Raw genomic sequence first — 72,089 nt, forward strand, 5'->3', positions numbered from 1 at the left:
GCAAAGGGGCCCATATTCCAAAGAGCACCTTTCGGATTTCACAGGTCAATTTTTACAGAATTTGATTTCAAACTCCTTACCACACATTTGGGCCCCTAGAATGCCAGGGCAGTATAACTACCCCACAAGTGACCCCATTTTGGAAAGAAGACACCCCAAGGTATTCCGTGAGGGGCATGGCGAGTTCCTAGAATTTTTTATTTTTTGTCACAAGTTAGTGGAAAATGATGATTTTTTTTTTTTTTTTTTTTTTCATACAAAGTCTCATATTCCACTAACTTGTGACAAAAAATAAAAACTTCCATGAACTCACTATGCCCATCAGCGAATACCTTGGGGTCTCTTCTTTCCAAAATGGGGTCACTTGTGGGGTAGTTATACTGCCCTGGCATTCTAGGGGCCCAAATGTGTGGTAAGGAGTTTGAAATCAAATTCTGTAAAAATTGACCTGTGAAATCCGAAAGGTGCTCTTTGGAATATGGGCCCCTTTGCCCACCTAGGCTGCAAAAAAGTGTCACACATCTGGTATCTCCGTACTCAGGAGAAGGTGGGGAATGTGTTTTGGGGTGTCATTTTATATATACCCATGCTGGGTGAGAGAAATATCTTGGCAAAAGACAACTTTTCCCATTTTTTTATACAAAGTTGGCATTTGACCAAGATATTTATCTCACCCAGCATGGGTATATGTAAAAAGACACCCCAAAACACATTCCTCAACTTCTCCTGAGTACGGAGATACCAGATGTGTGACACTTTTTTGCAGCCTAGGTGGGCAAAGGGGCCCACATTCCAAAGAGCACCTTTCGGATTTCACAGGTCATTTTTTACTGAATTTGATTTCAAACTCCTTACCACACATTTGGGCCCCTAGAATGCCAGGGCAGTATAACTACCCCACAAGTGACCCCATTTTGGAAAGAAGACACCCCAAGGTATTCCGTGAGGGGCATGGTTAGTTCCTAGAATTTTTTATTTTTTGTCACAAGTTAGTGGAAAATGATGATTTTTTTTTTTTTTTTTTTTTTCATACAAAGTCTCATATTCCACTAACTTGTGACAAAAAATAAAAACTTCCATGAACTCACTATGCCCATCAGCGAATACCTTGGGGTCTCTTCTTTCCAAAATGGGGTCACTTGTGGGGTAGTTATACTGCCCTGGCATTCTAGGGGCCCAAATGTGTGGTAAGGAGTTTGAAATCAAATTCTGTAAAAATTGACCTGTGAAATCCGAAAGGTGCTCTTTGGAATATGGGCCCCTTTGCCCACCTAGGCTGCAAAAAAGTGTCACACATCTGGTATCTCCGTACTCAGGAGAAGTTGAGGAATGTGTTTTGGGGTGTCTTTTTACATATACCCATGCTGGGTGAGATAAATATCTTGGTCAAATGCCAACTTTGTATAAAAAAATGGGAAAAGTTGTCTTTTGCCAAGATATTTCTCTCACCCAGCATGGGTATATATAAAATGACACCCCAAAACACATTCCCCACCTTCTCCTGAGTACGGAGATACCAGATGTGTGACACTTTTTTGCAGCCTAGGTGGGCAAAGGGGCCCATATTCCAAAGAGCACCTTTCGGATTTCACAGGTCAATTTTTACAGAATTTGATTTCAAACTCCTTACCACACATTTGGGCCCCTAGAATGCCAGGGCAGTATAACTACCCCACAAGTGACCCCATTTTGGAAAGAAGAGACCCCAAGGTATTCGCTGATGGGCATAGTGAGTTCATAGAACTTTTTATTTTTTGTCACAAGTTAGTGGAATATGAGACTTTGTAAGAAAAAAAAAAAAAAAAAAAAATCATCATTTTCCGCTAACTTGTGACAAAAAATAAAAAGTTCTATGAACTCACTATGCCCATCAGTGAATACCTTAGGGTGTCTACTTTCAGAAATGGGGTCATTTGTGGGGTGTTTGTACTGTCTGGGCATTGTAGAACCTCAGGAAACATGACAGGTGCTCAGAAAGTCAGAGCTGCTTCAAAAAGCGGAAATTCACATTTTTGTACCATAGTTTGTAAACGCTATAACTTTTACCCAAACCATTTTTTTTTTACCCAAACATTTTTTTTTTATCAAAGACATGTAGAACTATAAATTTAGAGCAAAATTTCTATATGGATGTCGTTTTTTTTGCAAAATTTTACACCTGAAAGTGAAAAATGTCATTTTTTTGCAAAAAAATCGTTAAATTTCGATTAATAACAAAAAAAGTAAAAATGTCAGCAGCAAAGAAATACCACCAAATGAAAGCTCTATTAGTGAGAAGAAAAGGAGGTAAAATTCATTTGGGTGGTAAGTTGCATGACCGAGCAATAAACGGTGAAAGTAGTGTAGGTCAGAAGTGTAAAAAGTGGCCTGGTCTTTCAGGGTGTTTAAGCACTGGGGGCTGAGGTGGTTAAGGACTAGTTCAGGTCTGAAGTCACTTTGTGGGTCTTACATAGTGGAAAACCCCCATAAATGACCCCATTGTAGAAACGACACCCCTCAAGCTACTCAAAACGGATTTTAAAAACGTTGTTAACCCTTTAGGTGTTCCACAAGAATTAAAGGAAAATGGAGATGAAATTTAAAAATCTTTAACACATCGAGGGTTAACAGCCAAACAAAACTCAATATTTATTACCCTAATTCTGCAGTTTACAGAAACACCCCACATGTGGTCGTAATCTGATGTAAGGGCACACGGCAGGGCGCAGAAGGAAAGGAATGCCATATGGTTTTTGGAAGGCAGATTTTGCTGAACTGGTTTTTAGATGCCATGTCCCATTTGAAGCCCCCCTTATGCACCCCTAGAGTAGAAACTCCAAGAAAGTGACCCAATTTTGGAAACTAGGGGATAAGGTGCCAGTTTTATTGGTACTATTTTGGGGTACGTATGATTTTTAATTGCTCTATATTAAATTTTTTGTGAGGCAAGGTAACCAAAAAATGGCTGTTCCGGCAGCGTTTAAATTTTTTATAAGATTCATCTGACAGGGTAGATCATGTGCTATTTTTATAGAGCAGGTTGTTACAGATGCAATGATATCAAATATGTCTACTTTCTTTGTTTGTTTGCTTCAGTTTTACATAATAAAGCATTTTTGAAAAAACAATTATGTTTTTGTGTCTTCATTTTCTGAACGCCATATTTTTTTTCTTTTTCTGCCGATCGTCTTGTGCCAAGGCTTTTTTTTTGCAGGAACAGTTGAAGTTTTTATTGGTACCATTTTTGGGTACATATGATTTTTTTTTGATCATTTATTATTACATTTTATGGGGGCAAGGCAAAAAAAAAAATTGGCACCATTTTTATTTATTTACTTTTCCAGAGTTTATCTGAGGGGTTAAGTCATGTGATCTTTTTATAGAGCAGATCATTATGGACGTGGCAATACCTAATATGTATACTTTCTTATTTATAAAAGTTTTACACAATAATAACATTTTTGAAACCAAAAATTGCTTTTTTTATACAGTTTTTATTTTTTACAGTGTTCACCTGATGGGTTAGGTCATGTGATATTTTTATAGAGCTGGTTGTTACGGACACGGCGATACCCAATATGTGTGTTTTTTATTTAATTTTTTTTAATTTTTGTATTATAAAATCAGGGGAAAAGGGGCGTTTTTTCTTTTTTTACTTGAAACTTTATTTTTTTTATTAAAAATACTTTTGTACTTTATTTTAACTTTATTTCTGACTTTAACTTTTGGGGGTCTGATCTCCTCTGCAATGCATTACAATACATCTGTATTGTAATGCATTGCCTGTTAGTGTATTACACAGAGTAATACACTAAGGCCTCTTTCACACGGGCATCGTGTGTGAGGGCCAGATAGGATGTGGGTGCGTCGCGGGAAAATGTGCGATTTTTCCCGTACGAGTGCAAAGCGTTTTAATGCGGTTTGCACGCGCGTGAGAAAAATAAGCATGTTTGGTACCGAGACCCGAACCCGGACTTCTTCACAGAAGTTCGGGTTTGGGATCGGTGTTGTGCAAATTTTATTATTTTTCCTTATAACATGGTTATAAGGGAAAATAATAGCATTCTTAATACAGAATGCTAATTACGGTAAATTAGAGATGGAGGGGTAAATATAAAAAAAAAAATTAACTCACCTCATCCACTTGTTCGCGCAACCCGGCTTGTCTTCATTCTTCTTCTTTGAGGACCTGGGAGGAAAAGGACCTTTGGTGACGTCACTGCGCTCATCACATGGTCCCTCACCATGGTGATGGGCCATGTGATGGCCCCACGCTCATCACATGGTGTATCATGAAGACAAGCCGAGCTGCATGAACAAGTGGATGAGGTGAGTAAAACATTTTTTTTTACCCCTCCATCCCTAATTTACTTAGCATTCTGTATTAAGAATGCTATTATTTTCCCTTATAACCATGTTATAACGGGAAAATAATAAAGATCGGGTCCCCATCCCGATCGTCACCTAGCAACTATGCGTGAAAATCACGACGCATCTGCACTTGCTTGCAGATGCTTGTGATTTTCACGCAGCCCCATTCACTTCTATGGGGCCTGCGTTGCGTGAAAAAACGCACAACATAAAGCATGCTGCGATTTTCACGCAACGCACAAGTGATGCGTGAAAATCACCGCTCATGTGCACAGCCCCATAGAAATGAATGGGTCCAGATTCAGTGCGGGTGCAATGCGTTCACCTCACGCATTGCACCCGCGCAGAAAACTCACCGTGTGAAATAGTCCTAACAGGTTGCCTAGGAGACCCAGCCTGAGGCTGGATCTCCTCGGCACCTGTAGAAGGCAGGTCCCGATGCCGTGCAAGGCATTGGGCAGCCTCTGCATGGCATCGGGCTGCCTTCTCATCCATCGGGTTCCCGCCACAGCAGCGCGGGGACCCGATGGGCTTCTGTGTCTATATAAACCCCTTCTATGTCGCGGTCAGCATTTTCACTGATGCCGGCGCATATAGCAGGGGTCCGGCTAACGGGAACAGCCAGTCCCCTGCAGCTGATCGGGCAGGCACAGCTCCTGCACCCGCCCAATCAGCGGGCCGTAATAGTACGGCGCTGGGCGGCAGGTCACGTTCTACTGTGCCTATTACGGCGCTGGGTCGGGAAGGGGTTAATACACTTATTGTTGGCCATAAGTGATATTTACTGTATATGGTAATTTTTTACTTTATACAGCATGGCATATTTTACTGTATATAGAGAATGTATATGTAAGTTAGAGTCAGATATATCTCAACATCAGACAATAGGATGAGGCAGCTATATGGGCCTCTTTAGGATAATGTAGGGAGGTGGATTTAAAGGAAATGTTTCATCAAAAAAATGTATCTGCCAGTTAAAACCAGATTGTGACACATATCCCTTTTATCTAATCTGTATTTATTTAATTTTTTTATTGCAATTTTTATTTAAATTTTGTTTCCTGCTTATGCTCATTTGGACTCTCCTGACTCAAAGTGGACTCTTTCACTTTGTAAAGAAATCACTCTGGTTTCCATCCTGTATGTAGCACTTCCTGTTCTTGTATCCAACCCAACCCATGATGCCCTTCTCCTTCCTCTGACATAGCTCCAGCACCACCCCACCTAGTTTATAGCTCCGCTAGTTACATATACACTCCCCTATCACTGCCCTGATCCATCCATAGACATAACATCACAGGAAGTAAGGAAGAGCTACATGGACATGGTCATGTGAGAACAGCCCGGAACGGCAGATAGAAGCAAAAAAAGTAAACAAAATACATTACATAATTAGAGCTACCTTCATAAACGGTTATATTTTAACAATATTTTAACTGGACATACACAATCAGTAGCTGTTGGATGAATGAGCATGTATGTGTAGTCAATGGGGAAAGAGGAAAAAACTTATCTTTTGGGAGAACACAATCATCGGAAAAAAAAATTCATTTAATCTAATCCATCTGTCAGGGGAGTTTCTTGCGGGTTCAGCTAACAATACCCTAAAGTATATGGGGGCCTTTAGAATAAAGCACACTGCTATTGATATCTTATACAACTTGGGGTGGGGGGGGGGGTCTGAAATCGGTGAGTTCTCTGAAATGAGATATTAAAAATAAAGTTTGGCATTCTGACGCCAAAAATATCATTTCACCATTTATCATTTTATATCCATGTGAGCAAATGATATACATCCCTACAGTATGCTACAATGCAGTAATCTCCAAAATGTACATTACTTTATCTTTCTCTTGTGTGTCTGAACACTTTGCATCTAATTTAATATTTTTTGTGCTCTTTATGTCACTTGTGATATAACTATTATTTATATTTTTTGCATGATTTCATGGAAATGTTTTCTGTAAAAAGTGCCTAAGGGTGCATTCACATCACCGTTTAGCTTTCCGTTCTCCTGATCCTTTAGGCCTCCTGCACACGACAGTATTTTTTCACGGTCCGCAAAATGGGGTTCCGTTGGTCCGTGACCGTTTTTTCGTCCGTGGTTCTTCCTTGATTTTTGGAGGATCCACGGACATGAAAAATGAATAAAAAATCTAAGTCAAGTTTGCCATTGAAATGATAGGAAAAACGAACACGGATCACGGACGCGGATGACAATCTTGTGTGCATCCGTGATTTTTCACGGACCCATTGACTTGAATGGGTCCGCGAACCGTTGACCGTGAAAAAAAATAGGACAACGGATATTTTTTCACGGCCAGGAAACACGGATCACGGATGCGGCTGCCAAACGGTGCACTTTCCGATTTTTCCACAGACCCATTGAAAGTCAATGGGTCCGCGAAAAAAACGGAAAACGGAACCACGGATGCGGATGCACACAACGGTCGTGTGCAGGAGGCCTTAGAAGAAGAGAGAGAGAGAGAAAGAAAAAAAAAAAAACAGGATCCTGTAAAAAAAAAAAAAACGGATCTTGTTTCATCAGTTGTCATCCGTTTGAGCCATTTGCGTCTGAGATCAGTTTTTTAGACGGGAAAAAAAAAAGTCCTGCATGCAGTACTTTTGTTTCCATCTAAAAAACGGATCTCAGACGGAAATTTGCTGCTGCATTTTCCATGACAGAACATCTACAGCTTAACCATCTGCGTTAAATAGTGCTGCTGAACATATACCCCAGATGTATGAACATACTGTAGTACAACCTCTCTGCTACTACAATGGTGATATTACTATTGTATTAACTGTTCACATTCTCCTATGTGGTATATACGTGGGAACACAGTTGCATGCCTAACATAGTTTGTCATTTTCATTGATTATATTGTAGTGGGTCATTATTATGCATGAAATACTAGCACGGTAGGCAATGTTCTGGGGATACACAAACTATTCTCCCATGTTAGAATCAGATGCTCATTTATACCATAAGGCCAAGTAATACTCATGAATAATGTTAATAAATATATCATTCACCTAAATTCCGTGTCCAGATTCACAGATAAAATGCACTTGTTGGGCTGCTGTTGAGCTGGATAGAAACAGAAGCTGTTGCTTAGTAATCAGTTTTGCCAAGATTAAACACAGCTTCAAAAGCACAAACAGATCTCATTTAATAGCTCCCTTCAAGATAATGAAGTCCTCTGGGAATGCTGATTAGAGAAGAAGAATCAAGTATTTCCCAAGCACTTTAGAAAGAAACTTTAACTGTAAAATAAATACAAAGCTATCCTGAACGCATGGTGACTGACAAGACATTGGCGATGTTAGCCATTCCAATATTCAGGGTTTTTTACACGGACAAGGGTGGCTCCCTACAAAATCCATAGGAATGTACTGAGAGGTGTGGATCAAGGGGAGGGGGGGGGGGGGGTAACGGGCCACAATCAACTGTCTAAGGATGCCTTCACACATGGCAGATTTTATTGCAGAAATTTCCACAAGTGACATTAGTTCAGTTCATTTAAATAGGATTTCTGCACGCCCCAATCATATGAATAGAACGGATTTTAAGTCGCAGAAATTAATATAACAAAATTTGCTGTGCGGAAGGCACCCTAAGGTTACTCTGGGTGTTCATTTTGTGTTTCCTCAATAATAACAAGTCTCTCCTTATAATTTTCTCTTTCTCACTCTACTTGTCACTCTGTGGGCTACATAGTGGGTGCTCTTTTTATACAAATAAATGGCATCTGAAAGAGCGGATCATGGGTTCTTTCTATAGGCGTTGTGTAAAACAGAAAAAATTCCACTTTTTAACAGAAGCAGTATCAGGCGTTTACCCAGCCAAGATACTATGCATGGCTGTGATGGGAGGGTTAAAACACAATGCAACAGCACTCTGCAAACCTAAATGATATACAATACTGCCATAGTTATAGAAGATATTCTGGCAAATGATTATTGGCAAATACATTTTGTACAAAATTATTTGGGCCCGTCTGCCGGCGTCAAGGCGAATCTCTATAAGACGGAAACCTAACACTAAATACTACCGGTTATGTGCCATACTGGCCACCATAAAGTTCACGGAATGCAGGATCCACATGCATGCTGGGTCCACTCTGCCTTTTACCATTTTTGGTGCCATAATGGCCTCCATTAAATCCAGGGATGCAGGTACCAACATGCATGCTGAGCCCAAGACCAACTGGAGTCATCCACACCTGCAGCTCCAGTACAACTGCAAGATAAAGAGGGTCAGTCAGCACATCCCAATGCGCAGGTGCACGCTGCCACGGCTAGAAACACAAAGGAAATAAACTATGCAACAGCACTCTGAAAACCAAATAAAGTGCAATAATGCCATAATTCTGGTGATAATGCTACGCTGCATTCCCTGAATTTTATGGTGGTATTTAAATTACAGGTAGTATTTAGTGTTAGGTTCCCATCTTATAGAGATCGCATTGACGCCAGCAGACTGGTCCAAATAATTTTGTACAAAATGTTTTTGCCAAGAATCTCAAATTTACAAAATAAGCGTAGCATTAGCACCAGAATATTTTCTATAACTATGGCATTATTATACGTAATTTGTGTTTGCAGAGTACTGTTGCATTGTGTTTTTTTCTTTGTATTTCTAGCCATGGTGGCGTGCACCTGCGCATTGGGATGGGCTGACTGACCCCCTTTTTCTTGCAGTTGTGATGGGAGGGTTGCCATGCTGAGCCGTCAAGCCCTAGCTGGTTGACCCATCAGTGAGGCTGGAAGCCAATCCAATCAAGTTCCTGGCTCAGCATCTAATCCCAGAGGTAGGCGGGGGATTTAAAGGGGATTGTACATTTCAGACATTAATGGCAAAAAGCTAGGATATGCCATCAATATCAGATAGGAGCAGGTCCTAGAGGTGAGAACCACACCTATCTCCAGAGCAGGGCCCACAAAGTAAAGGAGAGCACACTGAATATGCTTTTACTGATTTCCCTAGTATCCTGACTGTGGCTTCATTTCGGGATTAACCCCTCGTCTTCTACTGATTCTCCTGGTATTCGGATGCTGCACACTTTCTGGATTTACCCTTTGTCTGCTGTTTTGGAGCTGTGTGTCTCTCCTCATCCTGACCCCTCTTGTCTACTACTCTTTGCACCCCGATCATTCTGGTAGATTTGCTTCTAGTGAGCTCCCATCAGTTTTCTGCTACCTTAGGGTACTTTCACACTTGCGTTGTTTGATTCCGGCAGGCAGTTCCGTTACAGGCAAACTGCATGCAAACGCATGTCATTTTTTCTGACTGATCAGGCACTTTTCAGACTCATCAGGATCCTGGTCAGTCTGAAAAATGCATTGGAATACCGGATCTGTTTTTCCGGTGTCATCAGGCAAAAAGGATCTGGTATTCATTTTTTTCTCATTTTTAAAGGTCTGCGCATGCGGGGACAGCATTCAGGCAAGTCTTCAGTTTTTTTCGCTGGAGATAAAACCGTAGCACACTACGGTTTTCTCTTTTGCCTGGTCAGTCAAAATGACTGAACGGATTACTCTCCATTCAGAATGCAAGGGGATATGCCTGATCAGTTCTTTTCCGGTATAGAGCCCCTGTGACGGAACTCTATGCTGGAAAAGAAAAATGCTAATGTGAAAGTAGCCTTACTCCACAGATGTACCCTGGGTCCCTAGTAGCCAAATCCACCCGGTCTTGTGGAAGGCTTTGGTAAGTAACCTAGTGATAGCCTTAGCTTCCTACCAACTGAAATGGATAAGGATGACCAGTAACAATTTCCAAGTGGCTGTGGTTCCCCTATGGGTACACCCCTCTACAAGCCAAAAAGGCAAGCTATTCTATAAGACCGCTCCTATTCTGGCAGACTTAATGGGAAGAATGCTTTAAAATTTAAGTGTTAAGAGCAACATAAGAAAAGGGGTAATAATTTTGGTGCATCATTAAGAGTTCAGAGACAGAAAAATAAATCCACACCAGCAATATAGCTGCCGTAGATTTACACTCTAATGTTGTTAAAGGAGTCTGGATTAGGGAGTTCCCTCTGCTGTCTGCCTCCTCCCACACACTTTTTGTAAAAGTAGTGACGGAGGTGGATAAGGGCAAAAAGTTGCATTTTTTGGTGCACAATGGCATTTGCCAGTTTCTGGCATACAAGGCTGAGATGTTCCCCCTAATGTGTCCATGCAATATTACCACCAAATTATACAAAAGTGGGGAAAACACTTGGCTAGCTGTGGTATCCCTTAGCAAAATGAGATCTTTACAGAGGTGCTGAAGAAATCCTAACTTAAAGGGTTATCCCCGATGAGACAACCTGGTTATAACAAACCTGTCACATTGAAAATGCAGTCCTTCAGTTATTGAGCAGGTCAAGATGAGCATTTATTTTTTCATTCTGAGCTCAGGAGTCCAATGGAAGGTCCCATTAAGTGACTGACAGCCTTTCCTGTGCGAGTATGCATACACAGATAGCGGTCAATCACTAAAGGCTGTATAACACTGGCAGATTAACGAGGGTTCCTAGTAACGCATGTTAGCGATCATCTGGCAATGTAATTCTGCCGCCAATTACTTGATTTTCAAGCAAACGTTAGTTTATCGGATAAATAAAACAATTGCCTGTAGGATCGCTAGGTCTAATATAGGCTTTACTAGGATCACCCATCTGGATTCCTAAGCCCAGAATGAGCAAAGTTTTTAAATGAATAAAATGCAACTTAGGGTACTTTCACACTAGCGTTTTTAGAATCCGGCAGGCATTTCCAGCAACGGAACTGCCTGCCGGACCCGGCAAGCCGTGTGCAAATGGAAAGGCTTTGTTCCCAGATCTGTTAGATGGATCCGGTGAAATACCGGATCCGTCTCATCCAGAATAACGTATGCAGTATTTAAATTTTTCTAAGATCAAAAGCCCGGATCAAAAAACTGGATCCGGAAATTTCCAGAACACTTGGTACCGGATATGGCATGAATACATCTCTATGGAAATTAATGCCGGATCCGGCAAGTGCGGTATTGTTCTAATACCATACAAGGGACGGAACGGAGGACATCCTTATGCATACTGAACGGATTGTTTTCAATTCAGAATGCATTAGGACAAAACTGATGCGTTTTTTTCCGGTATTGAGACCCTTTATCGGAATTCAATACTGGAAAAGAATAACGCTAATGTGAAAGTACCCTTATTCTATCTTTTCATGCAAAAGTATATACAGTGGTGCTTGAAAGTTTGTGAACCCTTCAGAATTTCCTACTGTTCTCAATAAATTTGACTTAAAGGGTTTCTATCACTTCGTATGACATAATTAGCTCTCAGACACTAGCGATCCGCTAGTGTCTGCTCTGGCCAACCATCCTAATATAACTGTTTATTGGGCAGCTGTTTTGCTAAAAAAATAACTTTTATAAATATGCTAATGAGCCTCTAGGTGCTATGTGGGCGTCATTAGCACCTAGAGGCTCCGTCTACCTTCATACACAGCCACCGCCCAGCGCGTCCCTCCAGCCCGCCCATCTCCTGCTGAATGCGATCCTCCGTGTGACGCAACGGACGAATTCTCGCGCATGCGCCGTGCGCGGCTGTATTCGGCGCATGCGCAGTGAATGTCTGACCGCTTCCCTGCTCAGACATCTCCACTGCGCCTGTTCCTTGGAGCACTATGACGTCATCGGCGCAGGCGCAGTGGAGATGTCTGAGCAGGGAAGCGTCAGACATTCACTGCGCATGCGCCGAATACAGCCGCGCATGCGCGAGAATTCGTCCGTTGCGTCACACGGAGGATCACATTCAGCAGGAGATGGGCGGGCTGGAGGGACGCGCTGGGCGGTGGCTGTGTATGAAGGTAGACGGAGCCTCTAGGTGCTAATGACGCCCACATAGCACCTAGAGGCTCATTAGCATATTTTTAAAAGTTATTTTTTTAGCAAAACGGCTGCCCAATAAACAGTTATATTAGAATGGTTGGCCAGAGCAGACACTAGCGGATCGCTAGTGTCTGAGAGCTAATTATGTCATACGAAGTGATAGAAACCCTTTAAAACTCCTTCAGATTTTCAAACAAGTCTTAAAAGTAGACCAAATGAAACAAATAATATTAGACTTGGTCATTTATTTATTGAGGAAATGATCCAATATCAAATGTCTGTGAATGGCAAAAGAATGTGAATCATTAGGATTCTCAGATAATTTGGTGAAATTAGAGTCAGGTGTTTTCAATCAATGGGAGTGGGCAGCCCGTTTTATTTAAAGAACAGAGATTTATCAAAGTGTGATCTTCAAAAACACATGAGTGTTTTATGTCACAAACAAAGATTTCGGAGGACCTCAGAAGAGTTCTTGGTACTCAGGCTGGAAAACGTGCAAAAGCATCTCCAAAGAGTTGGGAAATTCAAGACCATTATTACCCTCCCCAGGGGAAAACAACAAATATCACTGCAAGAGCAAGGCATGTAATAGTCTGCAAGGTCACAAAGGAACCTAAGGTAACCTCTAAGGGACTAAAGGCCTTTGTCTCATTAGCTAATGTTAAGGAGTCCACTATAAAGAGGATGAGAAAGCAGATTCTCAACAAAAAGAACATGACTGCCCATTTGCTAAAGATCACCTAGACAGAAGACTATTGGAACAATGTTTTGTGGATGAATGAAATAAAAATAAAACTTTTTGGAGAAAGGAAAACCCTGCATTCCAGCATAAAAACCTCATCCCATCTGTGAAACACGGTGGTGGTAGTATCAGGTTTAGGCCTGGTTTGCTGCATCTGAGCCAAGACGGCTTCCCATCATTGATGGTGTTATGTCTGTGCCCGCCACCCTCCTGCTTTCCTCTGCAGGTACGGACACTGTGTCACTCACCATGCAATCGGGTATCCTGGTCACTAATGTCCTCTTCATGATGCTGCCTCCATGGTCCTACCATGCTCCCTTAGGGTGCACATGCTCACCTCTGCTTCTTAAAAGACCATTAAGCTCCAAAATCCTTCCTCAGCCAGTGACTAAGAGTCCATGGGTATTTAAGGCACCCTCTCCAGGCAGAGGGTGCCTGAGCTTTAGGTTCTCTGGTGACCAGCAAAGGTGTTTGATAGTTGTGTGCTAGTGAGATTTACCTGCATTTATCCAGCATTAGCTCCTGCCTGTATTACTGTGATGCGCCAAATTCTCTTTCCATCCTGTGTCATCCTAAACTTTCAAGTCCAAGTTCAGTTCATACTCAAGGTAACCCAGTCTGGCCTCTCTGTGCTCCAGTCAAGTTCCAAGTCTCCTTAGTTTTGTGTACCTCACCACTAACGTACCTTCAAATCTTTTCTGTGTCTATGTTAACTGTGCGCTGCCTGGATCTGTAAAAAGAGCATTCAAGCCTTGGTGCCTGTTCGGACTGTACCCTCAGTTTTCGTGCATTTTTGATATCCAGAGCGCCTGAGGCTTGCACCAAGGTACCTGGTGCTCTATAACATAAGCCTTGGAAGCTACATCTGAAGTTGCTTCATTCAAAACTTCAGATTAATGCTGTACAGAGATTCATCTCCGTCCAGTATTAAAATGTATGGGCTTTGATGAGTCGAAGTTAGTCATTTGTGAAATTGCGCGTTACTTTGTTGAATAACTTCGGTAATTTTGAAACTTGGCCAATCAAACTTGGCTTCGGTTCTGACTGGTACCTCAAGTCACACGCGACTTCGTGAATAACTTACTTCGGCTCGTCGGGGCCCATACATTTTAATACTGTACGGAGACTGATCTCCGTACAGTATTATTCCAAAGTTTTGAACGAAGAGACTTCAGTTGTAGCACCTAAAACTCGCTTCACTCATCATTATTTGCAATCTCAGGCACAGTACAAGGAAAAAATAGGCAGACCAATTGCTTGGCAACGGCAAGACCAAAAATAAGCAAGACTAATTGTTCTATGCATATAACCACTTAGGCTTTGTTCACATCTCACATCATTTAGGAGGTCCAGCGCAGATGCTGACTGTGCAGAAGATACCCGGCATGTATACCGGAAATCGTCTGGATCACCGACAGACTTCACTGCAGACAATGGGGATCTGGTGGTAAAGTAGCTGAATCCTGTGAGATCTGGCAGGCTGTTCAGGGCGAAAACAACCTGCCAGATCTCCTAACGGAGATGTAAATGCAGCCTTAAAGAGAACCTGCTCAGTTGTACACAGGGACATCTTATCAGTGATTGACAGCATTCCCCGTATAAGTGTATATACAGAGACAGCTGTCAATTACTGATAGTTGGCCTGGATGGACCAGGCAGACACTATTTGATGACCTCTGCTATCCAAGCATGAATATTATAACCCAGGGATTTGACAGATTAGTCAGGGCAATACAACGGCTTCATCATTTAGATAGGTACAACTGCACTCCTAAATGTAAGTCCCACCCACGGCTGTCAACTGGGAGAACAGTACCATTTTACTCCGACTCTACAATGGTTATGAACATTTGACAAGAGAAGAAGAAAAGAATACTTAAGAACTGCATCTATTAGAAATAACAAAAGGGAAGGCTTATTTGACTTGCAGAGTCCCATTGTTATGTAAAAGAAAGATGTTACAAGATATGCTAATATCATTCAGAATGTAGCGCACAGGATAAAAGAATGCATATTGCAACCTTATGTAGCGCACCAGAAAAATACATTTCTGCTCTACGCCTGTAAAACGCAACCATGGGAAAAAGTAAAATGAGTTAGACTGTTCATAAATGTATCCCTAAAGTACTAAGGAAATAACAGAATTGTAAGAAAAGAAAAGCAACCAAAGCCAAGAAAACTGGTTTGCTGAAGGAGGTATTCAACATTTGTAGATGTACTCCATTGAATACGCAGTCTTGTGTATATGGAAGATGAAGGGCATAACCGAATCACTAATTGTATCCATAATTCCAGTAGCCAGAGTTAATGAGTAAGTGCATATGTGGTTTGTAAGGAAGTGCTTATGTTATCCATTTGCTTAGTTATTGCTTTTGCAGCAGTATAAAATGGTTATGGCTCAGATACGGTACTCAGTATATAGAGTACTGTCTATTTTCTCAGTTTCTTCTTATTTACTGCTGCCATTCTATAGACACTCTAAAAATGATTATTATTTTGTAAGTCTCAAATCAAATTTTTGAAGAGGAGATTTAGGCGGCCCCTTTCTCTCTCAGCAGAAATCAGAACGTCTTGTTCTTTATAACTGCTACAAAAAAAAAACAGTAAAACCCCAATGCTGCACTACTGCTATACACACAACTACACTCCTATGTACATTGCTGTGAGTCTACTGCAATGAAGGGGCCGCAGCCCAGACTGGTGGTGGTCCCGGGTGCATCCTATGTAACCCATAAAACCTCTTAAATACAATATAAAAATGTAAATTTGAATGCACTTTCTTTTGTACAATCCAAGGGGAGATTAAGCATTAGGAATGTTGAACACATTTATTATTAGTACTTTTTTTTCGGTCTCGGTACGGTCTAGAAAAGGCTTGGCTACGAGAGTTTGTAAAATGCACCATATTTATTAACAGGGTTTTCCATAAGTTTAATATTGATGGCCTATCCTCAGGCTAGGTCTTTATTTTCCGATTGGTGGGGTCCCACTCCTAGAACACCTGCTGATTAACTGATTGAAGAGGCTGTGGCACTCTAGACATGACTTTCATCGGCCACATGGCCTTGGGGCAGATCAGTACCACTAAAGTGAATGGGCCTGGGCTTTAATACTATGAACGCTGCTGTCATTGGCATGCTGTGGCGCTAACCAGAGAGACATGGCCATTTCAAACAGCTGATCGATGGCCTGTTGTGGACTTGGAACCTAAAGTGGACCCTGGAAAAAATTCTAATCGTGGCTTTATGTTGTAAGGGGGTCTAAATTGACAAAAAAGACAGGGCAACACAAATAGGCAGGGTCAGCAATAGGAGGGCATGTGTGGTCGCAGGCCGGGCACTTGAGTACCTGATTCTCAGAGGTATTTACCATTGAGAGCACATTATGTACCCTGCCTGCGGCAGAGAGGAGGGCTTGGGTGGCCCCCTGGGCATCAGCCCATTGGAAAATTTCCCTGTAAGGTATATTGCCAATCCGCCCTTGTCAATGATAGTGCCAGATCCCCACCAATTAGATATTAAGGACTTATCATGAGGATAGATCATCAATATGTTATTCCCTAAAAACCCCTTTAAAGGCATTATGCACTACGGCATTTTGTTCTGCTGGGGCAGTATTTTGTACTGCACTGTGGTAATTGGTTCTGCTTGGGCATTTCTTTGTGCTGCATTTTAGTATTACTTGCCCCGCTTAATCCTGTTGGCCCTACTTGTGTTGAACACCTCCTATCAATTTGGAGGTGTCCAGGGACACTTTAAGTTCCCAGTCTGCACTTGTCACAGGGTGTCCCGTTACTGAAATATCTGGTGGTCAGCTGTAAGCTATTTGAAGAGTAAAAGGTGCAACTCCCTTGCCTTTTTTAAGGGTGAAAAGAGGATTATAGCTCACCCTCGGCAAAAAAAATAAAGACTACTAATTAAAGAAGACCGCTGGTGCCTTACAGATACATGTGGCAAGATTGCACGATTCAAACAAAACAATAGCTGATCTTACGGAGACCAGCTACAGAAAACACTGTGGAGCCTCATTTAAGAGTCTCGACACAGCAATCCAAAGTGCAAAGCTCCCTGGGAAACAGCAATATGCAAAATAATTGTGGAGCCCCAGTTATGGGTCTTCAACACAGTGAAAGCCAGATATCCCTCAAAGGAAGGAAAACCGAGCAAAGGGGTGTCCCCATTACAGAGATCACCAAATCCACGATGTTAAGTGGCCCCTATGTCAAGATCCCGCTCTTTTACAAGCTTTAAGGATGTGACGGGGAAAACCTAAGCCAGTTATCCATCCACAGACAGCTGTTTTGGGGTGTTGCCCCTCATCAGTGTGGAGTAGGATTCTGGCAATGCCTTGGAGACTACTCAAACAAAACAATGGCTGATCTTAGGGAGACCAGCTACAGAAAACACTGTAGAGCCTCACGAATACCTTTCCAAGCTGTATGGACTTAAAGGGGTTGTCCAATTAATAATATTCTACAGTTTTCAAACCAGCACTTGGATCTGAATTCTTTTTTTAATTGCATGTAATTAAAAATTTAGCATAACCATTGAGTTATTTAATAAAATATATCTGTATAGCGCCACCTGCTGATTGTTTTTTTGTTTTTTTCTTATTTCTTTGTCCCGCTCACTGAGATGGTTGCACATGCTCAGTTTCATCCATCAACTGCCTCCTGAGCTGTGATAGGGAGAGCAGGACACGCCCTCTTAGCTGCAGCAGAAAAGACACTCCCATTGAGCTGTGATAGGGAGAGCATGGACACGCCCCCTTAGCTGCAGCAGAAAAGACACTCCCCCTAAGCTGTCAGCTTGATAGAAATCTAGCAGAGCAATGAATGTGGAGATCTCTGGATCCATGTGAGGTACAGGGCTGGTTCTAGCTTTGTTACAAAGACATTGTCATGTACTATAATGTCCGAATTGTATTTTTTACATCAATCATGGGATAACCCCTTTAAGGGGAGTAGTGTGGGAGATCCTACTATTTTCTATAATTCCATTACAGCAGCACCATTGGTGACATCAAACTCTACATGGGTTTTATAAACCAGGAATTTCTTTTAACCAAAATCAGATAAAAGGTTTTATAGATACCCAGAAAGAATCAAAACAAGACTGGTTCATAAATTTAGATTTTACAGGAGTGTCAGAAAAGACCTATACATGCAATATACACATGAAAAAAAATCAACAGAAACTGAAATCATGACAGCAGCGCAATTTTTGCTCATTTTTATGCATGAGCATTTAAAGTTGAAATAACAATGTAACACGTTCATTCCATACATTCAAAATAAAAAAATAAAATAAGGTAACATGGTGAATCCTTTTTTACTCTGTACAACAAAATATAGGCTGTAAACAACATTGTAATAAGAGATGTATCCTTCCCACATTACATAATACAAAGAAAACACAACCAGAATTAAAATAAAGTGACTTTTCCCATTGTATCAACATTTTAAAAGGATAAATTGTGTAGATCATTTTGCAGATTGGCATGAAAAATGTTAGATACTGTACTTTCAGGGCTAGAAAGTAAATTTAAAAGGTCATCGAGTATCCAGAAAACTTCTGCTATATCATAAAGACATATCAAAAAATTTGTTCAGTGGGGATCCGAGTGTAGACCCCCACCGATTGTTAGAACGAGGAGAGACAGTTGCTTAAATCTCTCAAATATCAAGAGACAGAAGTGAGACAGGCCCATAGACATTCTATTGAATCCACCAGCAACCAAACTTTTTATATGGCTCTATGACGTGGATCAGCAACCTTCGGCACTCCAGCTGCTCGGCTGACAAATCCAATAGAAGTGAATGGAGCATTTTGGGAGTTGGAGTTTTCAGAAAACTTGGTATGTCATAGAGCAGGGATCAGCAACCTACGGCACTCCAGATGTTCTGAAACTACATGACCCTTTAAAGGGGGAATGCAGGCTTTGTCACTAATTTCAGAGGAGCGTAGAAATTTGTGAGCCGAGTGGGTAGCAAGCGTTGACTTCACAGTCATAATAGACTGAAATTGATAATCCCAGAGACCACATATTTCACACAACAGCTACAAGATAGAACACAATCTAAAAGGTGGATTTAGACAAGCAGATAATTGTTTAAAGGGAACCTGTCACCTGGATTTTGGGTATAGAGCTGAGGACATGGGTTGCTAGATGGCCGCTAGCACATCCGCAATACCCAGTCCCTATAGCTCTGTGTGCTTTTATTGTGTAAAAAAAAACGATTTAATACATAGGTTAATTTGCATGAGATGAGTCCTGTACGTGAGATGAGTCAGGGACAGGACTCCTCTCTGGTTAATTTGCATATGTATCAAATCGTTTTTTTTGACACAATAAAAGCACACAGAGCTATGGGGACTGGATATTGCGGATGTGCTAGCGGCCTTCTAGCAACCCATGTCCTCAGCTCTATACACAAAATCCTGGTGACAGGTTCCCTTTAAGCGTTCACAGACACGAGCAACTACCAACCGAACTTTCTAGCAGACAACTAGCATTTAAATGAAAGGATTATCGTGTAAAAAAAAAAAAATATCTGATCGTATTTTTACTTATATACATGCCTATACAGGGCTATCCATCATCATGAATGCACACGATACACTTTTATTAATGACAAACGATGATTGTACTTGTTCGCATCAATGATTTCACAGACGTTAAACGAGTTATTTTTTTTGTCAGATCGCTCAATCGTTAGAAACGTTTACATGCCACAATTCTCCATCTTCCATCGCTTGCGTTCAAATCGTAACAATTATCTGCTTGTCTAAATCCACCTTAAAGAGGACCTTTCACTAGTTTAAAAACAAAAAAAACTAACTATATCAGTGGGCAGAGCGGCGCCCAGGGGTCCCCCTGCACTTACTAGTATGTCTGGGCGCCGCTCCGTTCGCCCGGTATAGGCTCCGGTGTCTGCAGCTCCCTCTGTTGTACTGGGCGCAGTTTTTGTATTAGGGTTGTCCCTTGCTGCAGCGCTGGCCAATCGCTGCGCACAGCTCATAGCCTGGGAGTCCCAGCGCTGCAGCAAGGGACAACCCTAATACAAAAACTGCGCCCAGTACAACAGAGGGAGCTGCAGACACCGGAGCCTATACCGGGCGAACGGAGCGGCGCCCAGACATACTAGTAAGTGCAGGGGGACCCCTGGGCGCCGCTCTGCCCACTGATCTAGTTAGTTTTTAAACTAGTGAAAGGTCCTCTTTAAAGAGGACCTTTCATGGTTTTATATTAATTGAGATAAATACCTTTCCTTGCAGGGTACCCCCTGCTGATGCTGCCACCATGCCTGATTTTTTAAAATATCACTCCTACGCTGTGCCCCCCTGTAGTTTTCCAGCTCAGTATGTTAATCCTGAGCATCGGTACAGGGAGGAGGAGACGCCAGGGTTTCTCAATGGGAGTCTCCTTCTCCCTGGCTGTGCCATAGTTCAATCACAGCGGAGAGCGTCACAGCCAGGGAGAAAAAAAAAGCTCACCTTCTCCCTGGCTGTGACGCTCTCAGCTGTGATTAGATCGCGGCACAGCCAGGGAGAAGGAGACTCCCATTGAGAAACCCTGGCGTCTCCTCCTCCCTGTACTGATTCTTAGGATTAACATACTGAGCGGGAAAACTACAGGGGGGCACAGGAGACTGAGCGCAGTGTGCACGTGCCGTCTCTCTTCCTGCTGCTATGTCTATGGCAAATCAGCAGCGGAGCAGGAAGCGAGACGGCACGTGCACACTTCGTGCCGTCTCCTCATACAGCTGATCGGCGGCGGTGCCGGGTGTCGGACCCCCGCCAATCTGATGTAGATGACCTATCCTGAGGATAGGACATCAATATTAAAAACCTGGACAACCCCTTTAATATTGGCTATATAATCAGATCTTTTAGTAGGGTCAGACAACAGTTGGTTGGAGATAGCAGTATTTAACAGCATGTTTTATTTCACAGGGTCAGATCAGATATTAGGTCCCTTTATCCATCATATTCAAAACATCATTCCTTTGTAGGTCTTTTAAGATCATAAAGAGGAAACATTTCTAAAGTGTAAAACAGGGAATGTGCCCCTTCTCTTTTGTGGCAGTTTTGAATCGTCCAAAAAACAGGTCACAGGCCTTTCACATTTGATATGAAATGAGCCTTAAGGCCCATGACCAGATCTTGATGAACAAACATTCATATGAACACTTGGCCCCGATAACTGACTCATGTAAATGTAGTGGAGATCACCCTATAAATGAGCAAAATATTTTTCTCTCGGGTGATCATCTTTCTCGACAGCACATCGTCCAGTTTAACCAGCAACGTGCTGCCGACGAACAATGAAATTCTAACAGTTCATACCGATACAGCACCAGGCTCCATCAGATGGGGGGGGGGGGGGATCTCTGTTTTTGGGATCGGTGGCAGTCCCATGTGAACATTTATGTGGGATCTATATGAGGCACTGTCAACAATACTTAAACTCTTGCCACGGCTAGAATATTAGTACTCAAGCTTAGATCCTGATATCATATTAAAGCCCAGATTCTTAGCTTTTATAGCAGTAGGAGATATAGCACTAGTTTGAAGAAAGAAAATTAAACATTTTGCTTCCTGCTTTGTGTAAGGTGAGAGTGGGAGGAGACCACAAGTGATATCAGGAAGAAAGATACAGCATCCAGGGGGGATCCAGGGACTTTTCTTCATGTCATCACCCCTCTTACCAATCGGGGAGCATATGAGATCTCCGATTGTCGCAATTGGGGGAGTTTGTGGAAAGATCGTAATATTTCATAATATATTTAATTACTTTCTGCACCTAATCAGATTGTCAGTCAACTGTGTGATGCAAATGTTTACTGGCATCTGGATCACGCAGATTTTTGGTCTATTTAGTTCTGTCTGCTTCCAGAAAATGCATGGGCAAAGAGACATGATGTTATTTTTTAATTCATGTTTTATTTCTGATTTCATTAAAATTGTGAATAGCCTCCTGGCAGCAAAAGAGTATGTTCTTCAGCTTCTGTAGATTATTACACAAGCTTTGGGTAAGAGATTAGAAACCTGTTACTAACATTTTTAAAGGGGTTGTTGTTATTAGGCAGACATCCCCTATCCACAGGATAACTGTCTGCCCCAAGAACCGAACTCCTGCCGAGTATGAGAAAGAGGCCCCGTGCTCCCCCGTTTATATGGGGTGGTGGTCATGCATGCGTACTGCTGCTCCATTCAACTCTAAGGGGCTGCTCAAGATAGCCAAGCACTTGTACTCCGCCATCTCCAGCAGTCCCATAGATTTGACTAAAGAGTGGACAAGTATGCATGTCTGAGGCTCCAAAGGGGGGGGGGAAGCACATGTTCTCATGATCGGCGTGGGCCCAGCGGACACAATCCTGCTGATCAGACACTTAGGGCATCAATTATCAAACAGAAATAAACCTAAATTAGGTGGATTTCTGGCACAGATTATGGCGCAAGGGTCCTGTGCGCCGCAATCTGCACCTTCTCCCTGCTCACACGAGGTCTAAAAAAGTGGGCGTGCTGTGGGCGGGGAAGGGATGGCAGACCACCTCATTCTCCATTTTCTCCACCCGTTTTAGGCGTAGAAAATAGTCTAAACATAAGACAGCTAAAAAGCAGTCTTACATTTAGAAGTGGCGGTGGATCTGCAGAAGTTATGAGCCTCTACATAACTGCGGCGGATCCACCGCCAGGTACAGTGGTTAAGACCGACGTCTAAAAGCGCCGGTCTTAATAAATGCGCCCCTTATTCTCTATCCTGTGAATAGGGGATATTGACTTTTTGGGATGACTCCTTTAAAAGGACTTTCATATCTCGACAAGAACACTGTGCTTTGAATGCTAATATCCATAGGTGGCTGCAAAGTTCTTAAAAAGATTCTTAATGTATAAGGCCTTTTGACATACAGTATGCATTGCACTTCAGTCATCAAATGGCTTATCAGAAAAATACTTCACGCACTTTAGACTGGAACAGATCATTTTGGGACTTCCTGAATGTACTGCGCTTAAAGCCATATATAAATTCCATAACTTCATTTTCAATTGTAAAATGTTCCCTAATGTAAAAGGAGATATCCTGAGATAACTGGCTTTAGTTTTTGCAAGTCAATTCCAATGCACACTGGTCTGACAAAGTGAACAGTGCAATCAAGTCATGTATATTAATATAGGTGAGAACACATTCATCCACAGGTCATACAAAAAGTAAGCAGAATATACAATTAAATTCCAGTGACACAGAAAGAAAGCTGGCCCGCTGTGAAGTCCCGGCCGGCGTTTGTCAGGAAAGGGTTGTGCTTTAACAAGAAATACACGGGTTCTGCATACAAACCTAAAGCTCAGCACCATCCTATTTCTGGAAATCGATTGATACAACGTCCATGGTGGTAGAAGAGTCCGTTACTCATTACTTCACTAGAACTTAAACGGCAAATACTAACACATTACACCTTCTTGTGGTCTGTATAATGTATAGTCTGAAAACCACGAGAAATACTTTTCCAACCATACAATTTGTTAAAAAGATAAGATTATAATCAGGGCACAAACAGTCAATGCAGACCAGAGGCTCCTCCATCTGTTGAATGCTGTTTCGGGGGTTAATGAACCTCATCAGTACAGAACACACAACTGGTTGTCTGGATGAGATGTGGCAAATGAAATCGTTCACGTTCTGGTTAATGTACTTTCTACAGATCATTTCATCTGTAAATTTCATTTTCCAGGCATGGTATATTTAGAACCGGCCATGAATCTAAAATGCAGTATGGTGCTGCATAGTGGGGAACAATGACGCAGATGCCCTGATAACTGTATATGACTGGAGCGCTGTTATTTGTCAATTTAAAGGGGCTGTCTGACCTCATTAAAAAGGAATGTGCTTGATTTAAAATAAATAAATGAAATAAAATCCACCTTTTCAGGAGGCCCCCTTCCAACAAGGCACCTCCCGTTTGTCCTTGATGGAGAAGATGTGACAGAGACCTGTTCTGGGTCACAAGACCTCAGCAGCCAATCAATGGATCCAGTGATCACATGTGCAAGTATGGCACGTCACTTCTGCTCGGCAGCAATATGTTGTCGTTGTACACTTACTATCTGCAGTGGTCTAGTGACCAAGATTAGGTCCTCATCACTTCCAGTCCAACAAGGACCAGCAGGAGGTACGGCACTGGAATGGAGGGCACCTAGAATGGCAAGTCAGGTTTTTTTTTTTGGTTTTTTTTAACACAGTCCTGCCTAACAAAGATTTTGTAATCAGCCCCCCCTTCCTTTCAATATCTTGTGGCCAATCTCTTGAAGATTTAATATGACTCCTTCTTGACTCAATTTGGATTAGACTTTATTGCTAGGTATAGGATGAAGGATCAATGCAAGCTAGAAGGTAATCTGACAACGAGACGTTTATCATTTTAGGCGTGTCCGATCTGAAAGGATCAGTATTAGACATCTGGATCATTTGGGTGCCCTAAACAATTTTACACCTCTAGTTACCTATGCAGTCTAGACATAACGTGTATGTATGTCCACGGTAGTGGCGCCACCTGAAGAACTGTATCTCCATTACCGTAACATAAATTATATAAAAAAGGGAAACCATGTATCTGGTTTAAAAAAAAAAAAAAAAAAAATGTTGCCCAATTCCGAATTTCTGCATACAGTTCGCTGTATGCTTTTCCATTTCACAGTATCTTAGCCCTGATTATAATATTATATTTACCATTATGACTGAAGACCTACCTAGTGTTCAGGCACTGTACATTAAATGTGAATATATTCGGTTACAAAAAAAAATATGTACGGTCTTAATATTTCCACTGCTAAACACCAAAGGGACAGAGGGGCGAGAGAAGATCTGATAAAGTGCACAAACGCTTTCACCAGTCTGCAGGGGGGGTGAGATTCGGTCTGCCCCTCATACAGCCATGTCAGGAAACGGCTAAAAGATAGTCAGATACACTACTGATATTGGGAACTTCTGAAGAGATCCTGCAAAGTTCAGCTACAGAACATTTTTTTGGCTCAAATCTAATAGCAAAAGCAGCAACATTTGTTTCAGAAAAATGACACATCCACTGATTGTAGCAGCATACAAGGTGCCCGCAATAACACCAACTGCAGGCCTGGCAAGCATCAACCTTACATGGATTTACCATAAATCCTAGAGGTAACACGTATTATTCTGTCATGTACATTTCTTCCTGGCAGAGAACAGAATGCATCACCTTTTGCACAAGGGAAATAGTTGAAAACATTAAATATTTTATGGCAGTCACGCTAAGAAAAAAAAAAAATATTCAAAAATTCACACTACAGATCTGTGTTCCCCGCACACATATATGGCGCTGGGCCGGATTCTTCTTCTTGTGTGTCCTGGTAACTGGGGTAAAAATTTGAAGTACTTGGGCATTAGATCTAAACAAGCATCCCGGAATTTCTTAATCCTCCAGTAGTAGATTATTGGGTTTAGTGCAGACTTGAGGTAGCATAGCCAAAGAAGCCACGTGCTGATCTCAAAAAAGTTGCTCTTGTTGTAAAAGTCACTGTTAAATGTGGCAACGAGGCTGTACGTAGCGAATGGTGCCCAGCAGACTATGAAGACGATGAATAAAATCAATATGGTAGTGAAGGCACGGGTTTTAAAGCTGATGTCTATATTCATTTGGAAAGGCCTTTGAAGGCTCATGAGACCTAGCTTGCTTGCTTGGCTAAGGCATATGCTGTCCGGATGGCTATGTATACGGACTGCATTGTGCCGCACAGTGTTCAATATGCCCATAAAGGCATAAAGCATCACCATAAAAGGAATAAAAAAGAAAATCAGTACCACAAGAATCACGTAGGCTTTATAGCCGGCATTTGTAGTGTAGCCAAACACGCACTGCGGAGCTCTAGACGGTACTTGTAGGTGTGGGTTCCCAACAGCCAGAGGAAAAGCTATGCACAACGAGGTGGCCCATGAAATTGCAATGAGAATCTTTGCCCGGTGGGGATTGAGTTTGTCTTGTTTCTGTACAATAATTAGAAACCGGTCTATGCTTATTATAAGCAGGATGGCAACACCTTCTATTACAAACAGCCAAAAAAACATGGCTGATACTCTACAGAAGACTTCTCCAAAAATCCACTCAGTTAGGATGATGGTGATCAAAGCAAAGGGCATGTTGAGAATGGAAAGCAGCAAGTCGGCAAATGCCAGGCTTGCCAGAAGAATATTAATTGCCGATCGCATGGCAGCTTTTTGGTACACCATGAGACAAACGACAAAGTTTCCAAGGAATGACAGTAAGAGAATAATTATCATCACGGCAGAGAGTATTATCTGAAGGGGTAAATTCAAGGTCTCAGAGAGATCTTTCGTAGCTTGAGTGGTAGAAGCGGTTGTGTTCACCGGTAGTGTACCAGTTGTGGTCATGGCAACTGGACCGTATTTTGGTGGAACATCCAAGTGGCCACGAAAGGAAGGCTGTGGCGTTAAGTTTGTATAGCCATTTACATATATGATGTGTGTGCTATAGGAGGTCACGGGATGAGCGGGTGTAAGCATTGCTGAGAAAACCATAATTGTCCGGTCCAGTTGAATCAATGTAGGTTAACAATTCTGGAGAGCTGTCGTCTTCCATGGGTCTTATTCCACAGGTAATAGTGGAGCCACAGTAAATCCATGGTCAATTCCCAAGGGATCTTCTGCAAACTGGAAATCAAAGAGAAAAGCACACATTATAATGGTATCTATAATAGGGTTCACATGTTAATGCATCATATTAGGTTAGAAACTATATACAATATTCACATTCTCACATGCAGCTGAATGCAAATACAATCTGAACACCTACCTATAGCCTCTGTAAATTAAGGGCGTTTCCCAGGATTAGAACAGCGCTGCACCTGTCCACAGGCTGAATGTGGTATGATTTCTCAGTCCCATTCAATTCAATGGAGCTGAGCTGCAATACCAGGCGAAACCCATGGACATGTGTAGCGCTGTTGAAAGAAAGTAGCCATGTTTTGACGAATCCTTTAAAGCCCCCTTTAAAGAGAATGTGTCATTGGAAAAAATGACCTGTTGATTAACTCACATCTTTATGTTAAACATATTTTTAAAGAGTTTTTGATAATTTTGATTTATATATATTGCATGCAGTGATCTCCTCCATAGTATGGGGAGAAGTGATCCCTAATCCCATCACTTGTCCCCATACTCACTAGTTGTTTGCCGGCAGCAGATTAGACAGCATGATCTACCGCCAACAGACCATGATTTTTAATCCTGTTGAAAGATTCAGATTGCCCCATGAACGAGCATTTGGTCGGTCATCAGTGACAGTATTACACTGCCAGATCATTGCTAACCAGCATTACTAGGAAAGCTTGTTAGCGATGATCTGGCAGGCTAGCTGCCAGTCTAATACACCCTTTAGGGTCCATTCACACGTCCGTAATTTGGGTCCGCATTCGTTCCGCAATTTGCAGACCCACTTTCAATGGGGCTGGAACGGATGCGAATCCGCATTTCCGGGATCCGCATCTGTTTTTGGGGATCCGTGTTTTCTGGATCCGCAATTCTGTTCCTGAAAAAAAAATAGAACATGTCCTATTCTTGTCCGCAATTGCGGACCAGAAAAGGAATTTTCTATTATAGTGTCTGTGATGTGCGGGCCGCAAATTGCGGATCGCATATTGCAGGTGTCCGTGTTCTGCGGATCTGCAATTTACGGATCCGCAAAACACTTACGGACGTATGAATGGACAACAAGTCTGTACAGATCACTTTACTTCAGTCATCTGCATTCCGTCATATTAGAAGTCTATGGGCCGCATAACGGACCTGGACGGTTTCCATTATGCAGGAGTCCTGTCCTGCATAACTGAAACCAGACGGATCCGTTGTTATGCAGCCCATAGACTATTAGACATCTACTATGACGGAATTCAAAATGGAATGCCTCTTAAAGGCTTCTGTGGGGCATTCCGTCATAGTCTGTGATAACGGAATCCATAACAGAATTGCTACCGAACCAAAAAACATCAAGTTCGCTCATTCCTACTCAAACACTCATTTAACAGTTTTGCCGAAGCTCTGCTTGGGCCTTGAGAAAGAGGAGAGCTCAGGTAGCAAGATGATGGCTACTTTAACCCCTCATATCTCAGAATTGGTAGCAGCTAGAGGTATGGGCCTAGTCTTGTTTGAAAGGTGATAACTATTTGATTGGTGGAAAATAAAAGAGTCCAATTGCCCCCCTAAACAATGCCAGAACAGGTCAGAAGCACAGAGGTTAAGAAATGATAAGCTCAGAGTCCTGTCTACAAATGCTCGCAGTTTAGGTAAAAAAATCAATGAACTTGGGTCAATAATGGCATCTGAGAATGTAGATTTAGTGGCTGTTACGGAGACATGGTTTAATGAAAGAAATGACTGGGACATAACCATACCAGGGTACTCTTTATACAGAAGAGACAGAGAAGGCAAGAAAGGAGGAGGAGTGGCCCTGTATGTGAAAGATAACATTAAAATCTAACCTAATACAAGTTGGTGAGGCCAACATAGAGTCAGTTTGGGTTACGTTGCAGTTTGCTAACCATGCAGTAACTCGTGTAGGTGTGATATATAGACCACCTGGTCAAGTTAAAGAACTAGATGATCTACTAGTTGAAGAAATAGCTAAAATGACAATGAAAGGAGAAGTTATCATTATGGGAGATTTCGATCTTCCAGATATAAACTGGAAAACCAAAATAGCAAGTTCTACCAGGAGTACAGATATTCTAAATTCCCTACTGGGGTTATCTCTACAACAAGTGGTTGAGGAGGCAACCCGGAGGGAGGCCATTTTGGATTTGGTATTCACAAACGGGGATTCGGTATATGATGTCATTATAGGCGAAACCTTGGGATCTAGTGATCACCAGTCAGTGTGGTTTAATATAAGAACTGTTAAAGAGTCCCACCACACAAAAACAAAAGTTTTAGATTTTAGAAAAACAGACTTTTCAAAAATGAAATTAGTCATAAATGAGTCCTTATCAGACTGGAAGGGATTACATGGAGTCCAGGAGAAATGGGACTACTTAAAAGGTGCATTATTGAAGGCAACAGAAAATTGCATTAGACTTGTCAGTAAAAGCAAAAAAAGGAAGAGACCACTGTGGTACTCAGCAGAAGTGGCCCAAATCATTAAAAATAAAAAGCTAGCATTTTGTAATTATAAAAAAAAAACAGAGCAATGAAGATAAGGAAATATACAAGATTAGGCAGAAAGAGGCCAAGCAAGTTATAAGAACTTCTAAAGTGCAGGCAGAAGAAAAACTAGCTCAGTCTATGAAAAAAGGGGATAAGACATTCTTCAGATATATAAATGAAAAAAGGAAATTAAAACAAGGAATAACTAAATTAAAAACAAAAGACGGAAGGTATGAGAATAAAGGGCTAGCCGACTGCCTTAATGAATACTTCTGTTCAGTTTTTACAAAAGAAAAAGAAGGAGAAGGACCTCCACTAGAAAGGATGACTAATAAATCGTTTGATGCATGTGTCTTTACAAAGGAAGATGTTCTAAGTTTGCTGTCTAAAGTGAAGACAAATAAGTCACAGGGGCCTGATGAGATACACCCAAAATTATTAAAAGAGCTTAGTGGTGAGCTGGCAAAACCGTTAACAGATTTATTTAACCAATCATTAGTAACAGGAGTCGTCCCGGAAGATTGGAAATTGGCAAATGTCGTGCCCATTCACAAGAAAGGTAGTAGGGAGGAATCGAGCAACTATAGACCAGTGAGTCTGACATCAATAGTAGGCAAATAAATGGAAACCCTATTAAAGGATAGGATTGTGGAACATCTAAAATCCCATGGATTGCAAGATGAAAAACAACATGGGTTTACTTCAGGGAGATCATGTCAAACAAATCTTATAGATTTTTTTGACTGGGTGACTAAAATAATAGACGGTGGAGGTGCAGTAGACATCGCATATCTAGATTTTAGTAAGGCTTTTGACACTGTCCCACATAGAAGACTTATCAATAAACAGAGGGTTGTAGTCAATGGAGAACATTCAAAACAAGGTCATGTTACCAGTGGGGTCCCACAGGGATCTGTACTGGGACCAATTTTGTTTAATATCTTCATAAGTGATATTGCAAAAGGCCTCGATGGTAAGGTTTGTCTTTTTGCTGATGACACAAAGATATGTAACAGGGTTGATGTTCCTGGTGGGAAACGCCAAATGGAAAAGGATTTAGGAAAACTAGAAGAATGGTCAGAACTCTGGCAACTGAAATTTAATGTGGATAAGTGCAAGATAATGCACCTGGGGCGTAAAAACCCAAGGGCAGAATATAGAATATTTGACACAGTCCTGACCTCAGTATCTGAGGAAAGGGATTTAGGAGTAATTATTTCAGAAAACTTAAAGGTGGGAAGACAATGTAATAGAGCAGCACGAAATGCCAGCAGAATGCTTGGGTGTATAGGGAGAGGTATAAGCAGTAGAAAGAGTGAAGTGCTTATGCCGTTGTACAGAACACTGGTGAGACCTCACTTGGAGTATTGTGCGCAGTACTGGAGGCCATATCTCCAGAAGGATATAGATACTCTAGAGAGAGAGAGTTCAGAGAAGAGCTACTAAACTAGTACATGGATTGCAGGATAAAACTTACCAGGAAAGGTTAAAGGACCTTAATATGTATAGCTTGGAAGAAAGAAGAGACAGAGGGGATATGATAGAAACTTTTAAATACATAAAGGGAATCAACTCGGTAAAGGAGGAGAGCATATTTAAAAGAAGAAAAACTACCACAAGAGGACACAGTTTTAAATTAGAGGGGCAAAGGTTTAAAAGTAATATAAGGAAGTATTACTTTACTGAGAGAGTAGTGGATGCATGGAATAGCCTTCCTGCAGAAGTGGTAGCTGCAAATACAGTGAAGGAGTTTAAGCATGCATGGGATAGGCATAAGGCTATCCTTCATATAAGATAGGGCCAGGGACTATTCATAGGATTCAGATATATTGGGCAGACTAGATGGGCCAAATGGTTCTTATCTGCCGACACATTCTATGTTTCTATGGATAGGGGATGAATTCTCACAACCGGAATACTCCTTTAAGCTAAAGTTTTCTCAGTTTGATAAGAATTTAGTCTAAAATGTGTTTAGGAGCTAAACAAGGGGTACAGATTGAGCCATCAGAGCAGCTCTCGGACAGATTCACAGTTTGCAGATGCAGTGAAACTGAAAGCTGTAGACCAAAAAATAAATTAAAAAAGATTTTTTTTTTATAGAAGACCAACTGAAAATAAGAAGTATAATAGAACATTGCTCTAACATAGTGTATAAACAATTAGCAGAGCTAATCTGTTCAAAACGTATGGAAGGCACGTCCAATTCGTGGAGTGTAAAGTCAATATAAATCTGTGAGGATACTAAGGACTACAAACCTAACCTGTATAATCAAGTAAATTGCACCCAACCTTAAGGGGTTAAGCTTCAAAGAGCGCTTTGAAATGAGAGACACCTCAGCTGGGGCCCCAATTATGGCCCAACTGTTTCTATGGCAACCATACAATCCATCTGGCAGGAGTAGCCTAAATTCCAGTAATTTCTATCTGTAATAGATGCCCAACAAAAAAAAAAAAATAAAATATATATATATATATATATATATATATATATATATATATATATATATATATATCAACGATTATGAGAAAAAGCATTTATACATTTTTTGAAGTTAAAAGTTGTAGAAAACATTCTGCCGAGGAATGCAATCCTCACAGATAATTGAACACTAAGGGCAAGAGAGATAAACATAGTACAAAGCCAACAGTGAGCGCGGCAATATGGCCAATTAATCAAGATAACTGTGGGCCGCATCGGCACAGCGCACCCCAGCAATAATAATCCAGCTAAAGCTAAATGTATGTGCAAACACAGCCAAGGCAGGCCGCTTACAACGGTGTGAAGAGTCCGCGGGCCCTGGCGAGGATAACAACTGGTCTCCTTTGGCCGGTCTAGTCTCACAGGAAGGTAAACATAGGTCTAATTTGTTGACGACTCAGGGTTTCCTCTAGCGTACTAGTCCCCAGGTATACCGGCTTTACCGCTCCCTCTGCCAGTAAGGCTCAGTTCACATTTCCATGGAAGACTTCGTTATACGCCTGAAATTCCTTCACATTTGACAGAAACACGATAAACCCATTATGGAATCAATGGGCACCACAGGTGCCCGCCATATAATGGATCCCGCACTTCATTATTTTTGCTCCTGTCCCCTATATAGAAATAAAGTAAATTATATCAATCTGGCTGGTATATATTGATGTTCTATACTTATTAAGGCGCCCCCTAGTGGCTTTTGATTATCTCTCAGAAGATGCAAATCAGAAATGGAACTGCTCCTAGACCTTGTCGTAAAATGCACAAACATTTAGCGCATTCCTGTAGCATCAAGTTTGAGACACATTTATAAATCAAAACGGTCAATGAGGGCTGTGGCCTAGAGGGAAAAGAGGCATGACTTAATAAATTAGGCGCATCTAGCTCACTGGGGATGAAGACTAGCGTATGGAAATGCCAGTCTTGATAAATCTCTTCCTATGCTCCCTAGGGGTACTAAAACTAGGAATGATTTGGGGTGTACTTGTAGACCATAGATTAAAAAAAAATTCTATGCAGCAGTGTCAGGTGTTTAAGGCCAGTAGAATACTGTCATGTATTAAAGGGCTGTCTCACTTCAGCAAATGGTGTTTATCATGTAGATAAAGTTAATACAAGCCACTTACTAATGTATTGTGATTGTCCATACTGCTTCCTTTACTGGCTTGATTCATTTTTCCCATCTCATTAGGCACTTCTCATTTCCATGGTTACGACCACCCTGCAATCCAGCCATCAGACAGGCTGGCGCTGTTTCCTATAGTGTGCAAGCACGGCCACCGCTGATGGATTGCAGGGTGGTGGTAACCATGGAAACGAGCAATGTATAATGCGATGGAAAAGTGAATCAAGCCAGGAATGGAGACAATATGGATAATAACAATACATTAGTAAGTGGCTTCTATTAACTTCCTCTACATAATAATTGTCCATTCACACGTCCTTAGTGTATTGCGGATCCTCAATACACCCGCCCGGCACCCTCAGAACTGCCTATTCTTGTCCGCAATTGTCCGGAAGATCGGGGGGGACGGTCCGGAATACGGATGCGGACAGCACCCGTTCCGCAATTTGTGGAACAGATGCGGACCCATTCTACGGACGTGTGAATGGACCCTAAATGCTACTTTCTGAAGTGAGACAAGCCCTTTAAAGGGAATCTGTCAGCTCCAAACACCTCCAAACTAGAGTAAGCAGTGGATAGAGTAAGTGACGCCCGGCCCGGCCATGTCATTTTTATCTTCATACTCACTTGCACTCCGATGCAGTGCTCCCACAAACCACCAGTAAAATGCATTGAGAGGACCCCTCTCCATTAAGTGCATGAGCTCAGGGAGTCCTTTCAATTCATTTTACTACTAGTTTGTTGGAGAACAATGTCAGAATGTAAGAGAATATGAAGATAAAAATTACGTAACTGGACTCTGCGTCACTTACACCATACACTGCTTATTCTAGTTTGGGGGATGTTTCGAAGCTGACAGATTCCCATTATAAGGCATGGGCTCATGGGACAGGGATGTAATATTACCAGAGTATACAGCATTAGTACAGATTCCCTGAAGTTAGCAAAGGTGCAAAAAAAGATAACTTAACTGATTTACATTTACAGGTGAAACTCGAATTTTTTTTTTATATTGTGCAAAAGTTCATTTATTCAATAATGCAACTTAAAAAGGTGAAACTAATATATGAAATAGACGCATTACATGCAAAGCGAGATATTTCCAGCCTTTATTTGTTATAATTTGGATGATTGGGGTTTCATAAACTATAAGCCATAAAGTCACAATTTCAGAAAATTTTAATATTGTGAAAAGGTTCAATATTCTAGGCTCAAAGTGTCACACTCTAGTCAGCTAATTAATCCATAACAGCTGTAAAGGGTTCCTGAGCCTTTAAATTAGTTTCACCTTTTAAAAGGGGTTGTCCGGGTTCAGAGCTGAACCCGGACATATCCCCATTTTCACCCAGGCAGCCCCCCTGACTTGAGCATTGCAGCAGTTCATGCTCCAATGCTCTCCTTTGCCCTGTGATAAATCGCGCAGGGCAAAGGCATTTTCAAGAGTTCAGGTGACGAACCAGGCTTTCCATGGGGCTAGCCAGTAAAACGGCTAGGGCAGCGATAAAGCCCGTCCATCAGAGTCGGTGACGTCAACAAACACACTGCCGGGCGGAAGTTTCCGCTCGGCAGTGTGTTATGATAAACAAAAGAGCTCCGATGCTAGCCTCGGATGCTTGCAGGGTTAAAATAACGGTATGTCTGGGTTCAGCTCTGAACCCGGACAACCCCTTTAAGTTGCATTACTGAAATAAACTTTTGCACAAATATTTTAAAAAAAAATTCTGCAGGGGTGTGTCCCACATCCAGTAAAATCCTGATATTTCATCCAAGTATGTGTCGATGTAGTGTGAATACGGGTAAAAACCGAAGGCGATCACCTATTGGTCTCCTTGGCACAATTCTGCATATATAAAATACTGTCCTCATAAAATCAGAAGACACTTACATATTGCCTGTTCTATTTAGGGGAACTGTCTGCTGTAAGTGAGAACAAGTGTAGCTATCTCCCTGTTCCCCATTTCCCTTTGTGTTGACATATTCCTTTTTGATTTAACTAATAGGTCCTTCCTATTTTTATTTTGGGCAATATACAAAGCTCTGGACAACATCCAGTCGGCATACCCCCTATATCTAAGGCGGTCCCGTATTAGTTGACATGCTCTCTGGAAGGCAATATTCGTGCTACAATTCCTCCATGCCCGAATAAATCCCAGAGCTATATTATGAGGAATAGAGGGGTACAGGGAGACTACATCCATAGTTAACCATTTATATTCTCCCTTCAACGTTTTCCCAAAAAAGTACAGCAAATGAATCTTTTATATAGCCTGGTAATCTCTTAACTAAAGACTGTATCAGAGCATCCAACCACTCTCCCATTCCTTCTAGTAACGACCCAATTCCCGATACTATTGGTCTGAGTGGAGGTGGGTAAATATTGTATGTGTTTTTGGGAGAGCATGTATGATTGGTGTTATCGGAGCCTCCACACACAGGAAGTCATGTTCTTTCTCACTTCGAAAACCATTATTTCTACCCTTATCTAGAATAACTGAAAATTCCCCTTGGTATTTCTCCAAAGGGTTTCTATCTATCTTCCTGTATGTGGAGGCATCAGACAACAAATCTACCATCTGTTGGAAATAGGTCTCCTTGTCCAATACCACAACTGACCCCCCCTCTGTCAGCCATTTTGATAACAAGATCAGACCGATCTTCCAATAGTTTAAGTGCTCCCCTCTGTTCCCTAGTAAGATTATACTTTCTATTGGATTTACACTTATATATTGTAGTAAGCTCCCTTTCCAATACCTCTTGGAAAACATCCATACTCTCTGTATGGGATTTCACTGGATAATATCGAGCATTAGTGGTTTTAAATTCCTGCCCTATAGTTGTAAGAGAAAAGCAAGCATTTTCTATTTGTAAATCAACAAGACTAACTAACGACATTAGTTCCCGGAAAGACAAACCAGTATATTCCTTCATGATTGGCTCCCTATTCATCCCTTCTGTCTGACTACTGACCGGTATATCAGAGAAATGTCTCCTAAGGGTTAAATTGCGTATAAATTTATTCACATCCAGGATTGTGGTAAACAAATCAAAATCCCTAATAGGAACAAAATTCAGTCCTAAGGATAAAACACCCAACTGATCTTCTGTCAGTGTGACTTGGGACAAATTAATGACATCATGTAAATTCTGATCATATGTATAGTCTCTTATTTCTTTTGTTGTCTGGTTGCCATTACATACGTTTTATTTTTGGGGTGTTTCCTCCCAGCTCTTCTCCGTAGTTTTTTGCCACTCTCATATCAATCAATCTATCTATCTAATATCTATTGTAGGAAGGCGCAAGGGACAGTCGTTGACGAAAGGTATGCGTCACCGAGGTTCCTGGCCTCGGTGGAGTAAGAGCCAGTTTTCATGTGTCAGCAGCAGATGCTGTTTGACACCAGCTGTAATAGCTGATCCGGGACGGCTCTTACTGGGAGTAGTCAAAGTGCTGGGTGGGTGACTACTCCCAAAGTTCCAGGCCGGGTCTTGACTGGCCTATATAAAAAAAACAGCCAGCAGTGTCAGCTGGTGGTAATTACCTCCCTCTCTGACAGACAGAGGAGCTATGGCAATTGCTGGATTGGGATCTGAGCCGTGTGCTAGGCTGGAGGCCTGGGTTTGGAAGGTCTGCTCTGTCCTGAGCAATGCCGATCGGGTGCGAACTAACACCTAGGATAACAGGTGACTCTTTTGCTGTATGAACTGTCTAGGTGTGAACGAACACCAAAACTGCAAATGGACTGTCGTACTGTTTTGTTGCCATAAGTGTGAATAAAATACTGAAGTTTTTAAGTTATAAACTGATCTTTGCCTCTATACTGCGTCCGCTTGTCCTGTCTACCAGAGTGAATATATCTAATATCCATCTACCTATTATCATCCATCCATCTATCTCATATCTATCTACACATACACAGATCCCTGTAAGAATGTGCCAAGAAAAACCTGATAAAACCCACACACATTTGTGCATCCGTCTACCTAATCACTTCAGCTTCTAAAACACCCGGCTAGTTTTTAAATTGAATCTTACAGACTGAATCAGCTATTTTACGAAAGGTGATAAAGATATTGGTTTACACACATTTCTTTCCCAACAGACGCATTTCCAGCTCTGCAGGTATAATCACACAAAGTCACCACTTTAACCACCATTTCCTTACATTTTGTAATCTGGATGTCATAGATGATATCAACCAAATCACAGCTCAATATCCTAGCTTACAAAGCACCAGAAGAAGGAAATGCTCAGGTTCAATGTTATAGACTATAGTAACCGTAAAAACAGAAGCAGACACCGACACTTTAGAAATAAACACTAAAAGTGCCCATTTATATGGCCAGACACTCAGGTAACGAACCATTGCTTCTTGATCATTTTACATGCAGCAATCACCCCCTATGTATGGGAGGAACAATCGTTACTGTGATCATTCATCCGCACACAGAGTCACTGTGATAGGCTGCCTACAAACTACCCTTTTACGGACTACATCAACGATCGGGTCACCTGACAAGGGTGGGTTTTTATCGTCTGTTGGGTGATCAACGTTCAATTATTGGGAACGAGCGTAGAAAGGTTTGTTCCCAATAACTGGTCCAATCCTAAACCTGTGGTAAATGGTAAAATTGCAGCCTTCATCTCATCATAAAATCTTATCTTGGTTTATTATTTCTCATTGCTGCATAACACCTTGTGGCAATTTGTCGCCATCGACTTCAATGAAGACAAAACACAACACAATACCATATTCAAAGTTAAGGAATGGATGCTCAGTCACAGCAGTTTCTGTAAAAACTATTCAACTTTTATTAGTAACCTTATGTATGGAGACATATTGTGGCTCTGTTTTTTTTTTTTTACAGAGCCATAACAAGGATCCCTTAAATATCCCAATGGGCCTCTAATGTTCATATGCTCCAAATTTCCTACAAAAGCCAGAGATTTTGTGTTAGATTCCACATGCTCCATATGTACATACTGTAGGTGAGAATGTCTCCATAAATGTGGCAACTGATGGAGGCTTACAGCTCAAGTTTTCTGTTTAGCATCATAAGCCACTGGCTACAAAAACATCTGCAACATTAAAGCATGAATTAACAGTGGGGCTGTAGTTTTGTTTTTTTGTAGAATTTTTTGCACAGATAGGTGGTCGTGGCAGAATTTGTTGCAGAGAATTCCTGCGACTGAAAATCAGCTCCATTCATCTGATTGGTGCTTGCAGAAATCCATGTGCTTCCCAAAAAACAACCCCAGTCGTACATATAGTGCCATTTTTTTTCAGCAAAATGCAAAGAGTACAGTCGTGGCCAAAAGTTTTGAGAATGACACAAATATTAGTTTTCACAAAGTTTGCTGCTAAACTGCTTTTAGATCTTTGTTTCAGTTGTTTCTGTGATGTAGTGAAATATAATTACACGCACTACATACGTTTCAAAGGCTTTTATCGACAATTACATGACATTTATGCAAAGAGTCAGTATTTGCAGTGTTGGCCCTTCTTTTTCAGGACCTCTGCAATTCGACTGGGCATGCTCTCAATCAACTTCTGGGCCAATTCCTGACTGATAGCAACCCATTCTTTCATAATCACTTCTTGGAGTTTGTCAGAATTAGTGGGTTTTTGTTTGTCCACCCGCCTCTTGAGGATTGACCACAAGTTCTCAATGGGATTATGATCTGGGGAGTTTCCAGGCCATGGACCCAAAATGTCAACGTTTTCCTCCTTCCTGTCTGCAAGCAGAAAACTCGCGCAGGCGCAGTACCGCCTGCGCGATCATCAACGTCCTGAGGGCAACAGCGCTCAGGTCACATCACTGAGCTCGGCGCATGCCCAGTGAGACTTTTGAGGCTGTTGCCCTCAGGAGGTTGATGATCGCGCAGGCCGCAGGCGGTACTACGCCTGCGCAAGTTTTCTGGCCGCAGACAGGAAGGAGGACGGGGCATATCTATAAGGTAGATTATGACGTGGGGAGGGGGCGGAACCGTTTGCCGGGGCTGTGGGAGGCGTTTTGATTATCAGGAGGCTGTCTTGGGCACTGCAGGGGGGCGTCACTGGGCACCGGAGAGTGAGTAAAACGCCCCTCTGGGCACCTTGGACCCTAATTAGCATAACATAAAAATCGCTTTTACATCAAAACTACTAAATGAAATAAAGTAAAAAGAAGAGTCCTGGAAATAAGCTACTTTAGTCAACATAGCGATGGTGTCAGCTTAAAATCGTAAAAGGAGGTGACAGAATCCCTTTAAGCAGCAACTTTTCCAATATTTATGTAATTCTCAAAACTTTTGGCCACGACTGTACACTTAGCCTTAGGCTAGGGCTACACGGCGACTTGATTCTTGTTTTCCAGTTGTTCCAAAGATGCAGACGTGACTTTGATACAACATGGTTGTATATTTTATTTCCTGTGCTGAGGTGTGTGACATATTATGTGTGTAACTTATACAATATTGTTGTTTAGCCCTTATGTTATAAAAACTAGTTCACTTCTTTTATTTCCTCATTTCCTTCCATCCTATTTTGCCTCGGATTACAATTATAACAGAGAAATATATATTGAAATCTTTACTCTGTCCCCCAAGAACTCATCCATGCCCCACTTTCTCCTCAGTCCTGTGTCTAGCTGTAAGATAACTGGCTGAAGCAACAGCACCCCCCGTAGTCAGACAAAGAAACATTAACACCCACCCCTTTCCCAAACCCTGCTCCCTCAGAGGGCCATGAGCGAAAGATGGAAGAGATCGCCCAAGACTGACAAACAATGGGGACAACTATACTTTTTGTTTACTTTTAACATTTATTTATAGGTTTAGTATTCCCTTAACCCCTTCCCGACACATGACGTACTATTACGTCATGGAAGCCACTGCGTTCCCACAATTTGACGTAATAGTACGTCATGGTGATTGGGTGGGCACCGGAGCGGGTGGGAACCAGTTCAGCAAAATCTGCCTTTAAAAAAAACATATAGCGCTCCTTTTCTTCTGCGCCCTGCCGTGTGGCCATACAGCAGTTTACGACCACATGTGGGGTGTTTCTGTAAACCGCAGAATCAGGGTTTTGTTTGGCTGTTAATCCATTTTTTCCAGTAGCAAAGCAAGGGTAAAATCTGCCAAAAAAATGAAATTCTGAAATGTCATCTCCATTTTCCATTAATTCTTGTGGAACACCTAAAGGGTTAACAAAGTTTGTAAAATCTGTTTTGAATACCTTGAGGGGTGTAGTTTCAAAAATGGGGTCATTTTTGAGTGGTTTCTATTATGTAAGCCTCACAAAGTGACTTCAGACCTGAACTGGTCTTTAAAAAGTGGGTTTTGGAAATTTTCCAAAAAATTTCAAGATTTGCTTCCAAACTTCTAAGCCAGGCATGGCCAACCTGTGGCTCTCCAGCTGTTGTAAAACTATAACTCCCACCATGCCCTGCTGTAGGCTAATAGCTGTAGGCAGTCTGGGCATGCTGGGAGTTGTAGTTTTGCAACAGCTGGAGAGCCTCAGGTAGGCCATCCCTGTTATAAGCCCTCTAACGTCCCCAAAAAATAAAATGTCATTTTCAAAATGATCCAAACATGAATTAGCCATATGGGAAATGTAAAGTAATAACTATATGAGGTATCACTATCTATTAGAAAAGTAGAGAAATAGAAATTTGAACATTTTGGAATTTTTCCAAGTTTTTGGCAAATTTGGGATTTTTTCACAAATAAAGGTGAAATATATTGACTCAAATTTATGACTATTAAGAACTACAATGTGTCACGAGAAAACAATCTCAGAATAGCTTGCAAAAATAAGTGTTCCAAAGCTATTACCACACATAGTGACACGTCAGATTTGCAAAAAATGGCCTGGGCAGGAAGGTGAAAACTGGCCTGGGGTAGAAGAGGTTAAAGGGGTATTCCCATCATAATGATCACTGTTAAATCTGTTAATGATTTGACAGTGATCATTTTTGTAAATATATTTGATTAACCAATTCCCACCGGGAATTAATCCCCACTTACCTCATTGTTGGCATTCAGTCTCCCCTGGTTACGGCCACCACTCTTCTCCAGAATCCAGGTGGCCGCGCTTGCGCAGAAGACTTCTTCTTTTCTCCTGGCCGGGCCACTTGCTGTCCTGAATGAGCACGCCGCCGCGCATGCGCGATAGCGACTTCTTCTTGGCCAGAATAGTACAGATCAGCGAACGCGCACGCCGGCTCTGTACTATACTGGCCAGCAATAAGTCACCAACGCGCATGCGCATTCAGTCCAGCGCGCGGCCCGGCCGGGAAAAGACTTCAATCAAGATGAAGCCCGACCTAGCCAGAATCCAGGAAGTGAACGGCGCGCTGGCAGCAGGTAAGTATGAAAATGCGAAGTGGGATAACCCCTTTAATGTAAAAAAAAAAAAAAAAAAAACTATTTGGTGCTAAATATACAATTCCTGTATACAAATCAGTACAGACATATTATAAACCAAAGTGAATCCCTGTATCACATACAGTCCCTTCAGGTCCTGTACTAGGCACAACACATACCAGTTTTTCCCATAGTGGGAGGTTTGAGTTAATGACCCAGAGGGAACTTCTAACTTGTGCTGTCTAGAGTTTTATTAGACATTTATAAACTAGCCTATGTTTGTTGAGGAGTAGTGTTGAGTGAATCGGGCTTCGGATCATAGCTATGAAGCCAATTCTTTCAAAAACTTCCTTTTAGTAGGAGTAGTGGCAATATACCTTTCCAAATCCTCTCAGTGGTACTTGAAATAAAGCATAAAAAGGGGTTCTCTGGAAATTATTTTAAATGGCCACCGGCAACCTGTCCTAGCATGTGAGGAGGACTGGCTACCACCTATTGCAGAGCTGCCTGGGAGGGGGGGGGGGGGGCAGTGAGGGATAGGGCCTCACTACATATGCCATCATGGCTGAGCAGCCTGACAGGAAAACTCACCAATATGTAGTATATGCAAGTGCCGAAGCATAGTGTATAGTAAAGCCCCAACCCCTCATCCCCTAGACAGCTCTGCAAGTGGACACACCCAGTCCTGCTCACATTCTAGGACAGGTGGCCATTTTAACCACTTCCAGACTTCCAGACCGAGCCATTTGCCCCCTTCCTGACTAGGCCTAATTTTTCAATTCTGACATGTGTCACTATATGTGGTAATAGCTTTGGAACACTTATTTGTTCAAGCCATTTTGAGATTGTTTTCTCGTGACACATTGTACTTCATGATAGTCATGATAAATTTGAGTCAATATATTTCACCTTTATTTATGAAAAAAAAATAATTACATACATTTTTTTTTTTATTCGCAATTTTCTAAATTTCTATTTCTCTGCTTTTAAAACAGAAAGTTATACCTCATAAAATATTTCTAACTTAACATTCCTCATATGACTTTATGTTGGCATCATTTCGTAACTGTCATTTTGTTTTTTTAGGACGTTAGAAGGCCTAGAATTTTAGAAGCAATTCGAAGAAATTTTTCAAAACCCACTTTTTAAAGGACCAGTTCAGGTCTGAAGTCACTTTGTGGGGCATACATAGTGGAAACCCCCCATAAATGACACCCCTCGAGTTACTCAAAACCAGTGGCGTAACTAGAGTGTTATGGGCCCCAGTGCAAACTTTGTATCGGGGCCCCCCTACCCCCCGATTTTTATAAAGAAGCGGCAGATTTTCTTACTAATGGCTTTCCCGTGTGGCTAGTCCGCTGCGTGAATGAGGGCCAAGCCCCATTCCGGACAGCAGAGACACGGAGCAGTAACGCGATTGATAATGCTCCGTGCCTCTCTGTGACCTTTTTACTAAAAAATCACAGGGAGATAAAGTGGTCACCGTGATTTTGTAGCAAAACGATCATAGAGAGGCATGGAGCATTATCAATCATGTTACTGCTCGGTGTCTCTGCTGTCCGGAGCGGGGCTTGGCTCTCTTTCACACAGCAGATTAGCCACACGGGATCCGCTCGTGTGAAAGAGCCCAATGCATGGCTACACTCACCCAATCCTAATAAAATCTGGTCCTACCTCATCCAGGGTGTCGCTGGCGTCGGTGTGATGTCCGCTGGATCCAGAACAAGGTCCCTGTGGTGATAGAAAAAAAAAGAATAATCACATAAGGAAGGGATGGTGACTACCCCTGTGAAACTACCAGCTGGGGGCGCTCTGCTGGCCTGGTAGACTGAGCTATGCCAATGTATAGCAGGGTAATTTAGGACATTTCCCCTAAGTGCTACCACACAGTACTAATGTCCACATTGTGGCCCCTCACAGTAGTAATGCCCATCTTGTGGCCTTTCACAGTAATTAAGCCCACCTTGTGGTCCCTTCACAAAAGTTATGTCCTTCTTGTGGCCCCTCACAGCAGTTATGCCCACCTTTGTTCCTGTCACAGTAGTTATGCCCAGATATGTGCCCCTCACAGTAGTTATGCCAAATATGTGCCCCCTAACAGTAGTTATGCCAAATATATGCCCCCTCACGGTATTTATGCCAGATATGTGCCCCTCACAGTGGATATGCCCAGATATGTGCCCCTCACAGTGGATATGCCCAGATATGTGCCCGCTCACAGTGGTTATGCCCAGATATGTGCCCACTCACAGTAGTTATGCCCAGATATGTGCCCCTCACAGTGGATATGGCCAGATATGTTCCCCCTCACAGTAGTTATGCCAGACTATGTGCCCCTCACAGTAGTTATGACCAGATATGTGCCCCCTACAGTGGTTATGCCATATTATGTGCCCCTCACATTAAATATGCCCACATATGTGCCCCTCACAGTGGTTATGCCAGATTATGTGCCCCCCTCACAGTAGTTATGCCTTTATATGTGCCATCTCATAGTTATGCCTTTATATGTGCCCCCCTCACAGTAGTTATGCCAGATATGTGCCCCCCTACAGTGGTTATGCCAGATTATGTGCCCCTCACATTAGATATGCCCACATATGTGCCCCTCACAGTGGTTATGGCAGATTAGGTGCCCCCTCAGTAGAGATGCCCACTTTTGTGCCCCCTCACTCTAGTTGTGCCCATCAACCCCCCCCCCCTTCCCCTTTGCCCCCAGTCTGCAGTGTTAGGAAAATAAAAAAAAAACACATACTTACCCTCTTCCCTGATGTTGCGCTGCCACACTCACATCGCGCTGCTGGCTGTACTAAAGGCAGTTTCCCGGGCCTTCAGAGCTCCTCCCACAGCCAGCAGCCCGATGTGCGGCCAGCAGAGGGAGCGCTAGAGCTCCTGCTTCACTGATGATCTGGAGACAGCCCGGCAGTGACAAGAACTGCCGGGCCGAGTGTATGTGAGTGAGTACGCGCGTCCTCCCTCTTCCTCCCACCCCCTCTGCGCAAACCTCCCCCACCTTGCCTCATATTAAACATGTAATGGAGCGCCCTGACGGGGCCCGGCATTGTCACTGTACTTCATGCCGGGCCCCTTCACAGCGCTTCATTACATGTTAGTACAGCGGGCCCCCTCCCCCCGCCGGGCCCGGTCGCAGTCGCACTCCCTGCGACCGCGATCGTTACGCCCCTGCTCAAAACTGATTTTACAAACTTTGTTAAAGGAAAAAAAAGATCAAATTTCAAAATTTTCACTTTTTTGGCAGATTTTCCATTTTTTTCTTTAACACATCGAGGGTTAACAGCCAAACAAAACTCAATATTTATTACCCTGATTCTGCAGTTTACAGAAACACCCCACATGTGGTCGTAAACTGATGTAAGGGCACACAGAAGGGCGCAGAAGAAAAGGAGCGCTATATGGTCTTTTGAAGGCCGATTTTGCTACAGTAGAAACTCCCAAAAGTGACACCATTTTGGAAACTAGGGGATAAGGTGACAGTTTTATTGGTACTATTTTGGTTCTAAAATGTCCATTCAGAGATAAACAACCACCCATAGGACATTTGTAGTTTATGGGTGGCGATGAAGTGGTTAAATAATTCCAGGAATACCCTTCAAATGCAAACATGCTACAAAGGGATAGCTGCACTTTTCAGTGAGTCACTGTCATAGCTAATTGAGAATGTCTCTGATCATGAGAACCCCTATACTAGGGGTGGGCGATATAGACGATATAGGCGATATGCAATATAAATTTGTGCCACGATATGGATTTTGAGCATATCGCCTATATCGCCGGACCGCGATATGATCGCGCTCTCTGCGCGCACCATCTTCTCCTGAGCCGGCACACTGAGCACAGTGGAGAAGGAGAGAGTCCCTCCCTCCCCACTGTGCGCGGCTGCCGCTGACCACCAATGACAAGAGGAGGAGGGGAGGGACTGACAGTAAATCATTGAGTTTTCACGATCTCAGTGAGTGCGTGAAAACTCAAATCCGATGGTATATTCTAACCCCCAGGCGTTCCCATGGTGACAGGGACGCTTGCCTGGGGGTTAGAATATACAGGGCCACGCCGCTGACAGTAGAACATTTAAAAACGAATCAGTAACTTTAACTTTATTAATTGGTGATCTCTTTACTGTATACCTTAGGTCTTAGCTCCGATAACAGCAGGCAGTGCGGGCGGGCGGCGCTCACTCACTGACGTCACAAGCCTGCTCCTCCCACTAGGCGGCGCAGGCGCGTGACGTCAGTGAGTGAGCGCCGCCCCCCGCACTGCCTGCTGTTACCGGAGCTAAGACCTAGTAAGGTATACAGTAAAGAGATCACCAATTAATAAAGTTAAAGTTACTGATTAGTTTTTAAATGTATTCCTGTGAGCGTCGGGGGGGGATCTGTGGATGGCACCGTTTAGGGGAGGGGGGGGGGGGGGATCTGTGGATGGCACCGTTTAGGGGAGGGGGGGGGGATCTGTGGATGGCACCGTTTAGGGGAGGGGGGGGGGGGATCTGTGGATGGCACCGTTTAGGGGGGGGGGGGGGGGCTGTGGATGGCACCGTTTAGGGGAGGGGGGGGGGATCTGTGGATGGCACCGTTTAGGGGAGGGGGGGGGGGGATCTGTGGATGGCACCGTTTAGGGGAGGGGGGGGGGGATCTGTGGATGGCACCGTTTAGGGGAGGGGGGGGGGGGATCTGTGGATGGCACCGTTTAGGGGAGGGGGGGGGGGATCTGTGGATGGCACCGTTTAGGGGAGGGGGGGGATCTGTGGATGGCACCGTTAAGGGGAGGGGGGGGGGATCTGTGGATGGCACCGTTTAGGGGAGGGGGGGATCTGTGGATGGCACCGTTTAGGGGAGGGGGGGGGGATCTGTGGATGGCACCGTTTAGGGGAGGGGGCACAGGGCAGCAGGGAGAGTGTAAAGTCCTATTCACCCTAATAGAGCTCTATCAGGGTGAATATGACAAGGGTTCTACGTTCTAGCCCTTAAGGAGACTAATAGTTATTAAATAAAAAGTAAAAAAAAGTTTAAACACGCCCCCCAAATATAGAAAACAATATATCGCAATATATATCGCACATGCTTAAAATTATATCGCAATATAGATTTTAGGCCATATCGCCCACCCCTACCCTATACTATTATGTCCACATACTGAAAAGGTCATCTTAAAAGGGAATCTGTAACTAGGAAATGCACAGTTATAGCAAGCACAACGCCTTGTAGGGCTAGCTCAGCTGAATATAATGATACCTTTCACTTAAAGGGCTCCTCTTCCTTGTCCTATATTGATGACCAATTCTCAGGATAGGTCATCAATATCAGATCAATGGGGGCCTGACTATTGGTACCCCCGCTGATCAGCTGTATGAAGAGAACTCAGCGCTCGGTCTCTTACCTATTTACCTGCTCGCTGTTGACATTGCAGTGGTGAGCAGGTGTAATTACAACTGTGTCCCCATTCAGTTCAGTGGGGTGGTTACACACTCAAAGTTACATGCACATTTCTTCATAAAATCACCAGAACAGGAAAGACCAAAAATCTGTAAAAGTGAAAATTCGAAAGACAATCTAAAAAAAAAAATGAAATTACAATAAGGATTAGCAAATCGATTCTACCGTTTCGGAATTTATACAGAATTTCCCCAAAAGTTTGGATTCTAACAAACACAAATTTATAGGGAAGAGAGAGAATCTATGTCTCTTTTCCCCTCCCTGTAGCTTGGCAGTCTATCCCTGCAGCCCTCCAACTCTTCCATGCTGTCTGAAAGAATAGCATAGATAATTCGGATACTGGTTATTTAGCCCCTCAAATGCTGCAGTCAATTGTGGTGTTCTGACCAGTTGCTGTGGCAGCCTGGGACTTTGTGAAGGATCCCAGGCGAAGTCAAACTGCTTTTTAAGTAAAAATCCCATAGACTGCAATAGTATACTATTACAGTCTATGGTATAAGTCAGGGATCAGCAACCTCCGGCACTCCAGCTGTTGTGAAACTACAATTCCCAGCATGCTCCATTCATTTCTATGATAGTTCTGAGAAGAGCAGTGCAAGTATGCATGTTGGGAGTTGTAGTTTTACAACAGCTGGAGTGCCGGAGGTTGCCTACCCCTGGTATAAGTGATCAAAGAATTGCATGTTAAAGTCCCCTTAGGGACTTTTTTAAAAGTATAAAATATACCCAAAAATATTTTAAAAATGTAAAATCAACACCCTGTGGTGCGCAGTGAACAGGCAACAGCAAATTGGCCAACATTATCACCTCAGTCCCCACAAAACAAATAAATCAAAGAGTGATATGTACCCCAAAATGTAACCAAGAAAAACTACAGCTGGTCCCGCTAAAACAGCTCACACAGCTATTTTGATGGAAATTTAAAAAATTTCAGCAAATGACGATGTGAAGAAAAAACACGCTGTAATCATACTGACCCAGAAAATAAGCCTGTTACATCATTTTAGGTTCTCTTCACATCTTCGGTCATCATATCCAGCAGGCTAAGAACAGTCTGCCGAAGTTCATACCTTGCCGCCAGATCCTCATTGACTATATTGGGACTCGGCCACTTTCCGGCATAAATGCCGCATTTTGGACAGAAAAACACTGCTGCATGCAGTGTTATTTGTCCGTCCGACAGCCGGTATTTATGCTAGAACAGACCACTGGATCAGGCTGGAGATGTGAAAGAAGCCTGACCGCACAGTGAATGCCATAAAGACAAAACCATAACGGAAGCCATTACTATTAAAGGGGTTGTCGGGGTTTACAGCTGAAACCGGACATATCCCCATTTTCACCCAGGCAGCCCATTTCATGCTCAAATGCTCTCCCTTGCCCTGCATCGTGCAGGGCAAGGGCTGTTTTGTTTATATTTTTACACTGCTGGGCGGAGGCTTCCCTCTAGCAGTGTTGCTGGTGACGTCACCGGCTATGGAGCTGCCCTAGCCGCTTTACAGGCCCACCCATCAGATCCGGTGATGTCACCAAACCTCTGCCTAGCTTTCCCCATGGTGAGCCCGACACGTCACCGTAACTACCAAAAAAGCCTTTGCCCTGCACGATTCGGCGCAGGGCAAAGGAGAGCATCGGAGACTTTCCATATCAGGGGGGCTGCCTGGGTGATAATGGGGATATAAATCAAAAGAATAGATGGGCACTCTAATATCCGGAACACAAATTTAATGTATTCACACTATTTTTATTGATACATATACTGATAATTGCAAATCCGTAAAATAACTCCAGGTCAGAAGTATAAAGACACCCTAGTTACTATAACCAATGCCTATAAAATAAACATACATCAAAAAAATCTTATATAAGATTTTTTGATGTATGTTTATTTTATAGATAATGGGGATATGTCCGGGTTCAACTCTGAACCCAGACAACCTCTTTAAACAAATACAACTTGCCCTGCAAAAAACAAGCCCTTATCCAGCTATGTGAAAAGAAAAGAAAAAAAAAGGCATGGCTCTTAGAAAGAGGCAGGACAAAACACAAAAACTGTCTGGGTACTGAAAGGGTTAACAATGATAAATGTCCTAAGGTTATGCACATGGGATGGGGAAATACAAGTCAGCAGTACATACTAAATGGTAATACACTGGGTAAGGGCTCATGCACACGAACGTATTTTCTTTCCATGTCCGTTCCGGGGTTTTTTGAGGACTGTATACGGAACCATTCATTTCCGTATGTCCGTATTTCCGTTCAGCAAAAAAACAGAACATGTCCTATTATTGTCCGCACTACGGACAAGTTTAGTACTGTTCTATTAGGGGCCAGCTGTTCTGTTCTGCAAAATATGGAATGCACACGGACGTCATCCATGTTTTTTGCGGACCGCAAAATACATACGGTCGTGTGCAAGAGCCCTTAGAGTCTGGAAGGATTTCAGTTTGGGGGGGGGGGGGGGGGGGCTAAAATACCAGTAGATGGATGTCTTTCAGCGCTTACAAACTAAGTTACTCTGCAAAAGCAATGTCTTAGTCCCTAATGCTTGTATCGGTCATTCATCTGACCAGTGTGTGGTATTGAGCCACACAAGACACTCTACTTCGTCCAACCATACTGTAATAGGTAACACAGTGGGCACATTTATAAAAACTGCCAGATCTGCACTAGTGCCTCATGATGTGAAATATATTGCTTCTGCAAAAATGGAAATACTACGAATGTTGAACGGCGCCTTCGCTCCTGCACCGCCCATCTTATTGCCCATTTGCTCCCAGGTGACATGGTACATGTGCCATCCAAACAGATTTATTATGCATATGAACGATAAGGCACGACGCTAGCATCTCCAAAGTGCTGAATGCTTCCGATAGATTGTGTATCTCAGAATGTGTTAATTGGTTTTGCAATATGTTCTGAAAAGTCATCATGTAAAGTGATAATTAGCCGTATCGGTCACAGTCTTCTTGGCAGTGACAGTCTATATAAGTTCCTCTGACTTCTGTGAAAGGTCAGCCTCATCTAATCGCACTGCAAGTACGCTGCTGAAAGCGGCTCAGAGCAACACAATTAGGAGCCTGCAACTTCTAGAGGATCTGACAGGGGTTCACAAGACATTTAAAAATGGGGCATGCTTTCAAAGTGGGTGGGGGTCCAAGTAGTGGGTCCGCATTAACTCACATGTCCTATGCCATAAATGTTACAAGCATATGTATAAATATATATAAGTGCAGAAAATAAATAAAGCAGCGCAGCCATACTTGTTTAATATCTAATATGCCAATTAGGAGGCATGAACTTCATGCAAGGATGTGTGCAGACATGGGCAGGTTTTTGGAGTGTTGGAGGAAGCTTGAGTAACCAAGGAAAACCTAGGTAAAGACGGGAGAGCACACCAACTCCATACAGATCCTGTCCTTGGTCTCACGACCACAATTCTACAAGTGGTCCTCTTGGAAAACAGCCTTCCATGTAAGTGGCACTGGCATGCTGCATTAAGAGTCAGCCCTGGAGCCCATACCTTCGTTGAGAGGGTGTGATGTGCCACAAAAAGGGGTGTGAGCAATGGCCACAGGACATGATACTGGAAAAAGTGCCATGGCAGTACAAAAACAAATACATTAAAAATGTAGTGCACTTTGCCTCCCAGATGCTAACAATAATCAGGGTGGATAAAAATCTAAAAAATTTTTTTTATTTAAATCCGATTTAAATTAAAAAAAAAAAAATCAGATTTTTTAAAATATAAAATGCTTTTTGGAGGAAACTATATTACCATCCAAAGGTTATTCCATCATGAAGATTAGTTTTTTAATTATGTAGAATAAGGGTCCATTCACACGTCCGTTGTTTCTTTCCTGATCTGTTCCGTTTTTTGCGGAACAGATCTGGACCAGTTCTGTACACATTCATTTTCAATGGGTCCTGAAAAAAATCGTACAGCTCAATGTCTGATTTTTTTTCAGGACCCATTGAAAATGAATGGGTACAGAACTGGTCCAGATCTGTTCCGCAAAAAACTGAACAGATCAGGAAAGAAACAACGGACGTGTGAAAGGACCCTAAGGCTGTATATGTTTAATTTTTTGGGTAAATAAACTCCATTAATCCATTCACAATGTCATGCTCTTCCAGAGGTTTTTGTAAGATTATTGGGCAGTTTCTCTGCCTACAAGATATTATCACAGATGCTTGGTTTACTTTTGCAGTTCTCAAAACTGAATTTGACTCAGCAGAGATCACATGCCTCTTCTTCACAGCAAAAATGTTATAACGTGAACAGAGTTGAGAAAAAGACCTTAATCCTAACTTCTACAAACCTATGAATACAGAATCAACCCCTTCAGTACTAAGTTTAAAGAAGTTCAGTGAATAGAAATAATATTTTTCTGATTGTTTGGAGTGGACTAGATCGGCACAAGAAGATGTTTAAGCAAATAACATATGCTGTAATGATATTGTTTCAGTTAAATAAATCTATTTAAATTGTTGTTATTAAATGTAATTATTATTTTTCTCTTTCCTAAGTACAACAGAAAAGTTATCCAAATATAAATGATTAACCTATTAAACTGGGGATAAAAAACTAATATGAAAAGTTGCTATTCTAACAATCTTTATCTACTTGCATATTATAAGTTATACCAGCAAGAATTAGTCTTTATGTAGAAAACTATGATTTAAATCAAACCTTACTGACTAGTGATTTAAATCAAATCCACCCTGAAATAAATCATTGGCTTTAGAACTTTGAAAAAACTTTTGAGTGCCAAGACCCTCGCGGGTCGCTAGGACGAGATGACAGCGCCATCTGCAGGAGATGGAATGGAGACAGGCCCACAGACTTTCACTGCAGTGAGGAGAGTGTGCTATGTGAGGGCTTCTCTCTTCTCGCTCTAGAAATCAATGGGGGTCTCAGCACTCAGACCCCCACTTATCAAAACTTTGGATATGTCACTATGACATATTAAAAGTTTTTTCAAACAGCATTAAATACTTTAAAGCGTACCTATCATTTCATAAGACCTTTGACAGGTCAGAAGTTTTGATCAGTGGTGGATCTCGACCAATCACTAAAAACAAGAGGGCAGAAGCGCTCAGCTGTGGAAGTCTGGGAATCTGCACACTGCTCTCCTGGAGGGACTCCGAGGGTCCTCCTGCCTAGACCCCCACCCCACAACCTTCTGATAAGTTTGTAGAACCGATAGGTACCTGGTGGAGGATTTTCATACAAGTAAATGTGCAATGCTTCTCTGTTAACAGTCCATTTCCACCCAAAACTGGCCACTGGTCTGGTACTAGAGTTTGTAAGCCCTCATGCATACGACTGTTTTGCGGTCCATAAAAAGTGAGATGCGGTCCATGTGTACATTGTTTTTCTGCAGAACTACTGAATTCAATGGCTCCATGGTCTGATGTTCCGTGTGCTTTCCTCATCTGTATGTCCATTCCACAAATAGATATAGCATGTCTAGGGATAAGCAAACTTCTGTTTTTAAGTTCGGCGTACAAGGTTCGGGTTATCGAAGAATTCCGTTATGGATTCCACTACCACGGACCACAAGTTATGGAATCCATAACGTAATTCTTAGATATCCCCGAACCTTGTACACCGAACTTGAAAACAGAAGTTCGCTCAATACTAATCATGTCCTATACTTGGCTGCAAAATGCGGACCATGGATCCAATGAAGTCAATGGGTCTGCAAAGTGCAGAAGCAACACGGACGGTATCCGTATTTTGCAGATCCACAACCTGAGGACCACAAAATACATACAGTCGTGTGCATAAAAGGCTGAAGAAGACACACGTCCATCCAATTCAGCCTGAGGCCTAAGACTAAAATGGACTTTGGGTTGCAGTGATCTTTCCCAGTCTTACGGTTACGTGCGTTTGCTTGTTCCGTTTTACCACACCTTTTCAGACATTACTGTATAGTTTACAAATGGGGATCATTTCTTCTTTGGCACAGAACTTACCTGGAAGTTACTGAGGTACATTAATTATAAACTTAGAGGTTGGGCCACCATTACATGTAATTTTAATATAATTCAGCATGAAAAACTAATTTAGTAATTTCCTTTCTGTTACAAAAATGTTCCAATTGTGTAATATTCTCTTTACTGCGTTACAATGTCGCCCCCTGGTGTTTAATCTGTATGGTAACAAGCACATCCATGTACCAAGGTAGTCACACCTGCTCAGTTCCATCCTTCAATTGCCACAAGCCAGATCTTCTTATAGAAACCGTGACAATGACAGTTGTAGTGAGAGCTGCAGCAGAAAGGGCACACCCCTGAGCTGCCAGCCTTAAAGGAGTTATCCCATCTTAGACAATGTGGGTATATCGCTAGGATATGCCCCCATTGTCTGATAGGTGCAGGTCCCACCTCTGGGACCTGCACCTACAAGGAGAACGGAGTACTGCGTATGCGCAGCCGCCCTCCATTCATTTCTATAGAGCCGCCGAAAATGCGCAGTGAGCTCCCATTCACTTCAATGGGAGAGGCGGGGAGCTGCACCTGGTGGTGGATGGGTTTTTTCAGTGTTTTTGTTAAATTAGCTAGAGTTTTTTAAGGCATTTTGACACCACTTTCTCTAAAGGGATAAAATGCCATGAAGAAATGCTAGCAGTAAGACGCATTGTAAAAAAAAAAATGCCAGAAAAACAGTCACAAAAAATATGGCAAAAAACACCCCCAAAAAACAGTTATTCTGGCTTCTTTTAAAAGGGAAAAAAAAAAAAAAATCCAGCGCCAAATTCATGTGTGTAGGGACCCCAAGGCTGCCCGTAGATAATAGCATGTTAGCACTGCAGTTTACATGGTGCAAAACAGCTGTAGTGCTGTGCCTGTGGGTTGGTGTGGCCCAGTGCCAAGGGGGTTTAGCCTAGCAGCAGGGTTGCTGTGTTTGCCATAACCTGCAGACCAATGGAGTCCCACAATAAGACCCCGCAGATGACCAGAATTAATGGGACACAGCAATTACAATCATAAATGGTAAAAATCCCACCATTCAACAAGTGATAGCATATGCTAGTAATATGTCAAAACCTGCCCTGACTTGAATACCCCTTTAATTTACTATGGCCATTCTATTCTTGTAGCAGCCTTAGGGTGCATTCAAACGACCGTATAAATGGATCCGCATCGGTTCCACAATTTCTTGCGGAAGGGGTGCAGACCCATTCATTTCAATGGGGCCGCAAAAGATGCAGACAGCACACCGTGTGCTGTCCGCATCCGTTGTTCTGTTCCGCGGCCCAGCAAAAAAAAAAAAGGAGCATGTCCTATTCTTGTCTGCGATTGCGGACAAGAATAGGCATTCTCTATATAGTGCCGGCCATGTGTAGTCCGCAAAATGCGGAACGTACACGGCCGGTATCCGTGTTCTGCGGATCCGCAATTTGCCTAGGAGGCGGTGCTTTACAGCCCCTCCCTGCTGATTGAGTGACAGCTGTAGTGGTCTCCTGGTTGGCTGCTACATGCTAGAATCTAGGCAAAAGCATGGTCTCCAATCAGTTTGGTGCCTGTCTATTATAACCTCTTCTGCCTCCAGGTTCAACAATCCACATCAAACAAGTGAAGGGACAGCCCCAAATAATCAGTAAATGTATCTAGAATCCACCACCAGTATGCACACCTGCAATAACAGCAGCGTACGCTGTCACTCAGAGCAGAGGGGAGGGGCTGTGAAGCAGAATAGAACTTCATATTCACACTACTCCTGCTCCACAAAATGTATGTTTGTCTTGATATCCCACGCCCCTACCTAGTGCTGTCAGCAGTTTAGCATGGTCAGAACTGCCGATAGACTCCCTTTCAAGGAACACACCACTTCTGAAGAACTGACAACATTCCAACAGTTTTTATATATTAAATTGAAAATCATGAAATAACTTGTGGAAAAAGTGGAATCACCTGTTGACATAAACTGCTTATTTCCGATAACACAGTTGTGCGGAGACATTGACCTCGCTGTGTGGTTTTTGTAGACCCATGATTGTTATAGCTTCCCATACATCGCTTCTAGGAGCACTTATCACATGCCTCACCTACTTTCAGTATATGTCTGGGTGGTATCCAGATACCTACTAAAACATCCCATATACCATGGGCCAGACGGATGCCAACAGAGTCCTTTTTGCTGACATGTGGCTGCTTTGGGGTAACTGCACACACTGCGGATTACATACGGATTTCCACAATGAAATACTGCAGTGTAGTACAGTACCAGTAAATGAGAGTTGCCAAAGCTCACTTGTGGATAATACCCTGCTGTGCGGTTACACTACCTGTAGAGTGGCTTCCCTATAGACTTCAATGGGTTTAAAGGGAACCTGTCACAGGGATTTTGTGTATAGAGCTGAGGACATGGGTTGCTAGATGGCCGCTAGCACATCCACAATACCCAGTCCCCATAGCTCTGTGTGCTTTTATTGTGGAAAAAAACGGATTTGATACATATGCAAATTAACCTGAGACGAGTCCTGTACGTGAGACGAGGACTCATCGCAGGTCATTTGCATATGTATCAAATCAGTTTTTTTACACAATAAAAGCACACAGAGCTATGGGGACTGGGTATTGCGGATGTGCTAGCGGCCATCTAGCAACCCATGTCCTCAGCTCTATAGGAGCGATATTTGAAAAAAAAACATTCAGGGTGGCAGCATCAGCGGGGGGAGGGGGGGTACCCCACAAGGAAAGGTATTTATCTAAATAAATGGGACTGAGCAGTGCCTAGACCATGTAACCGATGAATGCGACGTCACGGACATCGAGACCCCAACCGATCTGATATTGATGACCTATCCGGAGGTAAACTCCTGGAAAACTCCTTTAAGAAAATCGCATCCAAAAAGAAAAAAAATCCGACCCATAAATTAACCTGTGGTGCAGATTCAAAATCTGAAGTATGTCTATTTATGCTCCATAGTGGATTTAACCCTTTATAATGCAGAGGGTGCAACCCACAGGCCTTAGGCTACATGCACAGGACCATAAAAAATATGCAAATCCATTGTAACAATGCCTAAAACGGACAAGAATAGGACATGTTCTATTTTTTTTTTGCGAGGCTACGGAACGGACATACTGATGCGAACAGCACATGGTGTGCTGTCTGCGTTTTTTATGGACCCATTGAAATGAATGGGTCCATATCCTATCCGCAAAAAAAACAGAACGGACATGGAAACAAACAACGTTCGTGTGTATGAGGCCTTATTCACACGTCAGTGACTAGGAGCCACAACCAGTAGTGGAGCCTCCACAGACATAAGGTATAATGGACAGATCTGCATCTGTTCTGTGTTTAGAGATGCACCTGGTTTTGGCTCACAATCACTGATGGAAATCACTGACCAAACACTGACGAGTGAATAAGGCCTTATCCACACCAAAACCCCCAAGTTAGTCCTCATTTACACGTCCGTTATGAAATCCGTGATAAGATGGTCAGCGACGTATCTATGAAGAATCCGTGTTCGGTCCACGTGTCTGTTTCTTACTCTACACGTGTCATCCGTGTTCCACTATACAGCTGAAAATTAAAGGAGTTGTCCGAATTCAGAGCTGAACATGGACATACCCACAATTTCACCCAGGCAGCCCCCCTGATGTTAGCATCGGAGCATTTCATGTGATCCTGCGCAGGGCAAGGGCTCTTTTTATTTATAATAACACACTGCTGGGCGGAGGCTTCCTCCTAGCAATGTGTTCAGTGACGTCACCGGCTCTGATGGGCGGGCTTTAGCTATGCCCTAGCCGTATTACAGGATCGGGCAGCACTAAAGCCTGCCCATCAGTGCCGGTGACGTCACCGGGCTTACTGCTTCCGGGGCGGAAGCCTCTGCCTGGCAGCCCTAAGGAGAGCCCGGTTTGTCACCGGAACTCCAGAAAATGCCTTTGCCTTGCTGCCTGGGTGAACCCGGACAACCCCTTTAATTTTCAGAGCATCTCCTCTTAATGGCTCATGAAACACATATGGCATCCGTGTTTTTCATGAACCCATGGCCTATAATGGGTCTGATAGGGCATGCTTCTGTGTGAAACGAATGGGTACATGGACAGAACACGCCCGTGAATCACTGACATGTGAATAAAGCCTAATTCATGCAGATATGTACCAAAATCCACTGTGGATATTTCACTGCATTTTAAGGCCTGTGTGGACATACTCAGGATAGGCCATCACTATCTGATCAGCGGGGGTCCAACAACATGCACCCCACCAATCAGGTCCCCGAACTCCACAGCTCAGGCCGTTGTGCAGAGGAAAGAGCTGGTTACTGCAGTGCTGCTCTGAGATCAGTGCTGCAGTAACGACCTCCGTCCACTGCAAACGGGTGGCGCTGTGGAGTTCTGGCGCTGACAGCTGAGCACGGGCTGCAGCGTGGTGGACCCCTGACGATCAGATAGTGATGGCTAACCTCTGGCACTCCAGCTGTGGTGAAACTACAACTCCCAGCATGCTCTATTCATTTCTATGGAGTTCTGGAGTCTTTCCACGGCTAGAGAGCCGTAGGTTAGCCATCACATGGGATAGCTCACCAATTGTAAAGGGCTGGACAACTCCTTGAAAGGATTCTTCCACAGGGCCAGAATGGGTTACAAATGAAAAATCCCATTACTCACCTTGCAGGTCATGCTCCGATTCTGCTCCGGTGTCCATTCCTTGTCCCGGTTTGACATAAAGGAAGTGACTGGAAATGCCTGACCAGCTAATATACTAGCGGGAGAGGTGACTTGTTGAGCAAGCATTTCCTGTCACTTCCTGCGTGTCCCGCCAGGACCCAGAAGTGGACAGCAGCAAAACCCCTTTAATGTGTAGTCCCATTGGAAATCTTACTAGCCCTGCTCAGGTGGGTGGCAATGTTTTCTAGCGCAGCGCAGACTCCCACGGTAGTAAATATGGTAAGGAGGCCAACTGTGACCTGCAGGGTGGCTCAGTGGTCAGCACTAGGGTCAGGGGTGCACCACCTCAGGGAGCACCAGGCTGCGGCAAGAGAGGGCAGCCAAAGAGCCATGGGCAATGAGCGCTTTCATCGTGGCAAAGGGCTTAGGTTAAGAAATTGGCATTTGGGGAAGAGGGGGGCGCAGTTTCAGTTTTCGCCTCAGGCAGCAGAAAGGCTCGGTGCACCCCTGGCATCTCCATGACGTTGGTAGGTGAATTCAGATCTCTGTACGGCGCTGCAGAATATGGTGGAGCCATAACATACAGACGTGCCCACTTTCCAGGCCCTATCCTGTAATACCTGCCTCTCTAGTCTAGTGAACTCTCTCTAGAAGTGTCTGGAATCCATACAGGAGGGTCCAATCTGACTGACTGGGGCCACAGAGCGAAAGATTGCCCCCCGATCCAATCCAAAAATCGACCTCCGGACCCCCATCCACTGGCCTTACATAGCCAATGGTGGTATAAATCCCAGGAGTGAAGACCACCCATGTACTGCTGACTCCCACCCACCATGTCCAGCATCTTAGGCACCAATATGATCGATAGCCAAATCGTCAGGTCCATGGCCATCATGTCATCTGAAGAGAGAGGCAGCACATTAACCAGGCAGATCCCCGGCGCTCCTCGGAATGAATGACTGGCAGACCAAGGGTTAAAGAGGGGGCGTCCATGGCACCGGCGGAGCAGGAATGCAGCTATTGTGTGAAGGGAAGGTACTGACCTGCGGTGTCTCCGGCGTCCTCCTTTCAGCATCCCGGCTCAGCCCCGTCCTCGCTTTACGTTACCGCGCCGCTGCATCATCCGCCTGACGAGAGCCGCGTACCGTCCATTGTTAGGAGCCACCACCGAGTATGGACGCGGAGGATGAGCGCTCTGTCAGCAGCTGCACTGAGGGCCGGCCCGCCGCAAACCACGCCCGCCACCTCGCCATTGGCTCCTCGCTAACAGAAAGTGAAGGCACAGCTGGATGGGAAGGGAAAGTTCTCCGGCGGCCACTGGAGGCTGTGCACTCCAGGCGTTACCGCACTGTCCCCCCGGTACTTCACCTGATGGGACGTGAAACTTTCTAATGTCCTATGGTGGAGATGTATTAACCCTTTCTGCAGACCAGCCACAGTATACCAAAGATATAGTGTGAGGCAGCGCAGTACAATGCACACAGTCCATGATGGAGATGCCCATTCCCCATAGTGCCCCCCTCATAGTGCTGATCCAATACTGTGGAATGCTCCCTATAGTGTCCCACACCTAGAATAACCCCTTGGTGCCCGCCTCCCAATAAGAATGGCTTGTTAGTGCCCTGACACCTTAGAATGTCCTTTTAGTGTCGTCGTCCCCCCTTAGCATCTCCACACAGTAGTTATACCCCCATACAGTAGTAGTGCCCCTTACAATAATGCTGCCCCTAGGCCCGTTCCCCCAGTGAACAGAGCAGGTCCTGCTCTCTTAGGCAGCAGGTGCCCATGCTGTGTCATCCTCCGCACACAGTGGCGCTCTCCTCCACAGCGCACTAGGCACAATGACGTCACTTCATCGCACCTGCTGCTGAGGAAATCACCGGCGAGCGAATGGTGGAACAGGGACCTGACCACTTCTGCAACTCACCACCCCCTTCCCCAGGGCCGATCATGTCCCAGGTTTATCGGATGCAGATTGGTGCGGCCTCAATAGTTTTCTGTGTGTGTCACAGTGCTCCTACCTGGATACCGTCGCTCCCCAGGGTTACGCTCCAAAGCAATAAAGAGGAGCGTAATGGTGGAGCTGGAGAATATGTCGAGTCCAGACTTTATAAAGTTCAACAGCTTTACTTGACTCACTTGCATCAGTACAAGAAACGATCTTTCTCTTGGTTCCAGCAGGTTTTGGCATAAACTGGCAGGCAAATTGGGATATTCAGCTTTATCCTTCTCTGCTGTGCTAAACTTGGCTTTAGTCTGGTAGCTGGACTCTGCAACGATGCTGGTCTCTGGCGTGGGGTGCCTTTGGCTGTTGACCCCCTTGTGACACAATGTCTGTAAATCTGTAAGGAGTCATAGTGCTCTATGAGCTGCTTCCCTCTGGAGAGATTCCTGGTGCAGGAGGGGGACCTTCCCCTGGCTGCTACATCTTGACACATCTGCTTCTAACGCTAGCCTAGAACAACTGAACTAGACACTTCCTGCAGCCCCTCACTTGGTAGGAAGCAGGACTAGCCCACTTTTGCCTAAAAGGGGGAGAATGGAATGGTAAGTTCCATTATATCTAAAGATCTCTCTGACATATACACTGCCACCTGCTGGTGAACCAGGCACATTACATGAACATAACAGTTGCATAACAATATTGTTAATGCATAATGTAGGAGGACCTGGACCTGCTTCACCATTGCATTCAACTGTATCTGCATCCTCAGGACGCAGACACAGTGAAAGCGGGACAGCTGTCAACATCCAGGACTGGGACTGTTCAGAGGTTTTTGAGCTTTAATGACCCCCTCCATTTGGTCAGCCTTTTTATTAAGGTGTTATTGAAGGATTTTTGCCCATGTAGGGTATTACATAGGTTTAAAAAAATGGCAACACACATTGCATAGGCCTTCTTTATAAAACTATTAAAAAAATGACTGTCCATAGGGGAAAAAAAGCCAGACAATGAGGTATAATAGAGTATAAAAAATTCCATTAACTAAAAAAAAAACACTTTAACGGTGAAATGCAGCTAGAAAAAAACAACAGTTTGGCCTGCCTTTAATATTTCCCATAGACTTTAAAGGGGTTGTCCGAGTTATATTTATTGATGACCTATCCTCAGGATAGGTCATCAATATCTGATTGGCGGGGGTCCGGCACCCCCGCCGATCAGCTGTTTGAAGAGGAGGCAGCGCTGCCTCCTCTTCACGGTTTACCTTCTCGCCGTTGCATCTGCAGTGGTGAGCAGGTGTAATTACACCCAAGCCGTCCCATTGATTTCAATGTCACAAAAAAATATTCTATAGTTTTCAAACCAGCACCTGGATCTGAATATTTTTATAAATGTATTATAGCCACTGAGTTATTCAATAAAATGTATCTGTATAGCGCCACCTGCTGTTTGTTCTTTTTTATATTTCTTGTCCTCCTCACTGAGGGGGAAGAATGTGCTCAGTAAAGCTGAAGCTGTGGCAGTTACAGTAAAATAGCTGCAGCAGAAAAGACCCTCCCCTTGAGCTGTGATAGGGAGAGCATGGACACGCCCCCTTAGCTGCAGCAGAAAAGCCACTCCCCTTGAGCTGTCCGCTTGATATAAATCTAGCAGAGCAATAAATGGGGAGATCTCTGGATTAGTGTTGATCGAGCACCAAAGTGCTTGGATGCTCTGGCCGAACACATCCCAACTCGGGGAGGTAGTGACGATAAATAACAAGAGGCCCTGTTATTGGAATGAGTACATTTTCCGTTAACGAGGATCTATTGGAGGGCAAGTCTGGTGCCAGCAGACGTCATGGTGAGGATTGTGTTGACCAGACTCTTGGCTACTGAGACTGGACTTGTAGGTGAGGGCCTGCTGCCGCTTTGTTGACTCTAGATAACTTCGAGGCGATCGCACGTCCCCGAGATGGCGACGATCCATTTGGATGTCTGCCCTATCAACTTTGGAGCAATTTTTCCACAAGGACCTTCTGGTATAGCACCGTCTTGCTTGTCCTCTCCACCAGAGGAATGAGAGATGAGAAGTTCTCTTTGTAGCGGTAGTCGAGAAGGGTGAACAACCAGTAATCCATGTTATCTAAAATGTGTATAACGCGCGGGTCGTGGGAAAGGCAGCCTAACATGAAGTCAGCCATGTGTGCCAGAGTACCAACAGGCAAGACTTCGCTGTCATCATCAGAAGGTGAGCTGACCCTGTAAAAGATTGTAGGTGAGGGCCTGCAGTTGAGCTGACCCTGTAAAAGATTGTAGGTGAGGGCCTGCTGGTGAGTTGACCCTGTAAAACATTATATGCGATGGCCTGCAGTTAAGCTGACCCTGTAAAACATTATATGCGATGGCCTGCAGTTAAGCTGACCCTGTAAAAAATTATATGCGAGGGCCTGCAGGTGAGCTGACCCTGTAAAAAATTATATGCGAGGGCATTATATGCAACGAATAAGAATGTTGATATGATGGAAGAGGAGGAGGAGGATGAGAAAAGGAAGATTTAACCATACACTCTTTTTTTGTGGTGGAAGGGGTGCATGCAGGGGTCGAGTCGAGAGGGAACGGCGTTCCTGCACTTTTTTCATGGCAATACAGTGTATTCAGTACATTATAAACAACACATTTAAAGTGCCTTTATGTTCATCAGCTTTCCTCTGGTGGAGTCGAGAAGTCATGGTCAATCCAGGCCTTGTTCATTTTTATAAGAGTCAACCTGTCAGCATTTTCAGTTGACAGGCGGATACGCTTATCTGTTATAATGCCACCAGCAGCACTAAATACCCGCTCAGACAAAACGCTGGCGGCAGGGCAGGCCAGCACCTCCAAGGCGTAGAGCACCAGTTTGTACCATGTGTCCAGCTTGGACACCCAGTAGTTGTAAGGCGCTGAGGGATCATTGAGGATGCTGACACGTACTCCTTCACCATCTTCCTAAATTTATCTCTCCTTGTGGCAGTAGGCCGCACATCAGGGTGAGGGTGCTGGCGGGGTGTCATGAAACTGTCCTTGCTTTGGAGAGTGTTGCCCTGCCTCTGTTGGAACTGCTGTGTGTTTCCCTTGTCTCCCCTCCTCGGTTGCCCAAGGAAGTACGGACTCTGCCACCAGTGTTGTCAGATGGAAATTATTGGAGCAATTTTTCAACAAGGACCTTCTGGTATTGCACTATTTTGCTCGTCCTCTTCACCTGAGCAATGAGAGATGAGAAGTAGCGGGGGTTGAGAAGGGTGAACACCCAGTAATCCGTGTTGTCTAAAATGCGTTTAAAGGGTTTCTACCACTTCGTTTTTACATATTTAGCTGTCAGACACTAGCGATCCGCTAGTGTCTGCTCTACCAAACCATCCTAATATAACAGCTTATTGTCCTGCCGTTTCGCTAAAAAACGAACTTATATAGATATGCTAATGAGCCTCTAGGTGCTATGGGGGCGTCATTAGCACCTAGAGGCTCGGTCTACCTTCACAAACTGCCGCCGCCCAGCGCGTCCCTCCAGCCCGCCCATCTCCCCCGGAATGCGATCCTCCCTGTGAGCCAGCGGACGAATTTCGCGCATGCGCCGTGCGCGTATGTATTCGGCGCATGCGCAGTGAATGTCTGACCGCTTTCTGCACAGACATCTCCACTGCGCCTGTTCCTCGGAGCACTATGACGTCATCGGCGCAGGCGCAGTGGAGATGTCTGAGCAGGGAAGCGGTCAGACATTCACTGCGCATGCGCCGAATACAGACGCGCACGGGGAGGATCGCATTCCGGAGGAGATGGGCGGGCTGGAGGGACGCGCTGGGCGGCGGCAGTTTGTGAAGGTAGCCCGAGCCTCTAGGTGCTAATGACGCCCCCATAGCACCTAGAGGCTCATTAGCATATCTATATAAGTTCGTTTTTTAGCGAAACGGCAGGACAATAAGCTGTTATATTAGGATGGTTTGGTAGAGCAGACACTAGCGGATCGCTAGTGTCTGAAAGCTAATTATGTGAAAACGAAGTGGTAGAAACCCTTTAACGCACGGGTCGCGGGAAAGGCAGCCTAACATGAAGTCAGCCATGTGTGCCAGAGTACCAACAGGCAAGACTTCGCTGTCGTCATCTCATCCTCTTCTGCCCACCCACGCTGAACAGATGGAATTAAACTTCCATGGGCACTACCCTCTGTAGCGGAGGCAACCGTCTCCTGCTCCTCCTCCTCTTCATCGTCCAATTCGCGCTGAGAAGACGGACGGAGGGTGGTCTGGCTATCAACCTGTGTAATGTCTTCTTCCCCCATTTCCACCTCTTCCACATGCAAAGCATCGTCCTTAATTGTGAGCAGCGAGCGTTTGAGTAGTCACAGAAGTGGAATGGTGATGCTGATAATAGCGTTATCGCCGCTCACCATCTGTGTTGATTCCTCAAAGTTTCTTAAAACCTCACAGAGGTCAGACATCCATGCCCACTCCTCGCAGAAGCTGACTGGAAAGGCGAAGACTATGTTGCAGCTGCTATTCCACTACTGCCCTCTGCTGCTCACAAAGCCTGGCCAACACGTGGAACGTCTAGTTCCAGCGTGTGCTCACGTCGCACAACAGCCGGTGAGCTGGCAGTTTAAACCGCTGCTGCAGCGTTGACAGACCGGCTGAAACTGTTGATGAATTGCGGAAATGTGCACACACGCGGCATACCTTCACCAGTAGCTCAGGCAAATTGGGGTAGGTTTTGAGAAACCGCTGAAGCACTAAGTTGAACATGTGGGATAGGCATTGGGATGTGTGTGAGCTTCCCGAACTCCAAAGCCACCACCAAATTACGGCCATTATCAGACACAACCATGCCTGGTTCTAGGTTAAGTGGCGAGAGCCACAGCTCAGTCTGGTCTCTTATCCCCTGCAACAGCTCTGCGGCGGTGTGCTGTTTGTCACCTAAGCATATCAGCTAAAAGGGAACCTGTCATGTGGATATTTGATTATAATCTAACTAATTATATACAATCATTAACTACTAAAAAGTACCTTAGATGTATTCACTTACTGGTGTGACAGATGGTTATCTCATAATATAACAAAACAATAACAAAGACAGGTGCACTCTGCAGTCTCACTAATCCCTCAAACTGATTTTAAAATTGAGAGATTAGTCAACATGTCCTACGGTGTAGAACATGTCTAAGCCCGGGCACCACGCCAAGGTTTCTCAAGTAGCCCGGCACCTGGGAGGCCTGGGACATATCAGCCAGTCTTGAGTGGGACTTGCAGACTCCTCCCTCCTCCCATTGGAAGCATGGCTACATGCTGGAGGTAACTGGTGAGCTGTTTGTGAGTCGGCCTTATGCTCCTGTAATTTGCCCACTGGCTCCTGGTATTGCCCATACGGCTCAGGTAGGAGAGTGTTAGGTCCCGGGCTACTTGAGAAACCTTGGCGTGGTGCCCGGGCTTAGACATGTTCTACACCGTAGGATATGTTGGCTAATCTCTCAATTTTAAAATCAGTTTGAGGGTTTAGTAAGACTGCAGAGTGCACCTGTCTTTGTTATTGTTTTGTTATATTGTTATATTAATTATGACATCCGCACTTGTTACCTTGTGTAGGATGTCTATTGTGGTACTTGTGGTTCGCCGCGGGCATCCTCCACCGTATGCATTTTGCTGGGGATTGCCATTAGTAACGGGCCACAAGTGCAGGATTTGCTCCCCTATATATATGCACAACTGCATGTGGGTTTGAGCACCTCCTGCTAATGCCAACCTGTCTTCTTAGTTTGTAATTATCTCATAATATACACACAAAGATGCCGCATGCTAATGAGCTGGTTTGAGTCCAGCGTGATGTCATTGAGTCCAGCGTATATTTAATTCAGAGTTATAGCCACTCCCCTGCCCACATGCTGCTGATTCCTATGGAAACAAACTGTCATTCAGCAGCAGGTGGGCGGGGAGAGTCAGGAGCTCATGAATATTCATGACTCATCATTATCAGCTGGAGCTTTTCAATACAAGATGTTGGCAGATTGACTGGGTCAATTAAAGAAAGTGACCCAGCATTGTGCTAAGAGAATCAGTCACTTATTTATGTTGCCCTTAGTTAGGACACCATAAAACTAGTGACAGGTTCCCTTTAAGCACGGCCTGTTGCCGCTTCCCCACAGCAGTGCTACACTGCCTTCAGCTACTGACTGATGGCTGACTGGTGCTGCACGCAAATAATGTGGAAGTGGAGGAGGAGGCAGAAGAGGAGAAGTGGGGGTTGGAGCCACTAACATAGGTGCTGGCAGAAACCCTGATGGAATTAGGGCCCGCATTCCTCGGCGTCGGTAGCACCTGTGCCATCCCAGGGTACGACTCGCTCCTGGCCTCCACAATGTTCACCCAGTGTGCCGTCAGGGAAATGTAGCGTCCCTGGCCAAATGCACTTGTCCATGGTTAAGTGGACCTTCCCAGTAACTGCGTTGGTCAGGGCACGTGTGAAGTTTCGGGACACATGTTGGTGTAAGGCAGGCACGGCACACATTAAAAAATAGTGGCGGCTGGGGACAGAGTACCGCGGGACGGTCGCCAACATCAGTCTGCGAAAGGCCTCAGCGTCCATAAGCCTAAATGGCAACATTTCCAGGGCCAGTAATTTTGAAAGGTGCGCATTTAGTGCTATGGCCTGTGGGAAAAAATATACTAGTTTTCACTTATATTTCTCCAATCTCTGGCCCTGACACACAGAAGGTATTGCACAGAAGTCACAGGTCACTGCAGACACCCTCTATAGAAAAAGTATGGGGGGAAAAAGTTGATGGCTATATTATATTGCTGCCACCACACACAATAGTCCTTAGTCGTGTATCTCACCATAGTCTATATTCCTCCACAAGCTTATATTAAGTTGGCACTGTCCAAATTGCATGACATTACGAACAGTCTGCAAAATATCCATCCAAATGTAGTGTTCATCTTAGCGGGTGATTTTAACCAAGCCAATCTCAAAACTGTGCTCCCCAAAGTTTACCAGTTTGTTAAATTCCCAACTAGGGGGAGAAATACATTAGACCGTGTTTATTGCAACATAGCATCACATTATACAGCATCACCTGCCCCCCATCTTGGCAGGTCGGATCACATTTCTTTGTTTTTGGCTCCAGCATACAAACCTCTTATCACCAGGATTAAGCCTACTTTGCATACAATCAGAGTTTGGCCTGAAGGAGCCACAATGAGACTAAAGGATTGTTTTGAGGACACAGATTGGGATTTGTTTAAACAGGCAGCTACAAAGGAAAATCACCCAGACTTAAACATATATGCCTCCTCTGTCCTATCCTATATTAAATTTTGCGTTGACAATGTCACTGATACCAAAATCATCCGGACCTTCCCAAATAGGAAACCATGGATAAACAGAAATGTGGCAGGGTATTAAGTCCATTCCGAATTATAAGAGCAACACCTGTTCTATCAACGCTGGAAATTCTTTTCTCTTGAGGACCTAAATCATTTCTTTGCACGATTTGACAAAGCCAATGAGCTGCCTATCATTAAATTAGTCCAGCAAGAGGCTCCATCATGTTCCCTGATGCTGAGAGCACATGAGGTAGAATGGGCCTTAAACCACATTAATCCCCACAAAGCAGCTGGCCCTGATGAAGTTCCTGGAAAGTCCTAAAAAAAACTGTGCTAAACAGCTGAAAACAGTGTTTACCAGTATGTTTAACAGATCACTAGAGCAGGCCATTGTCCCCACTTGCATGAAGTTCTCCACAATTGTCCCAATTCCAAAACAGGCAGGGGTGAAGACCCTAAGTGATTATCGCCCGGTGGCTCTCACTCCTATTGCTATTAAGTGCTTTGAACAACTTGTCCTCAGGCACCTCAATGGACCAATACCAGTTTGCTTACAGAGCACATAGGTCAACTGAGGATGCTGTCTCACTTACCCTTCACACTGCGCTGTCACACTGGAGCAGAGAGACAGCTATGTGCGGATGCTGGTCATTGATTACAGCTCGGCCTTTAACACCATCCCTCCCAACAAGTTGGCAACGAAACTGAACAACTTGGGTCTCAGCTCACACCTGTGCAACTGGATACTGGATTTTCTTACAAAAAGACCACGAATCGTACGCATGGGCAAGCACTTCTCTTCATCCTTAACACTAAACACTGGGGTACCGCAAGGCTGTGTGTTGAGCCCTCTCCTCTACTCCCTCTTCACAAATGACTGTAAACCTATTCACAATACCATTATAAAATTTGCAGATGACACGACCGTGATAGGCCTAATCTCCAACAATGATGAAACAGCCTATAGGAAAGAGGTTGAGAACCTAGAGAGATGGAGTAAGAACAACAACCTCATACTCAATACCAAGAAAACAAAGGAGCTAATTCTGGATTTTAGGAAGAAGAAACTAAATGGACACCATCCCATTAGCATTAATGGTGGAAACGTGGAGATAGTTCAAAGTTTCAGATTCTTGGGAGTTCATATTAGTTAGGACCTGTCATGGATACAAAACACAACAGAAATTACCAAAAAAGGCCTTCAGAGGCTTTATTTTCTGAGGAGTCTGAAGAAAGCACAACTCCCAAAACAGCTGCTAGACAATTTTTACAGGTGCACCATAGAATCTGTTATCACATACTGCATTACAGTGTGGTACTCCGGTTGCTCTTCTGAGGACAAGAAGACCCTCAAGCGCATCATCAGAATGGCTGGCAGAATCACTGGTACTCCGTTACCATCACTGGATGACATCTTCACTGCTCGCTGCAGCAACAGGGCAAAAATTATCTGCGGGGATCCAACTCACCCCGGCCACAGCCTTTTCATTCCCCTACCCTCTGGTAGGCGTCTTAGAGCCCTACATGCCCGCACCACTAGGCTGAAGAACAGCTTTTACCCCAAAACAATCAGTCTCCTAAATGCTCGGAGATTATTGCCCCTTCCTAGGATAGAAACTACCACAGACTGAAAGTGACTGCTGCATTCATGAACCCATGATGATCTCTTGTCTGCAGTGGTGTCTGATCAGTGTGTATATATACTCATAAGCACTTCTTCCTACTTTGCTCTTGCTATATACAGTATATGCTGTGAACAGTAATGCTTTCTAGTGCAATGTTTTTTCTTCTTCTAGTGTAATGCTTTAGTTTAAATGTCAGTTCTTGTTCCTCTGCCCATGGCATCTAGGATTGCTCCAAACAACATTTCATTGTATTGTACATTGTATTACATTGTATTGTACAGTGACAATAAAGGCATCTTATCTTATCTTAAAAGGACTTTTGGGTCTTTGAAATGTTTTTCAACGAAATAAATTGCGATCACACTCCCTACACTATCTGTCCCTTCCTAAGCGCAGCTCTCCCTGACTAATAATGAGCTGAACACGCACCAACATGGCTACTGGCATTACAGTGAGGGCAGTACTTACCTGCACATTTATTGGCTGCATAGCCAATGCAGGGATGGAGACTCGAGCATGGCGCTCGAGCACATGCGGTACTCGGCCGAGTACCGCCATATGCCGAGCATAGCAATGCTCGAGCCGAACAGCAGTTGGGCCGAGCATGCTTGCTCAACACTACTTTGGATCCATGTGAGGTACAGGGCTGGTTCTAGCTTTGTTAGACATTGTCATGTACTATATGAAGGAACCGTCCAGTTTCCATTATGCAAGAGAGGACTCCAGCATAACATAATTCACATTATACCACAAGACAAACCAAAAACGAATTTCAAAATATAAAATTCGCTCATCCCTAGCCATAACTTTTTTATATTTCGGTCTACAGAGCTGTATGAGGGCTTGTTTTTTGTGTAACAAACTGCATTTTATATTGTTACCATTTTTGTGGTATGTACGACTTTTTGATCATCGTTATTCAATTTTTTAGGGGGCGTTACGGGAATTCATTTTTTATATTTTAATAGTTCAGACATTTTCGGATGGGGCGATACCTAATATGTTTATTTTTTATTGTTTATATATTTTTACACATAAAATTGGGAAGGGGGTTGATTTACACTTTTAATAAATTGATGTTTTTTTTTTTTACTTTTTTCCCTTTTTTTTTTTCCATAGGGTGCTTGTACATGGGATCCTTTGATCCCCTCTCCTATTCACCCTAATAGAGATCTATTAGGGCGAATAGTATTTTTACTCCCTCTATTCTGAGCAATGCCTCATGCATAGCTCAGTGTGGAGAAGGCCATGGCCGACCCAAATTTAACCCCGAGGGGTTAAATGACGGGGGCGGCGCGATCGCAGCTCCCTGTCAGTTCGGCCCGGTGCAGGCTGTTTGAATCTTGGTCATTCTCCTGTTTGTGTCATCAGGACACTTTTTAGGTCCCCAGGGCTGACCGTACAGGGGTGCCAATGATCAGCCAATGAGCTGCAGAGAACATATACAAGACCTGCCCTTCCATTCATACGGGGGCATGTGGGGGTCCCAGCGGTCACCCCTGCCAATCAGCTGTTTGTACTTCTAGTATTACAATTTACTATAGTTTTGCTTCATCCAGACTGATCTGTAATACCATGTACAGCCACTACTGTGAGGGGGGGGCCCTTCAAACAGCTGATCGGTGGCCTGTGCTAAGGATACTGGCAATCTCTGGCAGTGCCATAGATCAACCTCTGCTCCGGTATTCATTTGGGGAACTTGTGGGCTAAGTATCTGATCATAAGAACGGGCTCCCAACCTGTTCATAGGGAAGACGTTTAATAAATCTGGAGCATCTTCAAATATATCTAGAGATACTACAGTTTTTATGCCACCACCTGTCAAATAAGTCCTATTTGTTAAATCTGGTCTATACCTACTTGCCTAGCTTACCACACACACTTGCCCATCCACTTTGGTGAGCGCAACGCGGAATCGCAAAAACGTGCACATTTATGCGCAAAAATGTAGGTCTTTGCGCCAGAAAACCAGTATCCAGGGCTTCATGAACTCCCCTATAGTCGTTTCACGAGCGTTTCTTTGTCGCAGAATACCAATGCTGCTAGAAATGATAAAACTCTCCTAAACTGCGTGTTTTTTTTTTTCAAGCCCAGCATGGTCTTTGTACGGCATTTTTTTCACACAGCGGAATTTAAAAATCCACCTACAAAATTCAGTGCTGAATCCATGCATTTTTTTCAGTGCATTTTTTGATGCTTTTTTTGAACCAAAGTACTTCAAAACAAGACTGCATTTTCTGCGCAAAAAATGCATAGACACATACAGAGCTATTTTTTTTATGCTTCCCATTCATTTCAATGGGAGATTCGGCGCTCCAAGAGAGGCTGTTCTGATGTGTTTTTTTGGAGCTGATTTTGAGGTGGAAACGCTCCAAAATCAGCACCAAAAAAATCAGAGGCCTGTGCCTCTTAATAAATTAGGAGCATCTCACTGCACCACACAGGAGATCAAGGGGTTAATGTGTCAAGGATGCTGCGCCAGAAAAATGGCGTGATTTGGGCTGTTTTCTTGGTGGAGTAGGTATTTGCGCCAAATTTATGATGCATTTGCACCATTTATAGAGGATGTTGCACCATGCCAGTCAGATTGCATTTACTAAAGGTCGGGCAGTTGTTTTGTGGACGGGGCTTCACTGTTAGCCAAAAATCACGTGGCGTACAGACTGTCAATGAGTGAGGTTAAGTCCATAGGTATTGCGTGTAACAAATGGTGTGCACCATTTTTTTAATTTGTAAAAAAAAAAAAAAAACACAACCCAAAAAACGAGAGTAAGGCCCCTTTCAAACGAGCGAGTTTTCCACGCTGGTGCCATGCGTGAGGTGAACACATAGCCCCCGCACTGAATCCTGAGCCATTCATTTCAATGGGGCTGTATACATGAGCGTTTTTTTTTCACACATCAGTTCTGCGTTGCATGAAAAACTATATTCTATATTCTGCGTTTTTCACGCAGCCCTGGCCCCATAGAAGTGAATGGAGCTTCAGTAAAAAAACGCATTGCATCCACAAGCAAGTGCGGATGCGATGCGTTTTTCACTGATGGTTGCTAGGAGATGTTGTTTGTAAACCTTCCGTTTTTTATCACGCGCGTGAAAAACACATCAAAACGCATTGCACCCATGCGGAAAAAACTGAACAACTGAACGCAATCGCAGACAAAACTGACTGAACTTGCTTGCAAAATGGTGCGAGTTTCACTGAACGCACCCTGAACGCATCCGGACCTAATCCGTCATGCTCGTGTGAAAGAGGCCTAAAAGTCTCATGTTAATACATTACCCCACAGACAGCATAGGAAACCCCTATGTGTGAAGGAAGGCTTTGAGTAGAGCATGTATTCATTTATTTATATGGCTCCAGTGCTATACATAGATTGTCATCAGGTACACCGTTCCAGTGGTATAACAGTTCAATCGGCTGGAGGGGCCACCGCCTTCTAACAGAAGCAGTCCTGGCTCCCCCACGAGCAGTGCCGGATTGTGCAGCTGTGATTTCTCCCTAAGTGGCACACTCCATTTATCATCCTGGGTAATCCAGCTGACCTGGCACATCCCTGCACAATCCTATCATACACAAATGGTGGTGGAACTTGGAAAACTGCAACCAATAAGTCAATGGGAGAGAGCTCAGCATCTGCTATTGCAGTGCGCCAGTCCTGCAGGGTGAGCGAATGTGAGGTCACAGGGGTAGTTAACAAACCGAGGTTGCTCTTGGTACTCACAGTTTTTATTTACCCTGGGCAGGCTTACAGCAGTGATGGAGAGGCTGGCACAAGAATCCTCTGGGGCACTCTCTGTATATAGGGACCAGGCCAGGTGGTAGGTGAGGTGCCCTGGGTGTTGGAAGTTTAATGTGCCGGTGGCAAGATCTCTTATAGTTTGTGACGCCAGTGCTGGTAACGGTGGCACACCGATTTGTTGTAGGAATAATTGAGGTACACAAAGTTGCAGTGAACCAGAACTTTTTACTGAACAGTTCAACTATTTACAGGTTTCAGT

General features: G+C 43.6%; 1 protein-coding gene across 1 annotated transcript; it reads right to left on the reverse strand.

Annotated features, from left to right (window-relative positions):
* Positions 1 to 24,384: 24,384 nt before the first annotated feature.
* Positions 24,385 to 58,407, reverse strand: GPR63 (G protein-coupled receptor 63). The gene is made up of 2 exons (XM_040426827.1): positions 58,237 to 58,407; positions 24,385 to 26,666 (listed from the first exon to the last, which is right to left on the reverse strand). The coding sequence occupies exon 2, from the start codon at positions 26,532 to 26,534 to the stop codon at positions 25,278 to 25,280; it is 1,257 nt and encodes a 418-aa protein (XP_040282761.1). The 5' UTR covers positions 26,535 to 26,666; positions 58,237 to 58,407; the 3' UTR covers positions 24,385 to 25,277.
* Positions 58,408 to 72,089: the final 13,682 nt, after the last annotated feature.

The sequence above is a fragment of the Bufo bufo genome, chromosome 4 (assembly GCF_905171765.1).
Source record: "Bufo bufo chromosome 4, aBufBuf1.1, whole genome shotgun sequence".
Lineage (NCBI taxonomy): Eukaryota > Metazoa > Chordata > Amphibia > Anura > Bufonidae > Bufo > Bufo bufo.

Bases quoted from the DNA above. Each gene is read 5' to 3' on its own strand.
- GPR63 (XM_040426827.1), bottom strand. From the start codon at position 26,534: ATGGTTTTCTCAGCAATGCTTACACCCGCTCATCCCGTGACCTCCTAT.